At 31.7% G+C, this 72,089-nt stretch overlaps 8 protein-coding genes across 8 annotated transcripts; 6 read left to right on the top strand and 2 right to left on the bottom strand.

Annotated features, from left to right (window-relative positions):
• The first annotated feature begins 980 nt into the window (after window positions 1–980).
• On the top strand, window positions 981–1,514 carry LOC139907233 (piggyBac transposable element-derived protein 4-like). Its single transcript, XM_071893497.1, has one exon. It carries the CDS (start codon window positions 981–983, stop codon window positions 1,512–1,514), a length of 534 nt encoding a protein of 177 aa, XP_071749598.1.
• A 1,604-nt stretch (window positions 1,515–3,118) lies between these two features.
• LOC121129751 (uncharacterized) lies at window positions 3,119–3,973 on the bottom strand. The gene has a single exon (XM_040725472.2). The coding sequence runs from the start codon at window positions 3,926–3,928 to the stop codon at window positions 3,194–3,196; it is 735 nt and encodes a 244-aa protein (XP_040581406.1). The 5' UTR covers window positions 3,929–3,973; the 3' UTR covers window positions 3,119–3,193.
• A 29,232-nt stretch (window positions 3,974–33,205) lies between these two features.
• LOC121129497 (uncharacterized) lies at window positions 33,206–34,015 on the top strand. The gene has a single exon (XM_040725220.1). It carries the CDS (start codon window positions 33,206–33,208, stop codon window positions 33,938–33,940), a length of 735 nt encoding a protein of 244 aa, XP_040581154.1. The 3' UTR covers window positions 33,941–34,015.
• Window positions 34,016–37,324: 3,309 nt separating this feature from the next.
• On the top strand, window positions 37,325–38,169 carry LOC121129782 (uncharacterized). Its single transcript, XM_040725508.2, has one exon. The coding sequence runs from the start codon at window positions 37,325–37,327 to the stop codon at window positions 38,141–38,143; it is 819 nt and encodes a 272-aa protein (XP_040581442.1). The 3' UTR covers window positions 38,144–38,169.
• Window positions 38,170–39,150: 981 nt separating this feature from the next.
• LOC121129498 (uncharacterized) lies at window positions 39,151–39,875 on the top strand (the record flags this gene model as incomplete). The annotated part of the gene is made up of 1 exon (XM_040725221.1): window positions 39,151–39,875. A coding segment is annotated over one exon (612 nt), but the record flags the coding sequence as incomplete, so codon positions are not given.
• Window positions 39,876–49,060: 9,185 nt separating this feature from the next.
• LOC121129094 (uncharacterized) lies at window positions 49,061–49,841 on the top strand. The gene has a single exon (XM_040724767.2). It carries the CDS (start codon window positions 49,095–49,097, stop codon window positions 49,827–49,829), a length of 735 nt encoding a protein of 244 aa, XP_040580701.1. The 5' UTR covers window positions 49,061–49,094; the 3' UTR covers window positions 49,830–49,841.
• Window positions 49,842–54,575: 4,734 nt separating this feature from the next.
• On the top strand, window positions 54,576–55,488 carry LOC121129129 (uncharacterized). Its single transcript, XM_040724807.2, has one exon. It carries the CDS (start codon window positions 54,584–54,586, stop codon window positions 55,316–55,318), a length of 735 nt encoding a protein of 244 aa, XP_040580741.1. The 5' UTR covers window positions 54,576–54,583; the 3' UTR covers window positions 55,319–55,488.
• A 7,570-nt stretch (window positions 55,489–63,058) lies between these two features.
• On the bottom strand, window positions 63,059–63,858 carry LOC121129499 (uncharacterized). The gene has a single exon (XM_040725222.1). The coding sequence runs from the start codon at window positions 63,856–63,858 to the stop codon at window positions 63,136–63,138; it is 723 nt and encodes a 240-aa protein (XP_040581156.1). The 3' UTR covers window positions 63,059–63,135.
• Window positions 63,859–72,089: the final 8,231 nt, after the last annotated feature.

The raw sequence follows: 72,089 nt of genomic DNA, 5'->3' as shown, positions 1-72,089 counted from the left end.
TTATTTTAGTATTGTTTATTTTTTTAGAGTTGATTTAACTAATTGTTATCTTAATAATATTTTAATATCTATAGCTGATACATCATGTTTTAATCCTTTATAGATTGGCATAATGTCATGTTAACTATCTTTTATTAGACTTTATTCTTCATTCAAATGTATTTATTTTAATGGTCTTTAAATCTTTATAATATAATCAAGTTATATTCAATGAAAAATGATTGACATGTTAATTATGTCAATGTTTAAGTATTTATTAATTTCATTTAGTGATACATCTAAGTTCAAATTATTTAAAATTTACTTTTAGTAGGTAATAAAATGTCATTGTCTTTTTTATAATTAATTAATAGTTTTTAAATATTTTTTTAGTAATTAAAAATAATATTGAGTTTTGAGCTTTGAGTGCATATGGTACTCCGATTCTGAAGGTGAGGATTTCAAATTGGAAAAAGATGAAGAATATGCCCAACCACCTCAATCAATTTCTTCTGATTCTGATGACTATTCTGAGGTTTTTGACAAGCCTGTCGGTAATTAATTTTCTTGAATACCATTATTAGTTTTGCTATATATTAAATGTATTTATTAACAACTAATTGGTATATTTAACATTTCAAGAAATGCCAGGATGCAATCAAGGGACTCAATTCCCATCTGCTAAGAAACATAAATCAACCGACTTATTAGAAGAGTCAATGTATGTTGGCAAGGATAACACAATCTGGCACAAACAAATAGGAAATGGAGAAATTTCAGCCCGTTTTAGCCAATAAAACCTATTGAAGGAAGTGTCAGGCCCATCATCATTTGCAAAACATAACATCATTACAGATAAAACATTATCAGCTTTTGAAATCTTGATCGATAATTATATTATTGATCACATTGTAAAATGTACAATAGTTGAGTCTTGTTCAAAACTTAAGAATGATGTATGGACAACCAACACATGAGAAATACTCCAACTGATTGCAATAATGTATGCGAGAGGAATCTTAGCCAAAGGGCAGCCGACAGAAGTCATTTGGTCAAGAAAATTGGGGATCAATCTCTTTAGGAATACTATCCCTCGCGACAGATATAAGGAATTATTGAGATATATCCGCTTTGATATTCGTTCCACAAGATCACAAAGACTTCAAAACGACAAGTTCGCCTTGATTTCAATGGTATGGGAACGTTTAGTCAAAAAATTTAAGTTATTATACAGGCCAGGTGAAAATATTACCATTGATGGGCAACTATTCCCAACAAAAGCTAGATATTCATTTACCCAATATATGGCTAAAAAGCCTGATACATTTGGTATAAAATTTGGGTTAACAGTTGATGCATCGTCCAAATACTTGGTAAATGGATTTCCTTACTTGAAAGAAGATTCTCAAAGACTAGCAAATAAATTTTTATCAGAATTTGTCGTAATGAAGCTAATGGAACCATATTTGGGTAAAGGGAGGAATGTTACAACAAATAATTTCTTTACGTCATTGTCTCTTGCAAATGAACTTTAGAAAAATAGGACGACTATTTTAGGAACTATGAATCGTGCTCGCAAAGAAATACCTCCTGAACTAAAAGCTACCAAGCAAGCACTAATTTCAAGCTTAATCTTTGTAAATGGTGGCAAAACATTGACTTCATATTAAGGGAAAGAAACAAAAATGTTTTAATTTTGAGCTCTGCACACAAAATTGTTAAAGTTTTAGATGTACGGGAAAGGTTACCAGAATCAATCCAGTATTATAATGAAACTAAGTATGGAGTTGACTTTATTCCACCAAAATGTTCTCTCGTCAATGGCCTTTACAAGTTTTTATAATATTTTGGATTTTGCTGGTATAAATGCTGTTATCTTGTATAGAGAAGTGACTGGTAAGAAAATAACTCGTCGCCAGTTTTTGAATAATTTGATTACCGAACTTATTGGTGAAGATGATGAATCAAAGGATGATATAGAAGAAAATAATCAATTATTTCAATCACAATGAAACTGTTCAACTAAAAATAGAAGCTGGTATACAGTCAATTGTACAAGAAAATTACGGCGCTTAGCAAGCAAGACCTGTGATAAATGTCAGAGATTCGTATGCAAGCCTTGTATTGGTACTGAAAAAACAATTGTAACTTTAAAAAAATGCTAATTTCTTTATATATGTTATTATAAAAGTTATGTTTATTTTTTTAAATAAGTAATAAATCTTCAAAGAAAATAAAAATTAACTTTTAATTTTATCAACCACTAACCATTACAAATATTAAAAAATAAATGGGTATCATTTTTGATATCCACCGTCGTTTAAGGGGGTCGTTACTATCCGTCGCTCTAGTGTCAACGGACACACCTGTATAACCGAATAGAATAAATGCAGAAAAAGTATTAAATCAATGAAGATGGGATATTAAATTACATAGTTAAAGATTTATATTTTAAATCTGGAAATTTCCTCATTTTTAGGAAGTGACAAATAATTAATAATGTTCAGAAATATGAATACATTTAAAAATTAAAACTGAATCACACAAATGTATCAGCATATATTAATGAACAAGTCCTTTGCTGCCCTCATCTTTATAATTTTGACTGGCATTTTTTTTTTAAGAACATGGATAGGATTTTTTAATCTGGAATCCTGAGGCTTTGTAAGTTTTATAAATACTAACATATTCAATGCAGATTGTTTTCTAGTTCAATTGTAATTGGGAGGCACCTTGAGTAAAGCTAACACTCATAAATTCTGACACAACTTTAGAATGAAACTGGGAATATAATAATACTATATTTATATAGAAATTGAAAATGAGTGCTACGGATTTGCAATTTATATATATAGAGAAAATAAAACATAAATACTAAATTTCCCAATTACATTAAGACCAACAAAAACTAACTTTAAGCAATAAATGCACCTACATATTATAAATATTGTACATCCAAATCGTTTCTTTAAATAATAATTTAAATAATTCTTAGCTATATAACTATTAATCTGAAGGTTTTAAACCATCAAAATCCAGCGATACCCTTGAATATGACTTTCCATTTTTATATATTTGTGAGCAATCTATGATAATAAGATAATGTTCCCTTTCAAGATATAAAAGTATAACCAACATATCATGTCTAAATAACTTTATTGGAAATCAAAAATGATATGAATAAGTTAATAAATATATAACATCCTCTAGCATTTTAAAATTGATAGGAAGACTGTGGAGCAACGGGGGATCCATACCCACCAGGGGCAGGAGATGAAGGACTTCCATATCCAGATGAGGCTGTATTCGATGATTTTCTCTTAGGAGAGGGACGACGTGATGGAGGAGATGGTTTGTTATATTTCGCAGAACCAGACTTAGAACTGGATGGAGAACCATAACCATTAGAAGGAGCACCATATCCAGCAGGAGCTGAACCATAGGCATCCAAATCTCCAGCTGCAGCTTCTCGCTCAGCTGCAATTTCTTCATTGCGAGAGTACAACTCCTCAGCTTGAGCACAGTCAAAGTTGAACCACCAGTCACAGATGAAATACTCTTGATTGAAAAGAGTTCCGTTGGGACAGAGGAAAGAATACTTGGCTAGACCACCAGAAGCATCAGCACCGCAAATATGAAAGGCTTGACATTCAGCCTCTGGATCTGCATAGTATCCTCCTTCAATTTGTCCATCACACACAAAAGAAGTTTCTGGTACTTCAGAGTAAATGGGATAGTCCTCTCCAGGAACTCCGGGAATGGCATCAGCAAGAGCCGCAAGAGGATCAACTTCTTGCTCATATCCACTCAAACCATTGCCGTAATTACTCTGAGATGAAGCATATTGACCTAAAGGAGGGGATCCTCCAAATCTAGAAGATTTGTCAGCGAAGGAGAGACTTAAGAGTGCTGAGACAATGATAAAAGATATACTTTGTAGAGATTTCATGGTTTATTTTTTTTTTAAATATGTAGCTATGTGTTTTATTGCTTATTTAATTAAAATGATGATTTTAGACTACGATGTTGGTCCTTATATATATCTTCCTTCGTATGTAATTACTGCAACTTTATGGGTGCCCTCTTTTTTTTTTCTTGACTCATTCTTCCTCATCTTCACTTACTAGTATTATTATCATAATAAACTTCCATACGTAGAATAATTATATGAATTCTTGTACCGGAGTACCTTGCTATAATTATTTTTGACTTCTGATTCTAAAGCATATTTGCATAATTTTTTTTATGACTATGTCATAAGTGTATTCAAATAGGTAGCATAGACATCTCATTGTTATGTCCTAGTTTGCTGGGTACAAAATGCCCATTATCTTTTGAATACATTTTAAAACGTAATGCTCAATCGTAATTCGTATAAATATCTTTTTTTTTTCTCCTACATAATTTATTCTTAATTTATAAATATGAATATATTTAAATTATAATTTTATCTAATATGAAATACACTAAAGAGTTAAATTATGATTTTAGCAGCTTGTCATTACAACTTTTATCTTTTAAATAGTCGTTAGTTTTCAGTCCAGGGTTGGACAAAAGATAGAACGGATATTGGAACCGGATCCGAAATACCCAGGTACGATATAAGTAAAATGCCATTATCCGAAAAGATCTGAAACCCGAACCAGCTTAAGTTTCAGCAACGTTTAAGGATCATAAAATATTTCCAAGGGATTTTTCGAATTTGAAAAAGTTATATTATTTTAGGCGTAGAGGTTGCGAGATGAAATAAAGTTAAATTCTAATATTAACTAATAATTATGTTGTAATTATGTTAGTAATAACATTGAGTTATTTGTTGTTTTGGCATTAGTAATCAGTAAAAATGTAAGCTTAATCATGATTCTATTTTATTTAGGTACGAACTTTGGGTAAAATGCCTATAAAATTTGAGACAGATATCCGTTTAATTTTGTGTTCAGATCTAGATCCGAAAGTTCGGGTACCCGAATAGTTACGTCTAAAGATCTGAACTGTAAAATATACCTGAGGTGAATTTATTGAGATTAGGTTGTTAGTTATAGAGTAGTTCATGATACCCTCAATACCCCTAGTGGACAAAAAAGTAGACTTGTAGTCAACAAAATTTGCAGAATAATAAACAAGGAACAAACAAATGATTCAATAATTTTTTCCGTTAATCGTTTAACTATTTCCGTTCATTCGCTTAATTTGTTTAAATATGAGACGCCAACCACGGGACCAATTTTTTTTTTACAAAGATGTAGGTTTTCAACAACAAACAAATGGCATCACTTAATGAATAGAAAATATGAGCAGCGGACATTTTCCGCTCAATATCCAATATATTAATTCGTGAAAATATTTATTTATTCTATACATTTGCCCAGACTCATAATCTCCAACAAAGAAGTTTTTTGTCAATGTTTGTTAGTTAGTTACCAGGATTAAGGCAAAAAGTTGCGGATCGATTTTGGTCGAACTTTTTACAAAGATTAAATATGGTCAGAGAAAGAGGCCATTAAATTTTGATTAATTTTTTTTTAAACGTTCCTTTAATTGCTCAGATAGAGTTGCACAGATTAAGTATAAGTAAACATTGTATTATTACAATTACTCCATCTGACCTAAGAATTGAGTTCAAGTGAATAATTTCTCTCTTTGAGTCTTGTTCTTTGAGCTTGGTCGTTTAATTTTTTTAATTGGTACTAAAATTCGTTCAGTTGATTGAAAGTATAATTCAAATAAATAATTTTGGACCGATATGAAAAGGTTTATATTACATTTAATTGAATGTAAGACAAGTAATTAAACTTCCATAACTAATCATACTCATTATAAAACATAATACTTTAAAAGAAAAAAAAAGGGGTTAATCGTTCCTCAATATGGAATTTAAAACTGGTCTTGTCTTCCCCATTCCTGTTTCTGCTATGGATACTTATAAAATTCTTAAGTTTTATCATTAGTTTCAACATTGCATCATTTTACCTGATATTATAGTAAAACAATTCAGTTTATAAATAGTATAACTTTCAAACCCAATAATAGTCTGCAAGTATTATCAATTTAGGGGTAATTAAAGCATTTTACAGGTTCGTACAAAAGTTTTGAAACATTTTTTAAAACTGAATAACTCAGTGTATACTTAATCAATTTGATTTTTTTTTGTATAAAAAGAGCTCCGAATCTCTTTTTTTTAAAATTCTAAATTGAAAACATTAGAGTTTATTATCACGTCACAAGAACAACAAATGCATAAGACTCCAAGCTTGTTATGTCCCCAAAAGCAATAATTGCAGCTAAACATGACTCAAGAACAACCATCTACCGTGTCAAGAACCCCTGGATAAGAGTTAAGAACTCAGGGAAGTCTGAGGAGTAATTATTCAAGAAAACTGACTACTGAAGCTGTAGTAAAGCTTTTCAACACCAGTTGGATATTTCTATGACAGAGATGGCAATGGACGTCATTACTTTAAGGTCTGCCGAGTCAAGGGGTTTCAAAGAGGCAGCTGTAGCAAATTCTGCCTCAGTATGGAAGCCATTATTGTTGTTAACGATGGTCATATTCAACATTAATTATCCTTTATATCATTGTTATAAATAATATTAATAAAATTGTTGAAGATATTAAATACATACAAAAAAACACATCATTTTAGTCTCAAAACTGTTGCACGATTTTTAACAACATATTTGCAAATAAACATAATAACATAAATAAAAGCAAAATAAATATTACTCCTCATGATATAAAACTACTCACAACTAGAATTAAAGTATTTGTTATTTTTAATAAAACTAGTTGTGATGACAGTTTGATGATGACGTATTTGGCTGATCTATGATGACTTAATTTATCAAAGATTTTCAAGTGGGTATACTTACATTTATATACCCGTCCCGGTATCTCAATACTTTCTGAAACTTTTCCCACTAATAAAAATAAAATTTAGCGAAAATGTCTTTTAAATAAAATTTGCATACACTTACTGGGATCCTCAATACTTTTTTTCAGTATTAATATTAGCCCGATTAATGGTGAGTCATCTATAGCCTCTCCAATCAGCCCTCCCCTTAATAATAAAACTTGATTATGGCACTGTCTACAGGGGCGTTTGTATGGTTTTTGTCTGGGAACTATCTCAGACATTTGATTAAATAATAATAATAATAAATGTTGGGGGTTACGCCATCGGCGAGGCAATATTTTATGACAAAAATGGCGCTTCAAGTATCGGCTTCAATAAAAGTAAAGTACAAATTTAAACACGTCAATACCCCAGTACATTGGCGCCAAAACCATCGGGATCAATGGTTCATTATTCCCCCCCACTATTTTAGACTAAGTGAAAAAAGTTATAAACAGAGTGGGAACCCAAAACTTGCAATAACATTAGATAAATTACGAAAAACTTGATTTTTATGAATCAAGAAAAAACAACTAAACACCAATTTGGGATATGCTTAAATACTATATTTATTTATATTTTTTATTTAATATGTTCTCCTTTATATGCATTAACAGCCTCATCACGCCGGTGAACAGATTGGCAGCTCTTGACAATCCATACTTAGCGTATCAAACTGCAAAGTCCAGGGAGTAGAGTTCACGGCTCGAGGAGGGGCATATGGAGGCAGGTAAGAAGACCGTTGTTTTTCTGCTAAAGACGTTTCGGTTCTTCTTATTTTTGTGATGCTGTAATGGACTTCATTATGTTATAGGCTGTCCAGATGGAGATGCCAACGATGTCTGCATTATTTTTGAGACGGACACCGGCCCATATCTCCAATCTGTGAGGAAAATGTAAAATTGTGTAACTATGACTTGAACAATATATAATATGTCTCTCCCCCTTGCAGATACAGTCTGTTGCTACTGCAGCAGTCCTAAAATAAAGCAAAGGCCAAATGGGAAGTCCAAATTGAGTTGTACCGGTATATCCCTTAAAATATATTATTTCTTTAATTTAATGCAAGTTACTTACAAATCCTTCAACCAAAATGATCATCTATATTTTTACTGATTAATTATCTTCATCATTTCACAAATTAGTTCAGTCTTTTATGACTCTATTGTGCTGCATCATAAATCAAGCAAGATGGGTATGTACCATACTTAAATAAATACACAGGTATATAAAGCTTCTTTCATTTGAATATATAGATAATTTATTTTAACCCATTCATTATTAACGAGGATTCCATGGCAAACAATTTTTCTTTCGAGGACACTTAGCATGCTCCAAGAGGAAATTGAAAAATCATTTTTGGAGTAACTTTTTTTCAAGGATTTTGTAAATGATAGTGTAATGATTCTTTAAAAAAATTATTTTGGTAAAATATTCATATGATCTATTGTTTATTGAGCGCTTACATATCTGGTTTTGCATAGACTTAGTTACTAGTGCTGTGTAAGTCATTATGTATTCGGTCCAGTCTAATAATTTTAGGACCGGTCTTTAAGACTATTGCATTAGAACTGATTAAAAAATAAATAAATTAAGTTTATTAATGTTACCAATTAAAAAACTTTATCAGTTTTATGACTGATATGCAGGACGGACTGAACTGTACCGGACCGAGAGTGAATTAGACGGGACTGCATTCTTCAGTACTAAAGAAGGACTGACAGATCACTATTACTTACTAGTTTCACAGAGTAAGTTGTACAGTTCATCCCAAACCTCATAGTTTTTCTTTCCATCCATAAACTTTGGACAGTGAATGTGGAAAGTTAAAACTCAATTATTACAACCACAGAGAAATAAATACATGGAGGGGACAAAAGGATTTTGATTGTTAGTTCGGTATAGTAAGGCTGTAGTAAATTAAAACCCTGAGTCTCCAGGCATTAATATCAGCTATGACTAAGGTTAAAGACAAAGGTACAATAATGTCTTGAGATACGAATTTTGACTAAACCTGCGTTTGTGGACATCTTGATTTTATTACATTATACACAGTCGACATAGCCTCAATGTTACAATTTTTAAGTACTTAACATTATTTTAAATTTCGTAAAAAAATACTTGTATGAGTTCAAGGCATTGTTTAAAATATATTTTTTGTTTAAAAAGTTCGTCTTAATATTATTAGGAGGGGATTTTAGCATGTTATATTTGCTATTATCATAGTTGAAATATTAGAGTTTAATTTTTGATACAATTTTGTATGGGATATTCATTATCCTTAAAGAATTTTAGTATAAGATAAGAACACATTAATTTTGATCAGATTGCTTGGGATACATAAAAAAACAAGTTACATTATATTTTGCAGCCATTTGCAATTACCAACAGAAAAGGAATTATTATGTGTGCTCATAGAAGAACATTGATGATTTGTTGCTGAGTTATAATTCAAAGTCTTTGGTGGACTCGGAGTAGAATTGAGAATCAACATTGGAGTAATTATTGTCAATGCCCTTGTTTATTTCCTTCTCCCCCTCCTCTCTTGTCACAGCTAATTGTAGCTGAGTAATCGAAAAGTCATTACAGCTATGCTTCTCACCTCCAAAACATTCTTTATTTTGTCAGGGTTACCATGTTGAACATACCCAAAATACACACGATGTTAACCAGTATACATAAGTCATAACAGATGCATTCATTCCCCAAAGTGTGAGTACTTTGTGTATTAAGCTACAAAAATTAAACAACAATATATTTTACATTCTCTCTTTTTTTTCTGATTGCATCATATTGGAGTTAATATAGAGATTTCTAAGGGTTATTTCCTTTGATATTAATACAATGCAGATTACAGATGCAGGATATTTTGCACAATATATTGGCTTCGTGATTTAGATCCAAATATTAGTGCACGCCTAGTTATGTTATACCCTTTTTGTTAGCTGATATTTTTACTCAATCATAAGCCGTATTTGTAGTCTCTACGTATTTACACATCCCGAGATTGGAAAAAAAAAAGCTTTATATTCTATTGAATCTATATTTTATCGCAAATACTTTTCAGAAATATAGTAAAACATAGAATCTGATGATATACAATTTTTATTTATTATGATAATGCCTTAGAAATTATTGAAATTTACACCGAAAATGAAAAATTAATTTTGTACTATAAAAATAACAAATGATATCTCTTTGAAACCCAAAACTCATGTTCAGATTATTTTGAAGTAAGGATTATGTTTTTCTCGATGTCTTTACTAAAACAAGTACCTTTAGCTTTTTTATATGAGGTTTATTATAATCAACTGTTTATTATGTAACTAAATAAGTTTTTTTTTTTTTGGGGTTTCTTTTTAACCGTTTCACTAACCGCGTAATAAAAAGGATTCATAATAAGGAAATAACTTTACTTGGCTGAGCAAGTTATATATTATTGGAGGAAAAGAAGGGGGTTCGACTCTTTAAAGTTGTTCAGCCAATTAGTAACTGAATCTTCTAAAATATCCCTGTAGGCTATAAATAATGATGCTTTCATGATTCATGGTAGATATAAAATAGAGTGTTAGTGCCTTACATAATTAAATTTCGGCTCCTCCAAGCTCATATCCCATTCCACGAATCAACTACAAATCCCTCCTCCTAGATATTTCATAAGTGATGAACTTGCAACCTCCTCCGAAAAATCAGTGTTTTTGACTTTTGGAAAAAAAACTAAATGTTATGTTAATAAACTTGTTTTATTGACTTTTTGAAAATAATAAATTATGTTACTACAATCTGTATAATATATGGATTAAGCGATTTATATTGAAAAAACAAGAAAATTACACTTTAGTTATAAAACACAGTTTGTCTGTATGTACAATACATACAGACTTGAGTATTTATAATAACATCAATCTTGCTTCCTTTCATCTAAAAATATATTCCATTAAGGAAATTAGGGACTCTTGATTTACAAGATTGAGAAAAGCTGTGATTTCTGGGCTATGATGAGTTCAAGAAAGAAACTGAACATGATTTTATTCCCATACTATTTAAAGTACACTATGCATTATCAACTTTAATCCAAGGTTGAGTTAACGAGCTTTTCAGGGATCATCTATCTCGAAAAAAATTTTATTTTATTGATTAGAACCAATTTGTCTCATTTTCCAAAACCTGTAACCACGAGACAAGGGAGGTGGAATAAGATCTACGATAAGCAGTGTCAACAAGGGAGGGCCGTCTCCTATCGTCAAGAGAAGATTAAAAAGACTGGACCTGAAAGAAATGGTAAAGGTATTACACCCTAAAACAATACTTAAGAACAACTTAACAGATTCTCATCAAAAATGGTTGAGATACTCATGGGCCACATCTTCTCTGCTTACTAATAAGTCAAAACAAAATATTGGGTCTAGACTGTACTCCTTTTGTAAAGGAAACATTGAGTCCTCTTTCCATTTGTTTTATTTTTGCTCAAAAGTAAGTCCCTGTTCGTAAAATGAAGGATCACATTATCCGAGAAAAATACGACCAAGAACTCAGCTCTTTTGATTGGCTTGTAGCAAAGTCATCGACAAACAAAGAAAAGCTGAAAATTGAATATATTATTTCAAAAGTCCAAGAGATAACATATATGTTGTTAAAAATATACTCTGGTCTGTAACATAAAATTAGAAAAATTGTGTAATCCATTCAATGATTATCCTAGAAGCCGATTCTGCTCAGTCAAAGATTACAGGTGTATGAAGAGGTCTTGGATTTATATTTTCATGATTTTCAACTAATTTGATTATTATATTTCTTATGTGTTTTATAAAGGGATGTACCGATACCAAATTATCAGCCGATTTCGATACCATCTTTATGGACAGTTCCGATTCCTTATTATCTACAAAGGGAATTTCATTAACAAATAACAAAATGATTTAATTTTTTAAATGTTTAACTTTTTATTAATTACGGTTAGGAAAAAATTCATAAATATATCACTCAGAATTAGTTAATAATTAGATATATGAGATATGTAATAAGTTCATTTGCATATTACCCTTACACAAATATTCATAGGATATTTTGATCCTTCATTTTTTTGGAAAACAATTTTTTGATAATCATTGTATACTTTGTATAAAAATCTTATTTTTATTTTTGGAGTCAATATTCAACTGTTTGTTTTCTAATAACACTAGCAAAGGGTTATTTGGCGTTGCTTGGACCTGGGAGGGGAAAATTACATTGAAAATGGTCCATGCCTTTTCTTCTTAATGTTTAAAACCCTTTAGCATTAAGGTATTCTTAAAGGCATTATATTTATATTATATCACCTGTATATTTTATGGAATGTATTATTATGAATTTGATTCTTTTTTTGATAGAAACTTCAAAAAACATACCAATGAGAAGTCCATCTTTTAAAGTGTCAAAAAAAAAAGTCCAAAATCGAAATTTATGAAGAAAATAGCTGCAATTTTGCAAAAAATTACTCCCAATAACTAATTTATTTTTGAAAATATGGAAAAAATTATACAATAAAATGTTCTGGAAAATATTATAGTGTGATATTAAATCTTAAAATTTTATACCAAAATGCATTGTTTTGTGGTATTTCTTCTTAAAAATTGACGTTTGATGAAAATTATTCAGACAAGGACGGATATTTCTTTTAATTATCAATTTTTATGTGTCAAATTTATATGCCAAATAATTTCAACACAAACTTCTACAAACTTTATTTTATGAGTGAATCCAATATTTTATTGGAAACCTATTTCATTTCATCTGAACAAAACAAAAATGCAATTTTTAACGATTTCATTTTTTGCCAGAACTTTTTTGATTTTGAATAAATTACGAAAAATCGAGTTAGGGGTTTTTTGAGACACCAGTCACTTTTTTATTCTCTAGCCTCCTTTAGCTCCTTTTAGAAAATTTGTATTATGTTTGGAAGTAGCTCAACGACTTCAAAGTTTTGAAAAATGCCATTTCTTTTTCATAAAAAGTGACTTATTTCATTATTATCGTAAAGATATAGTTCACGATACCGCTTTTTATGTTTTATAAATTTTTCAAGATGATGTAATTTACTCCAAGAAATATCTAAGTTGTTCGAAAAAAGAAAAATATAATGCGAATAAAAATGTAAAATATTTTATAAGAAAACTAGTACATAAAAATAACGTGTTGCGGGCAATATTTTTCTATTTTCCCTTTTTTGACTAAAAAACATGAAGATTTTTCAAATAATATTTTTGTTTTGTTGAATCGTTCCAGTGGCAATTAGTTCTTTTCGATTAAAAAAATACAATTGATGAATTGTATGTCAAATTGAGCGATGTTTAGAGGTAGCTTAACGGCTTTCAATGAGATAATGTATTAAAACAGGGATATTTACATGGCCATAATTTTGGATCGACTTTTAAAAACTCTTCTGGGAGTTTCAGCGTCGGAATGATATTGTTTTTAGTAAATTGTACGAATATTTTATAAATATATTTTATTTTGAATTTTGGTCTTGTTTTTCATTTCAAATAATGTTGTCTGACTCGATTATCAAATAGAATCAAACCAAGAAGCTCGTAAAATAAATACAATAAATACTTTGGAACGTTTTTGAGATGCCATTTTTGAAAATTTTTGAGACCAAATTTTTAAATACTACAACCCAATGACAATCACGAGTTTGGTGCAATAGCCCAGGTCACATAAATTTAATTCCACGGTTTGTAGTACTACGAAGAAATATTATTTCCAGTTTCAAAAATTCTATATAATAATCTATTGAAAGAATCTGTTGAAGGTGATGGTTGCTAATATGAGTAATTTCTTTGTCCGTCATCTACAGTGTGAAATGATATTTCACTATTTCCAGGATCATAATTAAATGAGTCAATAGTTTGCTTTCTTTTTTTTGGAATCTTTTAAAGAGTAGAACCTCAGGGAGAAAAGATTTGTATCTCCAACGCATGCTTTTCCTCAAAAACTTGATATTTCTTTAAAAGTAATATTTAATGATTTCTGAATACTTTTTATAATTCAAAACGATGAAATAAGAAAATCATAAAGCCATTCGTGATGAAGGAATTTTATTTCCAATCAATTTGCTAACAAATATGCTGTTTAAATATTATTTACTTTGAGATAGTGTTGATTTTTCCAAGGAAATAAAGTGTTGTTTCATAATTTCTTATAAGAAAAGACCAGCATCTAAGCCAGTTGTAATTTTTTTTGCCTGTGAGTATGGCGTTACCTTGACAATAAAAAAAAGAATTATAATTAGATCCTTTTAAACTGTGAACAATTCTCAACAATTATTGAACATTAATTCCATAGTTGGGTAGAATTGGTCAATTACCAACTGATTTTCGTTTTTTTGTTTTTTTTGAGATAGTTGCATTATACAATAAAGGTAACGACATACGACATATAAGGTAACGCCGTGTGAAATAACCACACTATGCAACTATTTATGTAGATGGATAAATAGAGTGCACGTTCGATATAGATCCTATATTAATTTTATAATTAGGGTTAAGTATTGAGATTGGAAAATTCCATTGCATATTTTTTAAGTGGACAACCCGTTCCCGACTGCTTCTTTATATCATATAATCAATTTAGTATGCTTACATAATAGCTAAAATTATGAACTGTATCAGGAAGTAAATTATCTTCAATTAAAGTAATGCCATTATGTACCTTGTGGCTTATAGTTGGAGTCACATTAATTTGATTAAATTAAGAGTTTTTTGAGTAGAGATAGCGTTATTCAAGGAAGAAATAGTGTTACAGTCGGATTGGGCCCAAACCTATACTGCAAATGAAGTGCAAGAGTTGTACCAAACCAGTTTTGATCATTTTTGAAAGAATACATTTTTCGCCTCCCTTTTAACATTATCCTAACCTCATTGACTTTGTAATACAGAATATGGTTAAAATGGTCTCAGCAAGGACTTTCTGATAAAGTTATTGTTTTATACAAGAGTATTTTTACCTCCCCCAACGAAGTAAAATGGAATTAATGTTTTAGCCTTTGTTTGTTTGTTTGTCAGTCACCTTATGGTAAAAGTTACAGATAGAGCTCAATCAAACTTGATACAAAAATTATATATGGTCACAGTAAAAGGCCATGAAATTTGAGAGGTCAAGGTACTAAAAAAACGTGAAAAAACACATAAAAGTTGAGATAAACGACTCAATTTAATTTTAGGACGAGGTTTTGTGATCTACCGAGTGTTTATTCTAATTTTGATTATATCTGATTATTAATAACCAGGATTACGGCTAAGGTTTTATACTATACAGGGTGCCCATTCATGCCTTTATTACGATAACTATCAAAATCCTACGAACGGGGGATTTGATCCTGTGGATCAGTGGCCACTGACTGGACAAAACACGAGACGGGCCCGATATTAAGTCCCAGTTTAAGGACCGATTTAACACAAATCAGAATCCAAGAAATCTCATTAATTGAAAGTTTATTACATTTCCTGTGATTAAGAAATGGTGCAGATAAAAAAAGAACTGATATTTAATAAAAAAAACACAAAAAAAATATCATGATCTCATTCCCATTAATCAATTCAATCAAAAAGTGCATTGGCATAGAAACAATCACAGCAAAGGACCCTGTGATTAAAATTGCAATGAATAAAACTCAATTTATTGGAATTTTTAAGCAAGGACTTACAGAAGACCTCCATGTTGATGAAGATTAAATGCAATTATTTATTTGGGTGTTAAAGGGTTATCATATTTACGATACATAGGAAATACATTTAATTCATGTTTTTAAAAATATATTTTGTTACTCACAAACAAATAATAATTTGGGTTCATATATTAACACATTTATAATTTATGTGTACTGGACAAAGGAGTATCGGTATAAATGTAAATAATATGAACTGCTTCCATGTTAATCCATGTTCGAAAAGTGATCAACAAATGTCTTTACCTAATTAAGTTGACAATTAATCAATAATTTATCCTGAAATTTTTTACATCGGGATCTCTAAATTTCTATGAGTTATATAAGTTTACATTTAATTAAATTTCTTATTGTATTTAGGGTCCAAACTCTATGATCATTTTTTAAATATATATTGACAGATTGAATAAAAACAAGAAACATACAGAACATATTTACAAGTGGCTTTTTTTTATTAAAATTTGTATGAAATTAGGTTGTTATTTTTAAGAAAAAAAAATGTTGATTTTAAAACTGACATTTTTTTTTGGAAAGAGATGGGATTATTAAATAAATTGTACCTTATTAAATTAATCCTTTTAATATTTTTTTATAGAAACTTCATATTGTTGTGTATAAATTTTTTTCACAGAATTATATCTAGTGCAAGCCCCCGGTCCAAGGAACCTGTTGGATCTTCCCACCTAAAAACAGCCTTTGTCATAAATATATTTATTATTTTCAATAAATATTTTTCAATACTTGCATCTATCCTTGACCTCAAAATATTAAAGCATAAATATTGATTATCATCAATTTTATGCTTGACAATATATTTTTAGCAAGTAGATGACAATATCAGTTAATTAATTAATTATATATTTTTATTATTGATATCAATTTTAACGGAGTTTTGTGTAGACATCAAAAGAATTCAAGTAATGTACTAATTTTGCAAATAGTATTAATATATGTTTATGTAAATTTGGCGAATTCATATGTAAACAGAATCTGTCGATCAATCATTCATATTGTCTAATTATATTGACATATATGTATTATGGTAAGAACATGTCTTCTAACAAAGTCATAAATACAGGGTACACGAAAAAAATGGCGGGTCCAGCAATGAAATATTAAACCATTGATTATTTTATAATAAATTATATTTAGTTTAATAAAAAAGATTCCCCTGGATTTATCACAGTTACGACACGGTGTCAGAATATCGGCAAGTCTCGTTCTTTATTTCAGACGGATTATAAAAAAGAACTTAATTTTTAATTTTAGTCAACAAGAAATTGCCCATTGAGTGAAATGGTGTAACCTGGGTAATCCAAATTTTCTTACCTTCTGAGTAAAACGTTTCATATACACGGTTGATCAGTATAACGGGGAAAAAATCAATAATACATAGATAGCTATTCATAAAAAATGAAATTTCAAATATTGAATTTTTGAAAAAAAAATTCACAAATCTACAGCTTTTCACTAAAAAATGAATAATTAAATTTTCTGAAAACTCAGATATTTACAGCCCTCCAGCCCACCACATGCGGACGCCCCTTTCCTGTTGTAAAAATTTAAAAAGTGTCCCATTCGTTGAAGATCCTATTATTTACAATTCGATATATCTTTATCAAAAGATTACTATTGTATACTTCAAAAAAAAAAAAAAGGTCTTAATAACTACTTGCACAGAAAAATATAATTAATTTTTACTTGTACTTAATTAGGCAACTCCATCAGACTAATTAAAGGAAATATTAAATAAAATAAAAAAGTCAAAATACAGTGCATCTTAGATCTTTTAGGTCCTGAAGTTAAGTAGGAAAGGTATAAGGACAGTCTAAAGTGCTCCAGAAGCCTGGTTTTCAAGTTGGCAAAGGATGAAGAATGATGAAGGAGACTTCTGCAGGAAAGCTGGAAGTACAGGGCACAATTTAATAATAAATTATATTAATATATACTATTTTTTTAAATATTCTTTATTTGATTTATATGTCATATAGAGCAAGCATATTTAATAAACCATAGCCATTGGGTAGTAAACATTATAGTTTATACTAACTGATCCAAATATAATTTCAACTAATATTCTAAACATCAATATTAAAAAAAAAAAGACAAGAATTAACGATCAAATTAAAATCCTGATCAATATTTTTTTTAAATTTCTTAAAACCCATTTTTAAATATTTCTATGATTACGGGAAGCAGCAAAAGTTCAATGACATTCATCCTATAGATAAAGATGGCTCGGGAGTTATCAAAAATTGATTGAAAAAAAGGAAATTGATTTTTCCTTCGGCCCATAGGCATTTATTAAACTGAAACTCACCCCATTTAATGAAATTTGAATTTTATGCCAATTGCTTTTTTTAGGGGAACTCTCTAACACAGGAAACATTTTTGATATTCTTTGAAATAATAGTCGATACTCCTATATTAGATCTATTTCTACAAAAAAAATAATGAAATTTTTTATGTAACCAAACGGGATATTGACTATTGCAGGAGAATAGATCTCTGACGTAATATATCGAAGACAAACTATGTCAGTATCCATCGACATCAATTGATTAATTACTGCATGTCTAAATCTTCTATCTTTACCCCCTTTTGTACTGAAATAGATTTTTCTATTGATGCCCGTGTTTAACTTTAGATGTTAGGAAAGAAGTCTACAAGTTTCGTCCATATTTTTTTTTCTGAAAGCTTCATTTTAAGACAAGGAAAAAAAAAAATGAGAAAAAGTCTAGAAGCACTAAACTCAGAGCTCTTTGACTGTTTCTTTTCTCTTACAGGGGAAATATCTTTATACGGTTTACTTCTTTTTCCCACAGAGGAGGTACAAGTACGACGGTCCAAAATTGTACGCATGCCTAAATGAGGCATGGATGGTTTCTTTTCTCTATATATGTTTTTATTCTGGTCCAAAGAGATTTGGCCCCTTTCTCAGAAGATTTGGACTCAGCGGACTTTGCTTGTAAGGTACTTGAAGAGAAAAACCAAGAAAACTCCACATCCAGATGTAGAATCACTTAAGGGTGCCATAGTTTCTTTGGTGGGGGGGGGCAACTTGTCTGAAGAGTTTGTCATCAACTCCTGCAAGGCCTTCCAGCGATGCAAAAAGTATGTGATTGATACTGAAGGTGTTCAAATTGAGTGACGACCTTGTTTACAAATAAAACAAATTATTAAAGTATTTCTTTAGCAACCTCTCAAATCTACGTTTTGCTGCCCAAGCCTGTACTATTAATAAGCATTGATAAATTAATAAACATACAAAAATGTTTTTGAGCAACAAATCTTAAATACATTTTAAAATATAAATCTTTTTCAAGTGTTTTTTTTTTTTATAATTAGAAAGTTGTATGTCTTCACTTTACGGCAAAGTATGACTTTTACAATTGTGATTGAAAATTAGAAATTTGTTAGACTTTCAATGAGAGGGTAAATTTTTCGCCTTTTTTTGTACTCCGATTCCGAAAATGAAACATAAACTATTTAAAATATTTTTTGAATCTGGAAACATGTACCAATAAACTAACGCATTGACTTAAAAGTCCTGAGCTTAAAAAAAAAACACCACATGATTTAATTTCAGAATTGTTTTTTTTTTTAAATTTATTTATTTGGTTTATGGAGCAGAGTCCCCATTCGATTTTTTAAGACATTGCTCAACTTAAACATGATTCTTTCCTGTAAAGAAGAACTGTAAAATTAAAACCACCAAATTGTGTTTGATCCAATGTTTTAGAAATAACAAAAGTAGCGTCACACTTAGCAAAATAACTCACAAACTAAAGAACAGGTCTTATGAAATTTTGACAGCTGTTTTTTGAAGGTTGTTAGCCACTGAAAATAAGGTGAATTAAAATTTTAAAAAATAGCAGCATCTAAGTTTGTAGCCCGGGGCTTTTAGCCAATGTGATATATATTTTTTTCTGTTTATATCTTTTAAGGGGAAAAATAACATTAAATAATGTAGTTTTTGTGCAAATGGTTTTTTCAAAAATTAGTTTTAGGCCAAAAAACCAAAAGTTTCGGGTTATAAGAATCATTTTTATGTTTCTTGAGGTAAAATAACATGGGACCACATCATTTCACTACCAAGAGTTAAAAAAATTAATATTTTGTTGACTGGTGCCACTCCTACTTAATCAGTTCTTTTTATAAGCTAGATAAGATTGAAATTTTTCAACATTATTTATAAGAAACTATAGTATCTGTTTAGGCAGTCCAAAATATTTCCTTGCATATAATCTCACGAGACTTTTTCTACCTACGTTTTTAAAGATTAGTAAATGAATAGTAAGTAATTTTTTCTTATACTTAAACTACATCATGTTGGATATTCAAAATACTAAAAACAGATTGAAAATTTGATTTAAAAAAAAAAAAAAAAAGGTATTATACTATGTTCTAGGGTCAATTTTGTTACATTATTGAATTTGCATTGTATAAATCGTTTTCACTGACATTTAATTTGTATTAATAGAAGGAAAGGGTTGAGGGGGCTCAAATTTATCATTTTTACTAAATAAAATGTACAAATTTCCATTAAATCTTGATTAAACTTTAATAAATGGCTTTAATAATAAAAATACTTCATGATGCAAAGGATAAATATTGATATTTGAATATATATTCAAAGTAATATGTACTAAAATTCCTTAAAAATGACTCAATTTGTACAATCTTTGTTTTTGGATCGATTAAGGACGAGAAAAGTACGATATTGAGATAAAAATATATTTTTTTTATCTAATTTGTGGATATCAGATTAGAGTACGATTAAATAACCTATTTTTAATACATTTTAGGGTCTGATCTATCATTAAACTAGGCAATGCAGAGGTAGATTTGTAATAAAGAGTAATTTTTAAGTCTTGTTATTCGTTGCTTACATTTGATATCCAATATTTTTTATATTTTCCTGATTTTTTTTTTGTATAACTTGGTTGTTTAAACCCCTAAATGGCGACATCAATAATGCTGACCTTATATGGAAATGCTCCATATTTAAGAAAAATTGTTTTGAAATATTTTAGCCTTTATATGCCATTTTTGTAATATATAAAGTTTGAACTATGACTTTTTTGATCAAGATTGGCTATTTTTATAGTTCTTGAGAGCAGGGGCGTTGCTATATTTATTTATATATATATATATGTATTTTTTTTTTTTGGGGGGAATGTTTTTAACGACAAACAAAAATGGATGTTGCATAAATCATATGCGACAAACATGGTTAAAAAATATAGGCCTGTCTAGGAGAAATATTAAGTTGAAGTTGCTGTCCTAAGATTTATGGTTCAGCCTGTATATACGACCCAAGGATCACTTGAACTTAAATACAAATAGTTGTTCGGAATTGGTAAATTTATCTACAACTCCAATAAGTTTTCTAACAGAAGCTCCATCAACTTTGTCATAACGAATGAATAACTTTTGAACTGTGTTCTTAGAAGGAGAAAATTTAGATTTACCTGATATCCCTTGCTTTTCACAAAATGAGAAAAGATGTGTTGAAACAACTACTCAAGAAGCCAATATAATAGCAGATGAACTAAAAAGTCACTTTTTATTGCTAATGATTCAAGGTCAAAATTAGCTAAGAATTTTCAAAATTCAGACTTTACAACCTTAGCTCAAGATGAGTAAATTCTGAATCTAGTTAATTTAATTGCATTGTACAGGATATATCTTATCTAGTGACATTTTATTTTTTCAATTTTTCAAGAGTCAAATTTAAACAAGAGGTTTTGTCAGGATATTTATGAAATAAAATCATCTGAAAAGAGGGCTCATGACAACTATTACTCAATGTGTGACCCCTCAACTCTAATAATTACCTCAATACGAGGCCTAAATCCCTTGCAGAACTTCACGTAGACGTTTTACGTAAAGCTTGGTCCACTCCTTTTTGATGAAAACCTTTTGAGACTGGACACTCCTGTGAGGAGTAGCACCTCTCCTCCAGAAGCACCTTGATAAAGTAGTCCAGGGGGTATGCGTCTGAAGAGGAGGGAGGGCACATGTCCAAAAGTTTGGAAAGTTGTCTCTTATGAAGGACTGAGTCTTAGCTGTGCAATTACACGCAGCTCCATCTTGAGTGAAAACAAAGTTTCCCCCGAATATTTCTCTGGCCAAAGGTAGTACTTTCTTATTCAAAAGTTCAATGTAAGCATCTGTATTGAGCTTCTCCTTTCTCTCCACAAAAATGGGAGGGAAGACTCACAACGCCCTAAACCATGGTTCCGGCTTAATTTTTTGCTACGGAAGACAAGTCTTACTGAAGCTGAGAAATTGTCAGGAAGTTTGTTTTGATGTAGCAGCTGATCTGGTTATTCACATTGGCATCAACAGTAAAAAAAATTTCATCAGAAAACAACAAAACATTCCCCAAATTTTTGATGGCCTTGAGAAAATTTCGAGTCTTCTTTGCTCTTTCCTACCGTCTCAACTTGCTCTGTTCAGAGATAAGATGTATTGTTGACTTCCTTTATGATTATACCACAATTTTATTCCTATTTGAAAGTAATACATAGGATAAACCACTGGATAAGATCAACCCTGTATATACATTTATTTCAATTAAAAATAACTCTTGAATTTATTCATGCTAAAATCTTTAAGAATTTTATAATTGAAAATACAATATATATGTCAAACGTCAATTTATACTTAGTTTAATAGTTTTTTTTTGGTTTTTTTACAAAATAAAAAGAGAAAAAAAGAAAGAATATAGAAATGTTCACAATCCGCACTATAACATTATATTTGCTATGATACATCGACTCCATAAATGAATGAACTAAATTAGCATGTTTTATACTAAACAATCGATTTTTTTTTATAAGATATGTTTTTTTCTTTTCATACCTACTTTAAGGAAGAAAAAAAAATGTTTCATTCGAATTTGATCATTTTTGGAGTAATTTTATTACTGGGCAGAATATTTGAGCGGAAGGAGCCCTTCGAAATCTGGCATCACAAAAAAAAAAAATAACAGCCTATGTTTAGTAATAATTAAATTCATGTCGTGACCTTTTTGGATTTTGTTTGGTTAAAGTTAGTTTCTTAGCACACAAACTTATGAGCAGTGATGCAAATTGTGTGTATGTTTTAGCTGACCCATTTCTTTTGGAATTGGTTTTGTGAAGAATGAATTTTCTTTTGCTTAGCTGCTGTAATTAATGTTGAACTTTTTTTCCTACTACATTCACTGAGATTCCTAACCTGATTGAACATTCGTGTGTTATGATAAAAGACAGAGAGTAACCTTGAGGATTTGTTGTGGAATTATAAATGTAAGTCCTTATTGGACTGAGAGTAGATTTGTGATCCCTTATGTATATCATATCCATATTTTTTTCAATGTAGTCATTGTAGGCGTGTTCATATAGCATTGCACGTATATAGCGCTACCATATGTATATTGAATAAATTATAAACACTAGTTTGTAAAAATGAATTAACTTTCGCAGGCATTTTGTATTTAGGATACAGGGGATACTGTTTTTTTGTTTTTTGTTAGTGAGTACTCGAGAGGATAAAGTACTCATCAGTCATCCCATTATGTTATTTTTTTTCTCAAACTCTTGTCATTATTCTTTTATTCTTGAATAGAGAACACATATGAATTAAAATAAGTAGTAATTGATTAGTAACGTGTGAATGTGCACATGAAAAAAGGAAAGTAACACGGGGGTATTACTTTGGGGAGATATTTTCTATATTATGAAGGAAAAAGTTGTCTTTTAGCCAACGCCTAATTACTCCTAGCAAAATGCTGAGTACCCCTCTTTCATGCTCCTGCAAACGTGGTAGATAGTGTGATGGTTGACCCCAAGATGCTTGATGGTGTCCGAGGTATCATGGCCGGCACAGATCAAAGTTGAAATCTTCAACCTTTTTGTTTCCATCTTTGGCTTGAAATCAGATATATTTGTATGCAATATCTTGCTTGAAAGGTATCACCAAAAGCTTTTCATCAATATGCCCAACTTTATGATTGAAACTCTCTACATCCCTCAAAAATACAGTTACAGAGTAATTGCAAGACTTATCCACTACCTGGGTAAATATATAAACCATTTTACAAACAATTGATATGAAAAATCAATTGTAAAAATTGTATTAAATAAAGAACATGCTTAGTTTAAAAAAAAAAACAAGTTGTACTCATGCATTTAAAAATAAAATAATTATGTAAAATAATTATTTTAAGCATTTTTTAATGTCTTTTAAAGTAATTAACAATTACAATTAAGTAATTAATGAACTGGAAAAATTGTATAGCATATTTTAAATCCATTCTAACTCTTCTCATTGTGTTACCTCACTAAAATAAAAATATACACTGTATTTTGTTATGCGTTGAGGATGTTTCTGTTTCTTTTACTCTCATCAGTGTTCAGAAAAATAATTGCTTGAATTTAAAATACCCCTCATAAGTTCTGAATTATTGTTGTTGGGTATACCCGTAATATTGTGGTAGCACTTTATTGACTCATTTAAAATGGTACTATACTAGATTGAACCGGTTCTTGCATTCCCATTACCTCATAAAATAATTCTACCGCTGATAACGTAACGCTCACATTTTTTTAGCAAGAAAATCATCCTTTATACCATAAAACATAGTAGGAATAAAAATAATTCTTACTGTAGAGTCTTCAAATTTCTGAGCAACCCCCTTCTCACCAACCTCAACAAAAATCCTGCTTACACCTTTATAAGTGTATACGAATGGCCTTAACGACATTTTTGTTTATACCTTTAGTTACAAAGTATCGAAATGTCAAAAACTAAATTGTGTGCCATAACTGATTTTGTTATGATGCAGCTGTTTCATAGTGTTCTTTTTTCTCCCTACAGAAAAGTTAATGTAGTGAAGTTTTGAGTATCATGGCTGCACTGCTACGGAAATAAGTAAGATTGAATTTACAGAGGAGGATCGGTGTTGCACCATGACGATGATTTTTGTCCACAACAAGATCAATCTACCAAAGATTACAAATAGAACATCTAATACCATCAAGGTTTCTCTGATTGCCTCCATCACAGAGACAATGACCAATATTCCGAGGAACTATCTTGTAAACGCCTGATCCTCCTTTTGGGACCGGATCCTGGCTGTGATTGATGCAGGAGGTGGATACATCAAATGAGCTTGTAGTTTAACATAGTAAACTACACTTAGTTGCCAAAATTTGATTTATTCTTTCAATGTAGTTTCCTTTTAAGGCAATACAATGATTAAGCGGTCATACGATTTTCCAATTCTCTAATTATAGTAAAATTAATATATGTCTCAAAATTCGGTTCATAGTTTGTAGTCCATGCTCCCATATCAATTTTACTAAAAATTTAAAAAATTGCATGACACACAATTTGCATATAGCTTTCACAGTTCCAAATATTCATGCACGATATGTGTAAGCATGTTCCTTTGATACATGTAGAGTCTCAGCTCTGTCCATCAACTACACCTTACGATCATTCAAAGTTATTTTGAAGATATTTTTATGTTTTCTTTAGTAACTGCCTCTTTCAGACATCCACCGCGTGCATCTTATTTACAAGATTAAAGCATAACAGTTTCAGGTTAGAGTCTTGAGAGGTCCCCTGAGGGTTTGGTAGACGATGGATAATCGGGATCATGGAGGACGTGGACACTTCGATCTCTGAAAGTCCGGCCAAGTCATTGAGGTAGCATGGCAAGGCTATCAATGTCATTGATTGTACAGTGAGGAAGTATGTCAAGGATTTGGGGAAGGCTTCTTATGTACGACTACATCAACAACTGCTTTCAACAGAAACCAAGACCGGGTCAAGAGATGTCAGAAATTGTTAACGCATAAGCGTCAGTTTGGCCAACCTCCTCTCCAGACTATTCCCATCTCGATAATGCCTTTCAGGATAGTCGAGAAGAGAGCCTGTGCTACCAATCACGGAATTTTGTATGGTATCAAGGCCTCTATTGAGCAGCAGTTGGCCAGCATGTATTATACCTTCAAAAAGAATTGCTGCGACGCCTTGGAGCCCATGTTAGCAACTGAAAGAAACTATTTTTAAGGAGATATCAATAAATAACTCCAAAATAAATACTCAAGATTGCTCTCCTTTTCATACTTCAAAAGTTTACCCATTGTTTCGTTTACAAAAAGTCCACAACTTTACCTTGAAAACTATAGAATAGTCAGTGATGAATATTATATATCCCGCCGGTATGTTAAAAAAACCCCGAAAGTTAAAATGGTAGTCCTGACAATTTGAAAAATGTTTGAGTGGAGAGTAGCTTTGCTGTCATGACGTCTTATTAGATTAGTGTGAGCGACCCTAAGAGAGTTTAAAAGGAAGTAAACACAAATACCACTCTGTATATATTTAGAACATAGGCAAGAATTAATCGGATGTTTATCCTTAAATCAAATCTGAGTCCAACAAGGACTTACACATATAAATCCCCAACAAACCCTCAGTATTGCAGTGCTTCTCTTAAAAGCACACGTAAATGTTCAATCCGACTCTGTGTCTATCAATGATGTAGAGTAAGAATTGTTTCATTATTATATTAACGATTAAGCCATTATCTTACTTTGTGTTCATCAAGGATGATCAGCTTGTCAAATGTTCAAATAATATGAAAAAAGTTCAGCATGCATCATTGGTGATTTGTTCTATAATAGTTATTTACTCATCAAACCCATGGAGAGAGTTGATTCCGTGGATGAACAAATTGCAGTTTATCTACTTGCCTCCAATTCATACACAGTTTTAATTAATTAATTTTCCTTGATATCATTAATAATGCAAATGTTAATTGCTTTATCGCAAAATTGTTAAATATTATAATAAATTATTTATTCTTAATTGTAAATTGCTATTGCCAAGAATCGGAGTCAATATTATGAACAACACAAAAATCACTTCCATTGTCATTGTCAAGAGCAAACAAAAAAAAAAAAAAAAAAAAAAAATTATAACCATGTTATTTAAATTTATATTCATGTCACATAATTTCCAGAGTTTGATAAAAACATAAATGAAATTGTTTATTGTACATGTAAATTGTAGAACTTATAGTAGTTTATTACCTTCCAATAAAACCATGTTGAAATAAAAAAATAGTTTTCTATATAATTCGCTTATTTAATGTATTTAGAAACTCATTGTTGAATTACGTCTATTCAAAAACACTTCTCACAGTACCTACAAATATAATATCAGTAATTTATCCATTAAAGAATGTATAATTTGTTTAGAATAAAAACACATGAAAAAATAGTTAAGATTATTTTATTTCAAAATTCAGTAACATTAGCTTTGTTTTGAAATGATTGAAGCATGTTCGTCTGAAGGGAAATGAGAAGAGTTAGCTACAAAATTCCACCCACATCAATTTTCTCATGAATTTTATGGTGGAAAAACATTCGATAGTTATTCAACGACTAAACCGCTAATGTCTTCATATCACATTTGTACATGTTTCTCCATTCATTGCTGAACACTTAACAACATCACCCAAGTTAAGGACCTGGTTGAGAATACACCATAAGGCCTAAAGAAGAGCAAAACTCACATGCAGTTACTTCTAGTAATGTGGGACAACGCAAGTCCCCACATAGCCAACAACACTAAGCAGTTGTTTATTCGAAAAAAGATAGAAACGATCAAACAGAGTCCCTACAGCCCGGATCTCAATCTTTGTGACCAATTTCTCTTCAGTTAGCTGAATCACCTGCTCTAGAATTATGATTTTGAAAGTCATGAAGACCTCACATGCGGTGTTCAGTGGGTAATGAAGTTAGTGAACGAAGAGGAGCTCTCCAGGCAGTTGTGGGAGTTTGAGAACCACTGCAACCAAGCAGGAGAAGACTATGTGACATGATCTAGCGTTTAAATGTAATTTCTTGTCTTACTGGGACAGTCTCAATCATTTCAGAATAACTTAATGTTTTATATTTATACAATGGATTTTAGAGGGTAAGTAAATTGATTATAATCACTGATAATTTAGGTATAAATATATTGAGTTAGGAAGACTTTTCTATGTTTTTGATATGTCATTTTTATGTTCATGTGATCAAAACATGGAATAAATTTAAAGTAGAATTACATATTATAACCAAATTCATAAAATCATTTTGTAACTTAATAAAAGTTGCATAATTAATTCCAATTCTAATATTTCCAACTTTACAACTTTATATGACCAAGATACTTGTCTCCTGCAATATTCCACTCCATTTCGAGAATCATCCAAAAAAAATTAAGTTCATAGAAGTTTACACTGGAAAAGTAATTCACTCTCGCTTCTCCATTACCAAGTCAATGGAGTCTCAAACTAAAAAAGTGTTATCCAAGGTCCATTAAGTATTTGAAAGTAAGGATATATTTATTGCATTAAAGGAAACTACAGAGTTGACAGAGACCCATGATTACAATTGTAGTTGGTCCTTTAAATGGTCATTTTTTGGGTCAACTTAATCTCCTTGAATTTGAAGGTATACAATATTTCTGTCATAAGTATAAGCAACGTTCTTGCCACCGATTTCAGGGACGACAGAGTGAAGCTTTTCATTACTAATGGAGAAGGATATTTTATTAAATCAGCCAAAAACTATAATAACATTTTTCAATCATGTTGCATATCACTTGCCATGCTTATAGTCTTAATAGAATAGTATCACTCTGCCCAGATTACTTCTAAAATACAAACACTATCATCCCTGAATTGAGTATTTTTTTAGAATTTAGATGATCTAAAACAATTGAATACAATGCCATGCACTTCAATTCAGTTGAAGAGCTTATTTATTAATGTTATTGATGAAAGCATTTATGTAATCTAAAAAGAAAAATATGTATTGAAAAATGAATCATTTTTGTCAGATATAATGTATAGTCAACAAAAAACGAATCCAAGTGACCATTAAAGCATTGAAAGAGAGATTGCCACTACTCCCAAGTGTAACTATCGTTGTGAGTACTTTTCAACATTTCTAAATTAAATGTGTGTACGTAGGGGATAAAGAAAAATAAGGGATACATCAAATTGAGACAATGATACCTGAAACTATCAATCAGAATAGTGAAGTTTTTTTTTGTTTTTTTAAATACACAAATACTCCTATCATTAATATTGATTACAAAAAGTTTTTTTCAGTGAGATGCAGACATAAATGTATCAAAAAGTTTACTTGAACTTTTAGTGCCCTATAAAAATTCTTCTTTGAGGTGGCCATTGACCCCATCCGGTCTTTGATATTCCATCACTGGACTCACCCCTTCAAGACAAATGTACGTTCTATTTCATATATAGAGATCGGATTTGTGTAAAAGTGAGAGGAAAAAGCGTGAGTAAGATTGAACACTGTGGTACTGAATAAAGACCCTTGTTAATAACAACTGTCTGTTATATATATATTATAGCATTAGTGCAAGAAAAAGCTTATAACTATATTTCAATACATATATTTTTATTTTATTACGCATCTTTAAATCAATTTATACCAACGATAGGTGAGAATGCTTACTTCAGAGAGAGATATTTACACACCCACAACTTATTTAATAATGAAAAAAAAGAAGGAGCGCACGCATCAACTTTTTTTCTTTTTCTAATCGCTAAAATTAGTCTTTTCTTTAGACAGATCTCTTCTTTATTTATATGTTTAAATTCTTTAATCAAAAATCCCAATGCAAGACAAGGCCCTATTTATTTATTTTCCTTTTTCGATTAACTCTAGCATTAGTAATTCATGCCTGGGCATTCTTGATTATGAATTAATTCAGCACGATAATAAAAATCAAAAGATATAAAAGTATAAAATTATATATATCTTTGAGTAATAACTTGTATCAAAGGAAAAGCAGGAATAAAAGAAAATAGTTAACTTTAACGAGTATTACGTGAGAAAGGGATTGAAAACATAATATTGATTGCTTTCTGAAATACACATACTAACAATATTTATATAGTTTATTTTTAGTCTATTTATTTAGTACTAGGGGGAGTACTCGGCATTGTTTGGGGGTATTTGGCGCCAAATAACTTTGCCCTAATAACACAGGGGAATAATCAGAGGGAGGGGGGTTTACAAATTAATTGAACCAATAATCTCTCAATTTATCGTTGAGTGCAGAATCCAAAACTAATTTCCGTTTTTTAATAAAACTTATTTATATGTGTTTTTTATGATAATAAATTTTCTAGTAATGCTCGATTTGACTTTTAGCCCGCAGGTCGGATTATGCACTTCAAAATCATACAACCATAAAAAATATATCGTTCATAAATAAATGTTAATATATTTTTTATCTGGTTGGATCGAGTTAGAGAGTTTGAAATATGTTGATACTCATAAAAGGTAAGAACATGAGAATCGAGAATATATTCGTAGCACTAGCGTATAATGCATTATTTCTTCTTAAATATAAAATTAAATACTTTACTTGCACGGTATTCATTACTTACTAACGAGATCCGGATATAAGCCGGACTCTCATACCCTAAAAAATTTGTTTCCCAGGATCCCGCTCAAACAGAGTTTCATGGAAAATGAGAAACTTTTATATCTAAAAAAAAACGTTCAAAACGTGCACTCAAAAGGTTGCCTTAGAAATACTTTAATACTTTGTTATTTTCAAAAATAACAAACATTCCTAAGACACCCTTCAGGGCCCTTCTGATGGTCGTAGTAGCATCGGAAAAGTTGGTGGCGAGGCGATTCATCAATTTGGTGGGGTCCTCCTTTATTTTCTTCTTCAAGCTGGACACTGGACAGGAACTTCGGATACCTTTTTAAATTGTGTATTAACTTCCTACTTTCCCGGAGATATCTTTTCCATGATTTTTCATCTCGGTCACCCTAAAACTTAGGCTGCTAGAGCATTTTACAAAGTTCATAATCTTCAGTACCTCAACTTCAGCATCTAAAAGATCTGAGATGAGCTGTCTTTTTGGCTTCTTGCTCACTCCATAGAGATATAAGTACAGAGTGCTTACTCTCTAGAATGACGAAGACAATTTATTGAACCATTCAGCTGATGAACAATAAAGAAACATCAGGATCAAATCATTAAGGTATTATGTCAACATTAGCGTTTCAGTTATGAATTAGGGATAAAATAACTTCCTAATTTTTACAAAAGGAGTTTGGTATTAGATAAATTTATCATTGTGGATATCATTGGAACTTGATAATATTTCATCTATACATTAAACATTTATTTTCAGATGTCATAAAAATCCATCACTTCAAAAGCAATGGATAGTAAACTACCGTTGCCAAGATTGGAAACAAACCAAATGGTCAATGATCTGTTTTGAACACTTCAAGGATCTAACATCATCAAGCACAATGTTAAGGGCTCTCTTGTTGATGGAGCAGTGATCCCTATTTGGACTTTCCAATGCCCTTAAATAAAGTGCAGTCCCATCGACGAATCTTGAAGCGAAGAACCTATGAAGAAAACAGTACTAAAAAAAGGAATGACGATGAAATATAGTCATTGTCCAACCTAGTACTATGAAATTATTGGGAGGGGTAAAAAAAATGAGCAAAAAGAAATTGATGATTCTTTGCGAAAAAGAATGAACTTCTTTTAACACATTTAAAGTTATTAAAAATTATAAATAAAATTATTTGTCAGGAAAACAAAGGCTTCAGAAGCAGGTAACCAATGCTAAAGATTTATATCGCCATTTAATAAAAAACTGTAAAAAATTGTAAGGACGAGGAAAATATGTTTCCTCATCCTTTCAAATCTGAAATCAAGATATTATATTTTATATTTGCAATATCTTATTCAGTTTAAGAATCAATAATTTGAAAAATATCAATAATATGTTGAATGACTTAATTTTATTAGTATATAATACATTGTAGAATAAATGGTACTTCATTGATTACATGTTTATTTGTCTCAGATTTTATAAAACATTTTTATTAAAATATGTATCTACGAAAAAAACGAGAATATTAGGAACTTATAAGAAAAACTCAATCATGAAAATGTTTTTTATAATGTTGTATAGGCTTCATGCGATTCCAGACGAATTTAAAACCAATTGCGGATATTTCTTTATGAGATCACCTTCCTTCTTAAGGGTGAAAATTGAGATTGTTGAATTATTATAACAATAATAATGAACTATTTCGCATTTTAGAGATTTCCTATTTATACTTGCCATTTTAATAAGAGAAAAGGGGAAAATTTGAACTAAGTTGAGTACCCTCATTATCCATTATCCTCCTTAAATCACATTATCAATTAAAAAAAACCGGCTGTTTAGAGTACTAACTATATATAGGTATGTTACAACGTCTGAAAAAAACAACAACAAAAGATGAATTTGAAAAGGGGCTCTTACGTTGTGTATGGAGTTTTCCTTTCCATAAATTTCTTAATTATTAAAATCCATTAGCTATTCACTGAGAAATCTGGAGGTGCATGTTTGAAAATTTAATCCTTTTTCTCCTTGAATTGCACGTACTAAGAACTGGTTTCTTAAGACTGTCGTATTAAAAATAATGCACGTAGTTTGTTGTTATAATCTCACTCAAACGATGTCCTTCTACATGTAGGACTATGTTAGTTTGAAAGACGAAACCCGACACTTTCCTAGATGTGAATTGTACGATGTTGAGTAATCGGAAAAGAATGAGCATAACCCAAACATGACACTTCTCTCATAATTAATTAGAACCTACAAATTTCAAATTCTCATAAAACTAATGCTTTCAATCAAACTTTATATTTTTTTCACAAATGAATAAAAAAAAGTTTCAAGCTTCCTTACATTAAAAAAAAAAATCTCTATTAATTAAAAAGGTCATTATTGGCCTAAAAATGTTGTTGAAGCTAATTCGGAGGTCATTTTAAGTTATTAAATGAAGCTGCAACTTTGCAACTTAATACGTGGGAGAGAAAAAAGATTAGAGCACTCTCTCTTTTGTAACATACCTACTATATAATATTTGAATGCTTCGATCCTTTTGTTTTTATTCATCAGCTGTCTCTCCATTCAGTTTTTTCTTCGAGTAAGCTCTCTAAATTTTTTAACTCCATGGCTCACTCATGATGACCAAATCCCAAAATGTTACTTATTGTTTGTTTTTGCACAAATATGGTCGAGGCAGAATGGCAAATATAATCACTAAACCTTCCTATATTAATGAGGAAATAAACATTAATTAACAGTCCACGTTTTTCTACCTAACCCTGTACATCCGAAAAATAAAACGTAATACAACCATTTCTATAGGTCCATACTAAAATATTCTATTTTGAAGCATAACGTTTGAAATTAAATGTTAGGCTAATTTAAGTGAGTGTAAAGTCCAGAAAATTAATGATGTAAAATATAATACCATCATAGAGAAAACTTATAAAGGGAAAAAAGTAGGGTAATAATAAGGCAAAATGAGGAAGAAGGAGAATAGAATAAACACAAAAAAGAGGGCCTTCCATTTACATTTAGGTAAGTACTTACTACTCATACTTATATGCGTAGATGAATAATATTCATACATTAACTCCTTGTCGTATATACATAGTACCTACATATATAAACCACACAAGAATGCAAAGAAGTCATCACTTGATCCTGAATAGCTATAGCATAAGCATGAACTCCTTTCAGAGCATATCCCTTATCATTGCCTCAGCATTTTTGAGTCTCTCCGTTGCTGATAAACCTTCTGGTTTTGGAAGATCCCCTCCTTTAGGTCAATATGCTTCATCTCAGAGTAATTACGGTAATAGTTTGAGTGGTTATGAGCAAGAAGTTGATCCTATTGCAGCTCTTGCTGAAGCTATTCCCGGAGTTCCTGGAGAGGACTACCCCATTTACTCTGAAGTACCAGAAACTTCTTTTGTGTGTGATGGACAAATAGAAGGAGGATACTATGCAGATCCAGAGGCTCAATGTCAAGCCTTTCATATTTGCGGTGCTGATGCTTCTGGTGGTCTAGCCAAGTATTCTTTCCTCTGTCCCAACGGCACTCTCTTCAATCAAGAGTATTTCATCTGTGACTGGTGGTTCAACTTTGACTGTGCTCAAGCTGAGGAGTTGTACTCACGCAATGAAGAAATAGCAGCTGAGCGAGAAGCTGCAGCTGGAGATTTGGATGCCTATGGTTCAGCTCCTGCTGGATATGGTGCTCCTTCTAATGGTTATGGTTCACCATCCAGTTCTAAGTCTGGTTCTGCAAAATATAACAAGCCATCTCCTCCATCACGTCGTCCCTCTCCTAAGAGAAAATCATCGAATAAACCCTCATCTGGATATGGAAGTCCTTCATCTCCTGCCCCTGGTGGGTATGGATCCCCCGTTGCTCCACAGTCTTCCTATCAATTTTAAAATGCTAGAGGATGTTATATATTTATTAACTTATTCATATCATTTTTGATTTCCAATAAAGTTATTTAGACATGATATGTTGGTTATACTTTTATATCTTGAAAGGGAACATTATCTTATTATCATAGATTGCTCACAAATATATAAAAATGGAAAGTCATATTCAAGGGTATCGCTGGATTTTGATGGTTTAAAACCTTCAGATTAATAGTTATATAGCTAAGAATTATTTAAATTATTATTTAAAGAAACAATTTGGATGTACAATATTTATAATATGTAGGTGCATTTATTGCTTAAAGTTAGTTTTTGTTGGTCATAATGTAATTGGGAAATTTGCTATAAATGTTTTATTTTCTATATATATATATATATAAATTGCAAATCCGTAGCACTCATTTTCAATTTCTATTTAAATATAGTATTACTATATTTCAAGTTTCATTCTAAAGTTGTGTCAGAATTTATGAGTGTTATCTTTACTCACGGTGCCTCCCAATTACAATTGAACTAGAAAACAATCTGCATTGAATATGTTAGTATTTATAAAACTTACAAAGCCTCAGGATTCCAAATTAAAAAATCCTAATCATGTTCTTAAAAAAAATGTCAGTCATAATTATAGATATAATGGGCAACAAAGGACTTGTTCAGTAAAATAGCCAGATACATTTGTGCGATTCAGTTTTAATTTTTAAATGTATTGATATTTCTGAACATTATTAATTATTTGTCACTTCCTAAAAATGAGGAAATTTCCAGATTTAAAATATAAATCTTTAACTAGGTAATTTAATATCCCATCTTCATTGATTTAATACTTTTTCTGCATTTATTCTATTCGGTTATACAGGTGTGTCCGTTGACACTAGAACGACGGATAGTAACGACCCCCCTTAAACGACGGTGGATATCAAAAATGATACCCATTTATTTTTTAATATTTGTAATGGTTAGTGGTGATAAAATTAAAACTAATGTGTCAATTTTTATTTTCTTTGAAGATTTATTACTTATTTAAAAAAATAAACATAACTTTTAAAATAACATATATAAAGAAATTAGCCTTTTTTTAAAGTTACAATTGTTTATTCAGTACCAATACAAGGCTTGCATACGAATCTCTGACATTTACCATAGGTCTTGCATGCTAAGCGCCATGATTTTCTTGTACAATTGACTGTATACCAGCTTCTATTTTTAGTTGAACAGTTTCATTGTGATTGAAATAATTGATTATTTTCTTCTATATCATCCTTTGATTCATCATATTCACCAATAAGTTCGGTAATCAAATTATTCAAAAACTGGCGACGAGTTATTTTCTTACCAGCAACCTTTCCCGTACATCTAAAACTTTAACACTTTTGTGTGCAGAGCTCAAAATTAAAACATTTCTGTTTTTTCCCCTTAATAAGAAGTCAATGTTTTGCCACCATTTACAAAGATTAAGCTTGAAATTAGTGCTTGCTTGGTAGCTTTTAGTTCAGGAGGTATTTCTTTGCGAGCACGATTCATAGTTCCTAAAATAGTCGTCCTATTTTTCTAAAGTTCATTTGCAAGAGACAATGACGTAAAGAAATTATTTGTTGTAACATTCCTCCCTTTACCCAAATATGGTTCCATTAGCTTCATTACGACATATTCTGATAAAGATTTATTTGCTAGTCTTTGAGAATTTTTTTCTCAAGTAAGGAAATCCATTTACCAAGTATTTGGACGATGCATCAACTGCTAACCAAAATTTTATACCAAATTTATCAGGCTTTTTAGCCATATATTGGGTAAATGAATATTTAGCTTTTGTTGGGAATAGTTGCTCATCAATGGTAATATTTTCACCTGGCCTGTATAATAATTTAAAATTTTTGACTAATCGATCCCATACCATTGAAATCAAGGCGAACTTGTCGTTTTGAAGTCTTTGTGATCTTGTGGAACGAATATCAAAGCGGATATATCTCAATAATTCCTTATATCTGTCGCGAGGGATAGTATTCCTAAAGAGATTGATCCCCAATTTTCTTGATCAAATGACTTCTGTCGGCTGCCCTTTGGCTAAGATTCCTCTCGCATACATTATTGCAATCAGTTGGAGTATTTCTCGTGTGTTGGTTGTCCATACATCATTCTTAAGTTTTGAACAAGACTCAACTATTGTACATTTTACAATGTGATCAATAATATAATTATCGATCAAGAGTTCAAAAGCTGATAATGTTTTATCTGTAATGATGTTATGTTTTGCAAATGATGATGGGCCTGCCACTTCCTTCAATAGGTTTTATTGGCTAAAACGGGCTGAAATTTCTCCATTTCCTATTTGTTTGTGCCAGATTGTGTTATCCTTGCCAACATACATTGACTCTTCTAATAAGTCGGTTGATTTATGTTTCTTAGCAGATGGGAATTGAGTCCCTTGATTGCATCCTGGCATTTCTTGAAATGTTAAATATACCAATTAGTTGTTAATAAATACATCTAATATATAGCAAAACTAATAATGGTATTCAAAAAATTAATTACCGACAGGCTTGTCAAAAACCTCAGAATAGTCATCAGAATCAGAAGAAATTGATTGAGGTGGTTGGGCATATTCTTCATCTTTTTCCAATTCGAAATCCTCACCTTCAGAATCGGAGTACCATATGCACTCAAAGCTCAAAACTCAATATTATTTTTAATTACTAAAAAAATATTTAAAAACTATTAATTAATTATAAAAAAGACAATGACATTTTATTACCTACTAAAATTGAATTTTAAATAATTTGAACTTAGATGTATTACTAAATGAAATTAATAAATACTTAAACATTGACATAATTAACATGTCAATCATTTTTCATTGAATATAACTTGATTATATTATAAAAATTTAAAGACCACTAAAATAAATACATTTGAATGAAGAATAAAGTCTAATAAAAGATAGTTAACATGACATTATGCCAATCTATAAAGGATTAAAACATGATGTATCAACTATAGATATTAAAATATTATTAAGATAACAGTTAGTTAAAATAACTCTAAAAAAATAAACAATACTAAAATAAATAGATGTTTGTATATCTAAGTTATATTTATATTAAATTAGAACCAAAAGTTATACAACGTTTTTATTTGCCAATAATTTTTAATTTAATCAAAAATAAAGAAAAAGGAAAGATCATTTGAGTAGTTAAAACATGATCATATTAATTGTTAAACGATACCCAAAGAGATATGCTTGTTTCAAGTGAAGATGAGGAAGAATGAGTAAAGAAAAAAGTAAACACAAAAAGGAGGGCACCCGATTTACATTTATGTAATTACTTTTAGCGTATCTGAATAATAATCATACATTAGCTACATGGACCTTAATATATAAACCACAGAAGAATGCAAAGAAGTCATCACTTGATCCTGAATAGCAATAGCAAAAACATGAAATCCTTTCAGAGCATATCCCTTATCATTGCTTCGGTACTCTTGAGTCTCTCAGTTGCTGATAAGCCTCCTGGATTTGGAAGATCCCCTCCTTTAGGTCAATATGCTTCATCTCAGAGTAGTTACGGTAGTGGTTTTGAGCAAGAAGTTGATCCTATTGCAGCTCTTGCTGATGCCATTCCCGGAGTTCCTGGAGAGGACTACCCCATTTACTCTGAAGTACCAGAAACTTCTTTTGTGTGTGATGGACAAATTGAAGGAGGATACTATGCAGATCCAGAGGCTCAATGTCAAGCCTTTCATATTTGCGGTGCTGATGCTTCTGGTGGTCTAGCCAAGTATTCTTTCCTCTGTCCCAACGGCACTCTCTTCAATCAAGAGTATTTCATCTGTGACTGGTGGTTCAACTTTGACTGTGCTCAAGCTGAGGAGTTGTACTCTCGTAATGAAGAAATAGCAGCTGAGCGAGAAGCTGCAGCTGGAGATTTGGATGCCTATGGTTCAGCTCCTGCTGGATATGGTGCTCCTTCTAATGGTTATGGTTCTCCATCCAGTTCTAAGTCTGGTTCTGCAAATATAACAAACCATCTCCTCCATCACGTCGTCCCTCTCCTAAGAGAAAATCATCAAATAAACCCTCATCTGGATATGGAAGTCCTTCATCTCCTGCCCCTGGTGGATATGGATCCCCCATTGCTCCACAGTCTTCCTATCAATTTTAAAATGCTAGAGGATGTTATATATTTATTTAATTATTCATATTATTTTTGATTCTAAATAAAGTTATTTAGTCTTGACACGTTGGTTATACTTGTAACGTCTTGGCCTCCATAAGATTAGTAAAAAAAATCTTAAAGTCAAATATTCGCACAAAATTTGTTCCTCCCCCCTCCAAATAAAAGCAGGGTCCGTAAGGAGAGAAAGATCGAAAAACAATGAAATATTACTATAGATTACTAAGAATCAAATTAATGTGTAATATAAAGTCTGATTAATATTCAAAGATGTTACAGAATTGTGAAATATTAACTTTGATGAATATTTATTTTTAAAAATTGGAATTAGTTGGGGTTTTAGCTAAGGATATATTAGGGGCTTTTAATGTAGATACAGATGAAAAAAATAATATTTCATCCCTTGCCGATTTTGTAAGTTTTTCCAATTGACAAAAAAATTCTAAATTTGATGCTAGGTTTATTTTAGCAGTGAACAACATTTAATGGGGGAAAAAGTGCTTGTAGGATGAAAAATTATTTGTATAGCCTCAAGGGTTGCCCTCAGAATTATATTTTGGAGGAGCTTGTTTTTTTTTTTTTTTTTTTGAAAAATAATTTAATTTTGATTTACTTCTAGTACCAAACAAAAATTTATTAATTGGGGATGGAATACAGCCCCCTCTCGCACGGAGGCCATTTCTCCCCATTGTCAAGCAAGTTATTTTTTAAGGGTATTTATCTCCTTAGTGGGAAGGAAAATATAGTATCGAAGAAAGGATTGATCCTCTTGGAAATCCTGATCGGCAGCCCTCTTCCCTCAGGCAAGGAAACTAAAAAAGGATCGTCTAATGGAAACTTTATTAGCACAATGACCCAAAATATACTACCCTGACAACAAAGGTTTGCTCCAGAAAAAGCTCGTTCAGGTCATGAACTGGTTTACTCAGTCTCCAGATCTCCATCTCGTAAAAAAATTTAATCAGTGGGGAAACTTACAAAATCGGGAAGGGATCAAATATTTCTGGATTTGGAAGATCCCCTCCTTTAGGTCAATATGCTTAATCTCAGAGTAGTTACGGTAGTGGTTTTGAGCAAGAAGTTGATCCTATTGCAGCTCTTGCTGATGCCATTCCCGGAGTTCCTGGAGAGGACTACCCCATTTACTCTGAAGTACCAGAAACTTCTTTTGTGTGTGACGGACAAATTGAAGGAGGATACTATGCAGATCCAGAGGCTCAATGTCAAGCCTTTCATATTTGCGGTGCTGATGCTTCTGGTGGTCTAGCCAAGTATTCTTTCCTCTGTCCCAACGGCACTCTCTTCAATCAAGAGTATTTCATCTGTGACTGGTGGTTCAACTTTGACTGTGCTCAAGCTGAGGAGTTGTACTCTCGCAATGAAGAAATAGCAGCTGAGCGAGAAGCTGCAGCTGGAGATTTGGATGCCTATGGTTCAGCTCCTGCTGAATATGGTGCTCCTTCTAATGGTTATGGTTCTCCATCCAGTTCTAAGTCTGGTTCTGCAAAATATAACAAACCATCTCCTCCATCACGTCGTGCCTCTCCTAAGAGAAAATCATCGAATACAGCCTCATCTGGGTATGGAAATCCTTCATCTCCTGCCCCTGGTGGGTATGGAGCACCATTTGCCCCACAATCTTCGTATCAATTCTAAGTTATTTTGAAATGCTAATTTGATAACATATATATATACTTTTAGTTGTCATTAATAACAATATTGTAAATAATTCATTCTTTTCCTAAATAAATTATAATTTTGAACTTCAATCGTGGGTAAACTAAATTGAAAACTTCAAATCCCAGTTTTGTGCGCACTGAAATTTGGATGAAAGTTTAAAATAGTTTTTCTTCATTATTATTTGATATCCAATAATTTTCAAAGTGAATTTCCTATAACCAGAACACCATTTTTTTACATCAAATTTGAAGATACTTTTATGACATTTTTATGGTAACATAACAACTTTCCTTGCGTTCAAAATAAGTTTATTAATAATCACTGTTTACTTAACAGCAGTTTGTATTCTTAACCAAAAAATAGATATAACATCAGTTGTTTTATTGATTAATAGGTAGTTTACTCAATTTTGTATTATCATAGCTAACTAAGTAAAATGACGCCATCAAGCGATTTTTTTAAATTAATAGTTTATTAGTTTTTAGGACACAATTGGAACTAATTATATTTTTCCTTGCACGTAATTTTTGGGAACTTTTCATTTTTATGAAGTATACAATATCAATCTACTAATAAGGACATATCGAATGTGATAATTTTTTAAATTTTTGCAACATGAAAGGGGTGTGTCTGCAGGTGGTTGGCTTGAGGGGCTGTAAATATCTACTTATGTTTGTTTAAAATAAGTAAACAAAGGAAGAAAAATTGCAAGACGCTATATATTACTCTATACCATATATCTTTGATAACGTCCACATTCCACAAGTGTAGTGAAAAAACCGTTTTTAATAAAAAAATTGATATTTTTTATCAGAATAAATTACACCTATATTACATAGAAAAAAATTGTTCGAGTAAAATAATTTTTATAATTCACCGGAAGTGTTGACCGTAAGTAGCCCTTCCAATTTTTCCTGCAGGGAAAAAATATTATAGGGCATTCTTACCCATACTAAACCTCAACTCATGGTGGAAACGGATTTTGGACTGTTAATAATTGGTTTCATAACATACACTCTACTGCACAGGCCTTGGCGAAGAAGTCCTCGTCCATGTTGGCCTCTGCCTCGAGAATGGAAGCCCGTAAGGTGTAAACAGTGTTATGTGTAGGTTATTGGACTCTTTCTCCATGATGCCCACACATAGTAGTCCAAGAGCTTCAGATCTGCCTAGCTAAGATGTTCATTCATTTTCATCGCGTAATGAATAATTTATTATCAGTCCCAAAAAGATTACTGACTCATAATCGTTCCTTACAGATGCCCCTGCCCATTAAACTTCTTGAGAGCCTTGACAACAACGCGAAAAATGTATATGGGTAGTAGACCATAATGGTCGTACGGGGTTCTTATTCCGAGAACATCTAAAATATTTTGTATTCTGATACAGTTTTGTCAGCTGAACCTGTAAGTCACTTTCATAAAAAAAAAAAATATCAGGGTGGTCTATGCTTTTTCCAGATTTAAAATTCCTACCATATATTCATAACGAATGCTTACAATTTAAAACTATACATACCGGGCCTTGCAGAATTATATAGCGATTTTTGTTCAGAACCTGTCGCGGACAATAATGACATTTCGAATGACTTGAGAAACAATTTATTCATACATTTTTAGAATAATAAAATAGTTTGTGATCAAATTTAATCAATGTAGCCACCATTTGACTCAATGACACTGGTCAGGCGACGTCTGAAGCTGCCACAGACTTGCTGGATGTAATCGGCGTCCATGGAGGCCCAGGCCTTGTTGACAGCAGCCTTTAAGGCATTTATGTTCTTGTGTCGTTTTTTGCAGGCCTTGGTCTCCACGTGCCCCTAGATAGAGACATCTAGTGGGTTCAGATCTGGCCTCTGAGGGGACCAGTAGTCCTTGGCCTAAAGTTCATGTTGTCCTTGAGCCACTCCTGAGCTTTCTTGGAAGCGTGGGCGGGTGCTTCATCTTGTTGAAAAACCCAAGGAGAGTTGCCGACTATGGATTTGATCCACGGAAGGACCTTGGACGCCAGAATCTTCACATAATCCTCCGCTGTTAATCTGAGCCACTGGGGAACCATACCGGCTTCATGGCCTTCCCGTTGGATCTCCAAACATCTCCAAAGCTCACAACACGGTCATTTTGCCTGTTGAAAACAGGATCGACCGTAAAAGTTTTCTCATCTGAAGAAATGATGATGCTTCCAGATGAGTTCTTGATATCATTCGTGATTTTCTTGGCACGCTCAAGTCTGACTTCTCGCTGACGTTCAGTTAGCAGAGGGCGTTCAGTACGCCTCAGGGACTTTCCTCCAGCCCTTTTTAATGCCCTTGAAACAGTTGATCTCGACGTTCCCATCTTTCTGGCCATGTCGGCAATGGACATGTTGGGAGTCCTCTTGAACACTGCCTTTACTTGCCTTGTTGAGACAGTGGGCTTCCTGCCAGCCCGAGAGGAATGCTTGAGATCACCCCCAGCCTCCAAGCGCTTGGACACGTTGTAAATTGTCTTCAACGAGGCCCCAACCTGTTCCTTAATGTTGTTATGAGGCACTCCCGCTCGGAAGAGGGCTGCAATTTCGATCCTCTTTCTTTGCTGATTGGACATGGTCTCACGTGTGGAAGTTGTTACACTCTCTCAGGAAGGATTTTTGTTTATTTTAACAGTAAAAATACGAAACAATCAGATTGGTTGCCACAAAACCTCTTAAAAAGTATATTTACATCATCGGTAAATAATTTTGCACGGCCCAGTATATGTACATAATCTTTGTTAATAATGTTTTCTAAGAACCCTGAAACTGTTTTTGGACACAATCGAATAGAAAAAAATGGTTTGATTTTTGATAGGTTGGGTTATTTGTTAAAAGATTTAGCGACTAGATGAGGTCATAAGCCTGTTTTTATTGCAAAAGATAAATCAAGTTAATTTATAAAAAAATATAAATACAAAGTACTTTTTGTTTGATAAAAAGATTGCTTAACGTGCTATAAAAGTCCCCAATTAGACTCTCTAAGTTCATAATAGGAAACTATTGTTCTTTATTTTTACTTGCTTAATAGATATTAGGGCTGGGACGATTCGGTACGAACCGCAGTACACTCTTCACAGTACGCGGTTTGGTACGGTATAATAGTATTTTTTTATTAGAATTAATCTAGCTTTTTCTATATTATGCTCTTGAATCATTTCTTTTCTGTACAAATAAATTACTCTTAAATATACTTAACTTCTTTAAAATACAAAAAATGATTTAAAATATACACAGGTTATATAATACCATTATTAATGAATTTATAATTTTTTCCAAAAAAATGAGCTTGTCTATATTTTCTGGACAATAACCAGGACCAATTAGAAGGCATGATATCCCCCAGCTGTGAAAAAAAATTCTTCACTTGATACAAATAGACCTGTAGTTGTCTACAAGCTAACTTGGAAACATTAGAAGGGTTTTCTTCAGCTGAGATACATTTTATCATTTTGTAAGTCATTATCTCTATTTCTATTTCTTTTTGGATAATGTTTATTCAATTTGATCTCAGATTTGTAGGTATCATATAAAAATTTTTAGCAATAGAAAATGTACGTTCGATTTTGCAAAAAATAATAACCAAAGCTACTGCTCCGGTTTAATTATATGTTTAAATGTTATGTTTAATATATAAACGATATAAAGAATGATAAAAAATAAGACTAGAATTTTATAATATTAAAATATGTGATTATATTTATATATATGTCTACCTACTGCATCCATGGTAAAAACGTACCGAACCGTAAGGGTCGTACCTAACCTTGATACAACCCTAATAGATATATAAAAGATGTATAATTAATTTATATTTTTGTTAGCTATAATAAATTGTAAAAAAATAACAAAAAGTAAAATTTTTGTTTCATGTTTTTAAGAATTATATTTTTGATTGTGAAGTTTGAGTTCGATATGGATAATTTATCATCTAATGCCAGGGTCTCACAACGCTAACACAAAAGTTTTCAATATATTGGGTGTCAACTGTCATTGCTTCTGCTTACTTTCTACTTAACAGTACTCTGAGCGTTGACTGGTTGAATTCCAATTGGCTAATTCACAGCCTAATTCAATATACAGTTTACTGAGGTTGCCCTGAGCTAAAACTCAATCCCCCATATAAAAACTGTTTAATTTCTGTACGACTTCTCTGCAGATATATAAAGCTAGTATGATTGAAAAAATTTAATAAGATTTTAAACCTTAATTATGACTGAAAACATTATGAAAATACAAAAAAATAAAAGAAGCTTAGAGGAAAATTTGTATCACAAGAAAATGGTGCCACAGAGTAATTTGATTTTTTGTAAAAAAATCGACTTCCTCTTACTTTTTAACTTTTAAGATCGTGTTACGTTTTGATTGGATAGGGGGCGCCCTTGTGGCAACTCTTGTACATGAAAGATTCCCTATTGATTTTCAGATTACCTTTTTAAGTAATCTAACTTGAAGTGAATTAAAAAAAAAACTCCCTCTCAAATATTTTGATCATCTTGATATTAGAATTGATGAATGTCACTATAAATGAGGTTTAGAAATGGGCATGTGTAGATAATACAATGCCAGTGGGCACAATAGAGACTAAAGTACATCTCATCCTATTTGAAAAAAATATATGGCATGATGTTATAATTATTCTTGAGGATAGACAAACCAAGTATTGAGTAGCTACGTGTGAATGTGCTCATAAAAAACGAAAAGAAACGCTGAAGAATTGCTGGAGAGTTCTTCTATATAATGAAAACAAAGTTTATCTGTTAAGTCGACGTCTAATTACTCCAGGCAATACCAGGTACTACCGCTAGTTTTATATACAGGGTGCATGGACAAAATCTGCCGCAATTTAAAGACATTATTACTCCATCAACTGATGTCTGATCCGTCTGTTTTTGGTGTTAAAATTTTTTCCGGGTCATAGGCTTCAGTTATTAGCGTTTGTAGCGATAACATCATTTAAAATGCCCAAGAAAAGTCATTATGGTCAATGAGAGAGATCGTAGATACGCTGCTATTCAGATTATGCTTAGTGATCACATGAAATTAAACAATGCTGACATCTCTGACCTATTGTCAATGCCAGTTAGAACGGTCAAAAGTCTCAGGAAGCAGCTGGAGGAGTCATCGGACCCGATGGATGTTGTTGACAGGAAGAAAACTGAGGAGAAGAGCACCAGGATTGTCCGGGATGTCCCCAGGGGCATGAATACCAAGTTTCCGGCCACTGTCATGGTCTTTGGGGTCGTGTCAAGTGAGGGTCATGTCATACCGTCCCACATCTTCGAGACAGGCCGTGGATGTGGCAGCAGGACTCGGCTCCCGCCCACAAAGCTAAGCGGAAAAAGAATGACTTAATAGCAATGCTTTTGCGTTCGTACCCTACTCCTCTTGGCTTCCCTCATCACCGGATTTGGACCCGTTGGACTACTTTGTCTGGTCTTACGTGGAGAACAGGACCAACCGCTCATCTCCTAACACCACGCAGTCTCTCATCACCTGCATCAAGGATAAATTCAGTGAGATAGAAGCAGCGCAGATCCAAAATGCCTGTTCTCGGTTTCGTAGCCGCATTGAGTGGGTTTTGGCCGCAGTCGGCGGTTGCATTAAATAAATAGCTGCTCTATATCCTAATAAAGATATTCATTTTTATTTTATCAATAAATATTATAAAATAACCTTGTAGTTGTTGTTTTTTGAAGTGGCAGATTTTGTCCACGCACCCTGTATATACACTGAATAGTACATTGCACAATCGTTGACCCAGCCCGAAAACATCATATCTTCACAAAAGTGAGATATTTAACTTTCAATATTTGGATGACTATATTTTCTCTGATATTGAAGCTAGGAGATTCAAATATTGATATCATAGTTAATATAATTTAGTCACTAGATTGTAATTTTTTATTATTTTGGCCTGTTATAAATACCATGTTAATAAAACGGACTTACCAGAAAGTACATTTTAGCAGACACAATATATGAAATTTAGTGATAAACTGTGCTATCGATTTGGATTGTATATTAACGTTTATATTTTAAGGATTTATAGTTATTTTATTAATCTAAAAAATGATACAGTCTCATAAAATTACTTTTGTATACCTGTACATGTTGTCTACTGAAATAAATTGCACTGATTGCATACTACTGCAACTAATTGTCAGTGTAAATAGTCACAAATTCTCTGAATGAAAGCGACATTCCATTGCAAAAAGGATTATTGAAGCCACATAGCCTGGCTTTGCACTAAATAAATTCATAAAACATTTAAGTTAGTATATTATCGCTTCTGATATTTAGAAAATATTAATTTTAAAGAATTTTTTATGGATAATTAAAGTTGATCTTATCTAATGGTACACGTTTTATTTTTTTCAATTTTCAAGAGTCAAATATAAGCAAGAGGTTTTGTGAGGACATTTATTTAAAAAAAAAACAACATCTGAAAATAGTACTTGGTACAACTTTTATTCAATATGTGAGCCCTCAGCTCTAATAATGGCCTCAATAGGGGCCTAAATCCTTTGCAGACCTTGACTATGTAGACAAACTCAAGCTTGGTCCACTCCCCCTTGATGAAAGCCCCTCGTGACTGCACACTCCTGCGAGGACTAGCACACTTCTTCTCCTCCAGACTTGCTAAGATAGAGTAGTCCGAGGAGTTCGCGTCTAGAAAGGAGGGCAGCCACATGTTTAGGTGCCTTAAGTCCGGATAGTTGTCTCTAAGGAAGGGCTAGATCTTAGCAGTGCCATGACGCCCGAAATTTTCTCTGATCCAGCGTAACACTTTCTATATTCTGCATTGAGTCTCTCCTTCCTCTCCACAAAAATGCAAGGACAGAGTTCACGACGCTCAAGACTATAGTTAGTTCTAACAGGATTTTCTGTTTGGAAGACATGTCTGACTGAAGCTGATACATTGTCTGGATGTTCGGTTGTGACGTAGCGGCTACTCACAATGAAAACTTTTGTCTTCAGAAAAGATAAAAACTTTGTCTGATTTTTTTTTTTTTGCCAGCGTTAAAATTTTGAATCTTCTTTGCTCTTTCCAAACGTCTCAGCTTGCTCTGTTCCGTTATAAGATGCCTTGTTGTCCTCCTCCGCGATTGTAAATAATTTAATCTATACCATTAGATAAAATCAACCCTGTAGTTACCTTGAACCCATTATTAAACTAAATTATATATTTTAACTCATGAATATGTTTTCACACTGCGTTAACATAATGTTAATATTTGATAAAATAAATATACTATTTCAAAAATATTGAATAAAATTATGGAAAATTAATTTAAAAAACATTATGAAATATACATTTAATAACAACTAATTATTAGTGCAAATACCTCAAATTCATATAAATATAAGAATTGTGGATAATAAATATATACATAAGTTTCTTTTATTATCTAGCGATTTATTCTTCTAAAAATAACATTTGAAACATAAAAGTTGAGGCAATTAACAAGCATAATAATTATTAAACGGGAATTTCTTCGAAATTTTCAATCACTATGATCGCCTTTAGTCTTGATTACCCGTTCCAGTCTGGTGCTGAACTTTGTGAAGGAGTTTTCATAAAGCTTGGCTCCAGGTTAGCTCACGAGTCCATAATTACAGCATTTCTCTAACTCTTGGTCGTGTAATAGATCCCCCGATAGTTTCCCCTCGAGACATTGCATAGATAACAAAGTTGATGTATCAACCGGTGGACTAATTAGTATAAAATAGTGAGGATAAAAACAGATTTTTATGTGGTCCTAGCTTAGTCCCTGTTTAATGTTAGGGGGGATGGGACAATTTCCTGTCTTGTTGCTTGATTTAAAATAGTATGAACCCTACAAATGTAGCCTTTTTGTTACATGTTATTCATAAAGTTGTGAAATGTACAGCTTCACGGTTCGGGGTGGTGCAATTTCTAAACATTCATCAATATGGCATAATCTTTATATTTGTTCATTTTTTATCTAAGTTAAAACTCATTATTTAGGTATTTATTTGTCATGGGACTATTTGGAACTCATTTTTGAAAATTATTTCCTATCCATATGTCAAAACAGTGCCTATATTAGTCGGAAAACATTTTTTTTTATTATTATTAAGGCTCATAAATACTTATATTATATAATATAAAATATATTAGTAAAGGAATTGAGTTATAACTTATAAGTATTATAAATAAACATTTTATTTTAAAACAATTCCCCTCCTGAAGAACATTTGAGTACATGCCGATACACAGCAATAAAAAAATTTGGTAATTAATACAACATGATCAACTCAATATCAAAATGAAATATGCCCGGTAAAACGAGAATCAATTAAAAACAAGAAACCGAGTCAAGAGTATAAATTTCGCATTCAAAACAATTATTTCCCAAAAGGTTCATAATATTTAATAATTCCCTTCAAAATTTTCAAAAAATTTTACTGATATTTTAAGGTAGTATCGTACTGAGTCCGCCCTATATTGCCATCAATAACCCGACACATTTGGAATATTCTTTATGCTTTTCAGGGTGTAGATAACTCAAGAATTATGGCTCTTGAATCCTTCATTTTTTGATTGTCACACTCTTGCTTTTAGGCCAATTTTGCAGATATTTTATTCAAAGAAATACAACTAACATAATATTATATTTTGGACGGTAGATCATTTATTCATAAAAACTTGTTTAGTAGATAATAAACGTACTTATTTATATTAATAAATTGAAGATTCCAAATACTTACTAATTTATCTGATTCTGAAATTTTACCGTTTGAATAATAAAGCATTTTTTGGTAAAAACCATCAAATTTCATTGTGAAAAAATGTTCAAATCACTAAATTAAATTAAAAAAAGTCAGTTTGTTCTATAAAAAAATAGATAAGTAGAATTTTGATAGACTAAAATATTATTAAAGCAAGAAATTATTCCAAATAATATTTTTATAAACACACAAAAATACTTAACTAAACATGGGTTTATCATACTCTTTATATGATAGTGTACAATTAAAATAAAACATATTTCCCATTATCTATTTTTTAATATAAAGACTTATCCAAAAATTTATTAATTAATACCCAAAGAGATACGTTTATCTCAAGTGAAGATGAGGAAGAATGAGTAAAGAAAAAAATAAACACAAAAAGAGGGCACCCAATTTACATTTAAGTACGTACTCAAACTAACATATATGCGTATATGAATAATATTCATACTTGTACTCCTATCGTTGTACATACATATATAAACCACACAAGAATGTAAAGAAGTCATCACTTGATCCTGAATAGCAATAGCAAAAACATGAAATCCCTTCAGAGCATTTCTCTTATTATTGCCTCGGCACTCTTGAGTCTTTCCGTTGCTGATAAACCTTCTGGGTTTGGAGGATCCCCTCCTTTAGGTCAATATGCTTCATCTCAGAGTAGTTACGGTAATGGTTTGAGTGGTTATGAGCAAGAAGTTGATCCTCTTGCAGCTCTTGCTGATGCCATTCCCGGAGTTCCTGGAGAGGACTACCCCATTTACTCTGAAGTACCAGAAACTTCTTTTGTGTGTGATGGACAAATCGAAGGAGGGTACTATGCAGATCCAGAGGCTGAATGTCAAGCATTTCATATTTGCGGTGCTGATGCTTCTGGTGGTCTAGCCAAGTATTCTTTCCTCTGTCCCAACGGCACTCTCTTCAATCAAGAGTATTTCATCTGTGACTGGTGGTTCAACTTTGATTGTGCTCAAGCTGAGGAGTTGTACTCTCGCAATGAAGAAATAGCAGCTGAACGAGAAGCTGCAGCTGGAGATTTGGATGCCTATGGTTCAGCTCCTGCTGGATATGGTGCTCCTTCTAATGGTTATGGTTCTCCATCCAGTTCTAAGTCTGGTTCTGGAAAATATAACAAACCATCTCCTCCATCCCGTCGTCCCTCTCCCAAGAGAAAATCATCGAATACAGCTTCATCTGGATATGGAAGTCCTTCATCTCCTGCCCCTGGTGGATATGGATCTCCCGTTGCTCCACAATCATCCTATCAATTTTAAAATATATGGAGAAGAGACATATTTACTAATTTATTCTTATCATTTTTTATTCCAAATAAAGTTATTTTATCCAAATTACGTTTGTTGTACTTTTATATTTTGAAGAACGAACATCATCTTACTGATGTTGTTGATATGTTCACATTATCTGATATTTTTTCTATTTAGGCATGAAATAATCATAGATTACTAAGAACCAAATTAATCATTTTCCAATAAGTCATTATATTATTCAAGGATTTTGCAGGAATGTTATGGTTAAAAAATCTCTGCTAAACATTACTTTGACTGTTTAAAAGTGTGTTATACATTATGTAAATATACATTATATCCGTGCATATATTGATTGAAGGTAAAGATTGTTGATTTTTCTCATTTTCATAATACCACTTTTTCTATATATATATATATTTTTTTTTTTCGGTAATGGAAATCAAAAAAGACCATCTAAACGAATTAAATAATAAATGTAGGTGATTTCTTTTTTTCTTTTGTGGTGGGGGTGATGTAATTCAGTCTTTACAATTATATAAAACATAAAAGGATATTACTTCAACATAGCATCAACTTTTATTTTTGATGGAACTATTAGCTAGAATATTTTATATAGACACAAATGAAATAGATTAGAGATACTAAATAATAAGCATTTTTAATGATTGCTACAAAAATATATCTATACATTTTAAATGAATTTTAAGTGACGATTTTCTTAAATTTATCCCCCAAATTTCAAATCTTGTGGTAAGCAAACTTTGAATTTCATATTTTGTTTAGAAATGTACGAAATGTACAATACTTAGGGGAGCAAGTGAATTTCTAGGTATCGGATGGGACAGAAACGGGGTCTCTTATTCGAACTGGACGTTTCTGGATAAACATATTAATTCAGCAACCTCCTTTTGGGGAAAATTTAACCTTCAGAAGAGAATCGATCTGTATAACTTATTAATAATTCCTAATACAATTTACAAAGCAACTGCTATTCCCTGGCTGGCGAGAAAACAATCGGAATGGAATCTAGCTTGATCAATCGATTGTTTCATAGATTTTAGTTACCTTCAATCAAAAGACCCAAATCTCTCATCGGAGGAGGACTACCTCTACTCGACAGAATAATCCCTAAAATATATTAAAAAGTTTTAATTGATCTTATGCGACATCCGAACGTTGAGTGGCGATCCACAATCTCATCATGTCTGTGTTAGACTTGGCTTATGCTGGGAAAAGATTTCATAAATAATCATCTGGATAAATTTTATCAATCTTCAGGAGCAATTCAAAGAATTTTATGGAAAGGTCTTTTTCATTGTCCTAGACCATTGACGTGGTGAAACAAAATTGCAAGAGGAAGGTTTATTTTAAAAACTTTGTAGGACACAGATAATTGGAATGGTTGCCTATATCAAAGAATATTATTTCAATTCACAATTTAGGCAACAACTCAATGTTCAACAGTGCAAAATTATTTTACCCACTCGTGAAAACCGCAGAATTTCATATTATTCCCATTCCATGGCATTTGTGAATGTCTTTCGAATCAAATTTTAAGGAAGAAACTGAAGAAATGTACAACAAGTTTGAAAAAGTTTTAAACCTACCGATATCATGGAAAATGAGAATTAAGAGCTCAATTGCGAAAATTAATTATGGAAAAAGATTTACTTCAAAATTTCAAATCTCCACAGGATGTTTATTTTTTAATGATCCTTGCAAATATTACGGGAAATTATTTAATACAGTAATACATGATTTTGCTGACTGCCCTGCTCTTTGCATTGTGAAGAATTTTATTTCCCTTAACATATCTGGACTACGGGATAAGTTCGTAACTTCTCTGCTATTATCTGGAGTCACATTAAATGTCGCTAATGCTCCAACAAAGACACGTGCCTTGGAGTTTGCTCTCTCTAGCTGTAAAAGTAGAATAGCGGGGATGTTAAGACGAACCAGCCAGAAAGGAAGAACTGAGCGATACTTTTATTGGGAATGCTACTAGGTATTCATCATTCACCATCAAAATCCCTGACCTGGATGGTCTATCGTGGAAATATGTGGGGGATCTTATTCGCTCCTACCCTTCAAGTTCTAATAAGAATAGTGAATGTCTTCGTCACCTGATGAGCATCCACAGACAGTTTAAGAAGTTTTGGGCCTCAATAGTTGTCGTTTTTTATTACCATTCCAAAGCTTTTGTTTCTCTTTTTTACTGTTAATACTTTAATATGAATTCTTAGTACTATTTTAATGTTTTTTTTATACTTATGGACAAATTTTACCAATATTTTAGAGAAACTGTATGTAATAATGTACTTTATCGGTTTACCATGTTTATAGAAATCATGTCTTTTTAGTTTAGGGATTTAATTGTCAACTATAGTATTTATTTATATATTTTTTGCGTATGTAACTTCCATATACCAATAAAGAGAAACCCCAACAACAACTCAACACTATCCGAAACCAACTTGATGAAGTTAAACTCTATGTTATATATCGATAAATGTTTAAATATTTACCAACAATGTAGCTTGTAGATTATATGGTCACTAAGTAAAGTCATAAAATATACATTCAATATATGATATACATGGACATTTTATTATTATTTAATAAGATACTAATAATTATTTAAATGTATAGGAATCTCCTACTTGAAAAAAATATATAATGTTCATAGTAAATCAACCTATTAAGTACAAGTATATTGTAAATAATTATGTTCAAATAATACGATGCTTTGATTATGACCATTACCTTTCCCAGTCATCTCACAAGTTACACTGAAGAAAGTAGAGTTGTTTTATTAGTAGGTTTAGTCACAAGCCTATTGCGTGGTTCCAGATTGAAGAAGTGGCCATAAACCATATTTTACTCGTTATATATCTTTTAAATATTTAGAACGACGATATACCTTATTTCCAAAGTTTTAACTAAAAGAATATGTAAATATATACATATACTCTGTCGTTAGAGTCAAACTGATATTGTTTTTTTTTTAAATTTTATAAGGTCTATTAAACCTATTATACGTAAAGTTAAAAAAATGAAAATCGACCCTAAAATAATCAGTAAAACAATCACACAAAACTCCCGATAAGACGACTCCGGGCATTGCATTATAATTTCATAATACATACAGTGTATTATGGTCTACAAAGTCAAATTCTTCTTCCACATCCTTCTCACTGTCCCAACTGATCAACAGTACTCCTCAATTTCACTATGATGTAATGAATTAATACTACCTTTGCTTCTTGATCCAAGATGTCAATTAACTCTAACAATTCCAGAATAAATGTTAAAACTGCGACTATACGATGAGTGTTCAAAAAGTAAAGTGATTTTGTAATTTTAGGAAAAAATATTTATTTATTCATTAATAATTATGTTGACCTCTTCAAGTAATACCCCTCAGATACTATACATTTGAGCCAACGCTTTTTCCGATCCTTAAAACTCTTTTCATAATCACTTTTCGGTATAGTCATGAACATCTCCAGCGATGCAGCCTTTATCTTCTCAATCATTGCAAATCTCCGTCCTGTCATAAGTATCTTCATTTTTGGGAACAATAAAAAGTTACAAGGACCAAATCCAGCGAGAATGGTTGCTGAAGCAGAAGGATTGTGGTCTTGTTTTTACCCAAAAAATTTCAAAATTAAGTAGTTCCGGAACAAACTTCGCTGTCACTCGTCTCACCCCAAAAACGTTTGAAATTTTTTTATGGCAGGATATGTCAATATCCTCAGCAACTTCTCTGATAGTGATTTGACAGTTTTTAATAATACTTTTTTTTTTTACTCAAAACAATTTCACCGTAGGCCATTGTCAACATTTCAAGTGTTTATGAGCATTTAATTTCATTTTTTATAGAAAATTTGACGCAAATTTGTTTCTTTTTTTAACATTCAGTGACTTCGAAGATTTCTTACAAAGTTGTGATTAGGATGTATTTTTGTAATATATGCTTTTTATGAAGATCTATTTCAGGGCCATTGAAAAGAAGATTTCATACAAAAAGTTATTACTAATCCAAAAATAGAAGAAAAAAATTAAATTTTTGTTATATAACTTACAATCCTAAAACCATAACTAAACTAGTTAAATAAATACCATAATTAAAAAATGTGATGAATTTATTGTATATGAATTTGTATAAATATTATAAATATAGGAGCAAGATGTAAATCGGTCTTCTACTTAAAACACGACTTGTTGTACAACATTTGTTTACATATGTGATATAAAACACTAAAATTTTGAATTGGATTGACTAGGACATGTATTGTAATGTATACGTAGTTATATAATGAAAATATTCAATAAAACTTAGAAACCATTTTTGACATTTATTTAATCCAAATATTCCAACCTAAATATTCAATCTAAAGGATGTATTAATCTCTATTAAATATATATACTTAGATACTACGTTAATAATATATTACAATCAAAATGTATGTAATTGTAACACAAAGTTCATTAATTATGGACAAAAGATAGATAGATCTAAGAATGACCTCCATTATTGTAATAAAGTGAAGATGAGGAAGAATGAGTGAAGAAAAAAGTAAACACAAAAAGAGGGTACCCAATTTACATTTATGTTTGTAAGTACTCATTATACCCATACATATATGAACAATATTCATACATTAACTCCTTGTCTTATGTACATAGTACCTTCATATATAAACTACTGAAGAATGCAAAGAAGTCATCACTTGATCCCAAACAGCTATAGCAAAAGCATGAAATCCTTTCAGAGCATATCCCTTATCATTGCCTCGGCATTTTTGAGTCTCTCCGTTGCTGATAAACCTCCTGGATTTGGAGGATCCCCTCCTTTAGGTCAATATGCTTCATCTCAGAGTAATTACGGTAATAGTTTGAGTGGTTATGAGCAAGAAGTTGATCCTATTGCAGCTCTTGCTGAAGCTATTCCCGGAGTTCCTGGAGAGGACTACCCCATTTACTCTGAAGTACCAGAAACTTCTTTTGTGTGTGATGGACAAATTGAAGGAGGATACTATGCAGATCCAGAGGCTCAATGTCAAGCCTTTCATATTTGTGGTGCTGATGCTTCTGGTGGTCTAGCCAAGTATTCTTTCCTCTGTCCCAACGGCACTCTTTTCAATCAAGAGTATTTCATCTGTGACTGGTGGTTTAACTTTGACTGTGCTCAAGCTGAGGAGTTGTACTCTCGCAATGAAGAAATTGCAGCTGAGCGAGAAGCTGCAGCTGGAGATTTGGATGCCTATGGTTCAGCTCCTGCTGGATATGGTGCTCCTTCTAATGGTTATGGTTCTCCATCCAGTTCTAAGTCTGGTTCTGGAAAATATAACAAACCATCTCCTCCATCCAGTCGTCCCTCTCCCAAGAGAAAATCATCGAATACACCCTCATCTGGATATGGAAGTCCTTCATCTCCTGCACCTGGTGGATACGGATCCCCCGTTGACTCACAATCTTCCTATCAATTTTAAAATACATAAGGATGTTTCATATTTATTAACTTAATCATATCCTATTTGATTCGAGATAAATTTATATAGACATAATATATTATCATACTCTTATAGAAATTTTGAAAATCTATTCGAAAATCTTTTTTGAGTTAGTTTTTAAAAATAAATCCTCATATTAGCCTTCAAAATCTATGTGTAAAAATAATTTTTACTAAAAGATATTAATGGCAGATATCTGTTGATAATATTTCAATGAGGAAAGTTATATCCCATGTCTGGGCAATGCAAGAGAGTATGGGGGTCTGATAGATACATCCGGACAAAAAATGACTTCATCATGATCAACTTAAAGAGTAACATGGCCTATATTTAACAATATAAGCATATATTTAAGTAACCTTTTTATTTGGTTTGGTCGCAGTCTTCTGCTTCCACCCGCTCGATCCTGTATCGGAAGCCAGCAAAGACCTTTTTGACATGAGCAGGATTTCGCTACGTTGCCTCACGCACGATGCTGGTCTTCAAGACTTTTACAGAGGGGTGGAACTTGGCAGAGATATTGCTATCTAATTCCTCCTAGACGTAAAATGGGAAGCCAGGCGTTGACATCCATGAAAGCTGGGTCATTTGCTTGGAGTCAATCTTGGACAATTTAGGTGCAGTTGAAAGAACTCTTCTTATTTTTCCCCTACGAATCAAGAAGAATTCTAATGTCAAATGTCTAAAAAATAGTTTTAATTAGATCTCTCTGGGTGTACTTAAAATATCTAAATTAGATGTGATGTACACGCATGCTGTTTACTAATTATAATAATCAGGTGCATTTTTTAGCTCTGCAATTTTGTTTGGAGTTGCCTAACTGATGTGTTTTTTTTCTTTTTCTAAACCCCGGCCATTATTATCTAATTCCTGAGGAGTGAACTTTAGTTTCTACTACATTCAACGAATCATATATAAATCGGATGAAGCATTTGCGTTTGCTCATAAAGGACGGAGAGTAACGCTGATATATTGTAGTAGAGTAAGAATTATAATTCCTAGTAGGACTCAGGGTGGAGTTTATATTTGAGAAATGTTGAGTTGCAAGGGTCGCAAATTTTTCCTTTGAGACTAAAAATATCGTAAATAAATTTTGAACGGGTTTGAAAAATATTCAGAATGAGCTCACCAGCTCCATAGTTTCGAAATTTTGTGATTTTATTCAATAATGAGTGTTTTGAGCTGAATATCAACTAAGCACTTCGTGTTACAACCAAACTTATCATAGAAAAAAAATTTACAAAATAAATTTGCTATCAGAAGTTTTATACTAACGTTTTGTGCTAATTGGTCAAAAAGAGCAAAGACCACCCCTAACTTGGATTTTTTGTTGTATGCCCATCTGTCAACTTGTAAAAGAAATCATATCCATATTTACAATTTTTATGTTCCAAATTATTGTTAATTTATTACTTGAGATAGAATAAACATTAAACAGGATATGTCAAGATAAATTTTCCCTTTGTCTAACCTTTTATTGACCTCTTTTGAATAAAAATACATGATATGCTAAATCCATTTAATAAATCGTAATTGAGTATTAAGAAATACTCATTGTGAAGACGTAAAACTTTTTCGGATCTTTACTTGATCCAAAAAGTCTTAATAACCAAATTGTTATCAAATAGTAAAGTAATTTAACCTTATTTTATTTTGAACTCAGATAACATTTCTGAGCACTGCTATTTACTTCAAATTTTTCACAACGGAAAATATGTAATCAAATTAAAGACATGTGTTTTGACACATCACATTCAAATACGGATAGAACAGCTGGAGCTTTTGTTCTTCTTTACAAAAAACTAGGGAAAAACTTTTTAACTCTGGTATGTAGACAGCATATGAGGGAATTGATCATAAGTACAGTATTCCAGTCATGTTTTGGACTTATGTCTTCTCCTGCTGTTTAAATGTTTAAAAGACTTGAAGAAAAATGGTCATACATTAATATAACTAAGTATGCTACTGGAATTGAAGATCGTAAATTAGCTAATATCGTAGAAGATGTGCGACAAGAGTCCCTTGATTATACGAAAAGAAGTATTGAAACAAATATTCCTCAACACGACTATAATGAATTCCTTAACCTGGTAATTATATGCCTTGGGGATGTGCACCCACGAGTTGTATAAATTTATGTGCTCTGGTACTATACACCACGCCCCATAATATACCATGCCATTTATTCAGACATATCGAAGTCAACATTAAAAAAATATTCAATCACTTATGGTGCTTGTCTGATGAACTTGTTGGATTAGCTCCGTACATTGGATTAAGTTCACAATCAAAAGTAAGCATAATGAAGACCATGCAAAATTTAAGCCATGCAATTCAAGAAGGTCTTCCTTTACTCTCAATGAATTTATACACAAAAAATTGGAAGATTTTGCTACAAAAAAATCAAATCAATTGTTTCAAAGTTTGCACATCAAAGAGACATTTCTTTAAACAGATCCCGACTTATGGAATGGTTGAGATGACTACCGACAAGCTCTAGATACTTTCATTCATTAAAAAGTTGTCAATGACCTTGCCGAGCGTTGGCCTCATTAAATAATATAATGGTGCACTAACATCTGATGAATTGCAGCTCCAATTCCTCCTCCAAGTGGTGGGAGATCATCAAAGCTTATATGTCCTTGATTCAAGGAAAACATTTATTTAAAATATTAAAATTTAAATATATATTTGCAATAGAAATTACTAGAACTTTATTACATTAGATTCAAAATTAAGAATAATAATCAGTTGGGAAAATATATGAAAGTATGTTCATTGAAATTTTTTTTTTTTTTTTCTTTACATTGTGAAATTACTTATGCTTACCCCATAATAAAATTAGTCTAAGGTAATAATTTTCAATCAAAACTAGTCCATAATAGTTCTCAATTCTGACTACTACGAAGGTTTTGGGAATATAAGATAAATTAATGTTATGAATGGGTTTTTTTTAAACAAAGGTCAGTAAAAGGGTCGAAAAACGTCAAATTTATAGTAATTTAACCTTCTCTATCCACTTCAAGTAATAAATTGACCATTCTAATGATTTGACAAACATCAATTGTAAATGTGCATATGATTACTTTCACAAGCTTATGGATTAAAATTGGACATATTCGGAATCGACGCTCTTTTTAACCAAATATAACCTGACGTGAATAGTAAAAATATTAATATTTTCGATTGTAAATTGATGTATCTAAATTTCTCTTATTATAAGATTTATTAAAACACCAAGTGTTTTGATGATATTTAGGTCAAAATACTCTTTTGTTCAATTGTAAAATTTTATAATTTTAAGCTTTCCTCTAAATATTTTTCAAAATCGTACAAAATTCATATACGATGTCTTAAGCAAAACAAAAAAAAAAAAAAAAATTCCGACCCTCTCATATAAATATTACTCCAATTTAAAAAATAGGCCCATCTTTATCGGTAGCGAAGGAATTCTTACCCTTGTGTATTTCCTTCTCCTCCCTTGCCACAGCTCCTGTAGCTGATGTAAAAACACGTCATTAGAGCTGAACTGCTCCAATCTAAATTTTTCTCATATACTCTACGATGTTGAGTTTTGGTTTCTTTTCTTTAAGATTCCCAAAATGCTCCAGACTATCATTACTGGTATTCACTTATATTGTGCAAGATGTTGATTTGCTTTTATAGGTATAAGCAAAAAAATAAATTAAGTCTGATATTTAATCCGAAATATATTTATATGGTAGCCTCCTCGTGTCGGATTTAATATGCAACAGTAAATGATAAAAAAAGTTATGTCCTGCTGGATTAATATCAGCTAAAATCTCCATTGCATGGAATGAAAAAGATAAATTCTTTTTCAAATATGGTTATGATAAATCTCCATCCTATTTTAAATGAAGTGGAACAGTAGACAAGTTGAAGAAACCACTTGCACTTGATCTGAAAGTTTAGAATTTTGCAAATATTTATATGAAAATAAATTGGACTAGATAATTCATGGACTAGTGAATAAAGTATACTTCATCTCATTGTACAAGTAATTTGAAAAATCATTTAAGTATAAATACTCTTTGTAATTAAAAAAAACTTCACTAACACAAAAATACACAGTGTATTTTGTTGTCGGCAGTCGATATTCTTGCTTCTTTTCCCTTAATCAGTCTTTTGTACACTTATTGGATGAATTATAATTAGTTCTTGTCAAGATGTGAACAATTATTGGTAAATAATTCCATAGTTGGGAAAAATTGTTTAAATACCAAGAGATTTAAGGACTTTTTTCTTTTTGGTTGCATGATACAATAATGGTAATGACTTGTGGAATAGCGAAAAATCTTTTTCAGAATTTGAACTCATTAGAACTGATCTCATTATATTGAGAGACGACTTAAGATTGAACAAGTTCGTGAAACACTCAATGTGCCATCAAGGGCGGTCGCAGGATTTTTTTTTGTTGGGGGGGGGCGTATTGGTTATTTGAGTTTTTTTTTTTTAAACCCTTCACCTGGTGACGCCTCTGGCGATGTTTCAAATACCCTTATAGCTCTTGGAATCATCTTTGACTTTCTATTATTATGACTATCTTTAGAAACAGTGTTTCTCAGAAGGTAATATTCAATATCAATGATAGTATGTGTATCGATGAACACTAATGCCTAAGAACATTTTTCAACCTTTTATTGTCCTATAAAAAATGTTATATTTTGTTACTTACGCACTCGGTAAATTGCAAAACTCAGTTTAAAATAATTTTCCTTAAAAATTAAAATTAATTTCTACTCTATGTTATTAGGCGAATCCTTGCAATTTAGAACATTTGTGATCTTTTGTGTGACCTATAGTATATATTAAGTTCCTATATTATACCTACAAAATTACATTAATTTGGTTATCCATCTCATTTTGTTCCAAACTTATGACCAGTTATTCATTTTTAACTTCAATTATCTGTGGAGTGTCTTCTCCTCCACATTGAATTGTCTTGTAAGTTACTTTTAGAACTTAAATATTACTCCGATTTCACCCTTGTAAAGTTTATTTAACGGGGTCAAATTTAAAGTCATAATGGATGGTCGATGGTAATGGCTAAAAAATAAATTGAATACTCGTTAATAATACAATTTTATCAAAAAAAAAAATATATACAGGGAGCGGGGATCAAATTGTCCCCTACTTTAAACCTTGATAACTTGAAGACGACATTATCAAATAAAAAACCGGTTACCAAATAGGAAAGCTATTTTTGTCAGCTGACAATACGTAGTTCAGTTAGCATCATGCCTCATCATGTGAGGAGATAAAGAGCTATAAGTGGAACGAGGAGCTTTCAAGGTCCGCCGTAGTCATGGCATTGGTTAATAATGGAGGTGAAATCTTCAATTTAACGATTGCTTCAACCTTAGGAGTGAATTTATGGACTGTTCAGCGTTTCCGTAAGAAGCTAGAGGACACCTGGGATGTTGATGCCACCATAAAGAGGGCACACAAGGAGGATGGTGCCGACAGGAAGGTCAGGGACACCGACTTTGTCGACAAGGTGAAGAAGATGGTTGAGGATGACCCTACCAGGTCCATGAAGGCCATGGCGAGGGATCTGGGTGTGGCAACAGGACTCTGCACCCTGCCATGTGTCCAAAATCTCCATGCAGTGGTTAACCGATAACTTTTATGACGTCGTAACCAAGGATTTGTGGCCTCCTTACTCTCCCAACCTTAATCCTTTGGACTATTTTGTGTGGGGCTATGTCGAGAGACATACCAACAGACATCCCCATAGCACCAAGGCCAGCCTGATGGACTCTATGAAGGAGGTAACATGGACAATGAGATGGTCAAAAGAGCCTGCGGCCGGTTCAAAGGTCGTATTGAGACCGTTATTGATGCCAACGGTGATTATATCGAATGAATGGCTATTCTATACCTATATGCTCGTCATAGTTTTGATTTTCAATAAAAAAGTTAAAAAATGTATATTTTGTGTTGTTTTTTGTAGAAAAATAAATTGGCGACAATTTGATCCCCACACCCTTTATATATTTATTTCCAAAAAAAGATTTTTTTTTTTAATAATAGGACTCTGCAATTTTTTTAAAATTATTGAATCATCATTCGACAAAACTTTAGAATTTACAATATTGGATTTTTATTTATTTTTGGATAATTCCACATGGCAACTCAAATCCCGCTAATTTAAAGATTAGTTTTGTAATACTACATTTTCCCAATAAATTTAAACACATCTTCTTAGCATATATTATGGCAGTTTGAAACTTAATTTTTATTTTATTATAATTGCCAAAGTAATGGACTCGATATTTCAAGAATTAATTATCTGATTGCAATAAAAAATAGATTAGGAGAATGTTTTTTTTAAAAATTTAATCTAATTTTGAGGCTGACTTATGATAAAAAGTTGCATTTTTTGAGGCTGTGTATTATGATAAATTATAATGAAATATTTATTTTGTAGTACTCTTAATCTTGATCAAAAAGTTTCGAAGCAATGAAATATAGTCAATAACTTCTAAGATATTTGAAAAGAAGCCATCAATAGTTGGATATATAATAATGATGCAAATAGATCAGGAATTTCAGGTAAAGGAAGATACACTTTTTGTTGTTCTGAGAGAGCTACTTATTTCTTGATGTTTAACACAAGGGGCACAATACATATATTCTACACAAAACAGAAAACACATATTGATCAGGAAGTAGGACTGTGGCAAAAGAGGAAATGTTTAAAAAATGAATTAGACAGTCCCTCAACTGCAACAACTGGTATTTTCTAATTTGCTAGAAAAATCATTGCGATGCCCTCCGAATACGAACGCCGTGCGCCCATTATTGTGTACCTCCGTGTCGGGCTCACACACAATGAGATTATTTTTTTGAAGCTGCCGATATTTACTCTATATAGTAGTAAAGGCTTTCAAAGATCCTGATGGGGGTTGGGAACACCATTTTGGGTTCATAACTGATAATAAATTAATAGAATACATGATTAAAAAGAATGGATATGTGGGCTCCTAGCTCTCTGAATATGAAACCCTTAGACTACTATGTGTGGGATGTCTTGGAGAGAGAGAGTAAAATAAACGTACACATATCACTGTTGATACATTGGGGTCCCATTCTTGTAGCAGTGGTCTACATAGAGGGGGAGTTCCTTATCAAAGCCTTTGCCAGGTTTAGGGGCAAGTGTGTGAATGTGGTTAAAACTGGAGGTTGTTGGTTTGAGTGATTGACTTCACAGTGTACCCTACATGTAAGAGCCAAAGATTTGTGAATTGCTGAATTAATTTTGGGAAAATACTATATTATACATTATCCTTAAATTTTTCGGATATATCCTCACCCTGTATAACTTATGAAGAGTACTACATTGAAGCTGTGGAAGAGGATATACAATAGGGGTTGTTAAAACAAATCAATGATTTTTTTAATGGAAGTTACTATATTTTTTTCTTTAATGCTTATCTCCTTGGCAATCAAATCAGTGACGGTTAGTATCACCGGTTTTCATTATTTTATCAAAATTATCGACTATTACCCCTCCAGAGCGTGGTGCATCTATAACATAAAAATTAGACTCATAATACAGAATGACCATGAATTAAAAAGGGCTAAACAGTTGCATCCGTTGACCTTTTCTATTCAAAATCAAAATCGCATTCCTATATATATCAATATTCGTAGCTTCAATAATAGATTTAAAAAAATAAATATATAATCAATAAATCATGTCTACATAACTTTATTTGAAATCAAAAATGATATGAATAAGTTAATAAATATATTCAACATTCTCGTGAATTTTAAAATTGATAGGAAGACTGTGGAGCAACGGGAGATCCATATCCACCAGGGGCAGGAGATGAAGGACTTCCATATCCAGATGAAGCTGTATTTGATGATTTTCTCTGGGAAGAAGGACGACGGGATGGAGGAGCTGGTTTGTTATATTTTCCAGAACTGGATGGAGAACCATAACCATTAGTAGGAGCACCATATCCAGCAGGAACTGAACCATAGGCATCCAAATCTCCAGCTGCAGCTTCTCGCTCAGCTGCAATTTCTTCATTGCGAGAGTACAACTCCTCAGCTTGAGCACAATCAAAGTTGAACCACCAGTCACAGATGAAATACTCTTGATTGAAAAGAGTGCCGTTGGGACAGAGGAAAGAATACTTGACTAGACCACCAGAAGCATCAGCACCACAAATATGAAAGGCTTGACATTCAGCCTCTGGATCTGCATAGTATCCTCCTTCTATTTGTCCATCACACACAAAAGAAGTTTCTGGTACTTCAGAGTAAATGGGGTAGTCCTCTCCAGGAACTCCGGGAATGGCATCAGCAAGAGCAGCAAGAGGATCAACTTCTTGCTCATAACCACTCAAACCATTACCGTAACTACTCTGAGATGAAGCATATTGACCTAAAGGTGGGGATCCTCCAAAACCAGGAGGTTTATCAGCGACAGAGAGACTCAAGAGTGCTGAGGCAATAATAAAGGATATGCTCTGAATGGATTTCATGTTTTTGCTATTGCTTTTCAGGATCAAGTGATGACTTCTTTACATTCTCCTGTGGTTTATATACATGAAAAATAATGTATGAATATTGTTCGTTGTAGATGCACAAAACATACATATCATTGTAATGAGTACTTACATAGATATAAATTAGGTTCCTCCGTTTTGTGTTTGGTCTTCTTTTTTTTATCATACTTCCCCATATTCACATTTTACCATAATGGACCTTCTTGTGTTTGAAAAAATAGTTATTTAATATTAATACATTTATTGTTCTCCAAAATCCGGAATTCTGTTGTTCTTTTAGGTCCATTTTTATTGACTCCTTCAAAAAGTTACCATGACTGTTTTGTTATTTTTCTAAAATAAATATGCTCACTGTTAAAAAACATATAATATATCAGACGTTAAACATATTTTAATTTTTCTTAATACATGATACATAAATTGAGGATAGGTTTTTGGAAAATGGGGATTTGGTATTATTGAATTTATTTAAATATTATACATTCTAGTTGCTGAAAAAAGGATTTCATTTTTATTAAGCCATAATTTTATAGTTATATCTAACGCTGGAGGTGGTTCCCAGCATTGTCCAGATTATTGAGACATTGTCAAAAAGACCAACTTTGCTCTAATAATATAAATGATAACTCCCCAACAAATTCTTAGCGTTACTCTCGTCACACTCATACTTAGTTACTCAATACTTCAATGTTCTCTCCTAAAGAATAAAATAATAATAATAACTCCAGAATAATAGTGCTCCACGATTTATATAATGAATGTTTTCTCCCTCCATTCTGATAATTACTGGCTTTTTTGTATGTCATACTCGTAGACCTACGTCTCATAACCAGACATGATGCGTTCCATGAACGTTGGGTCGGAATTTGCAATATCCAACTTGCCCAAAGAGACTTGCTCACGCTACAGTTTTTGCAGAAAAGTAAAATATTTTGGAACAAGCCGTGCAACGACGCTTCTCATTGCTCAAATTTTCATTCAGAATGGTACAAACTGACTTGTGAGAGATGTTAAGTCAATGTGATAAGTTCCTTAAGCTGGTACGATTTGTTGTTCAATAATTTTGTTCATTGTAAAAATCCTGGAGCACTTTTGAGCTAGACTAACTTATCGAGCTGTAGCAAGCAAACTGGTCTACTTATCGCGCTCGAACTTGGCATCTTTATGAAAGACAGAAAGTGCTACCATTAGAAAAAAATGTTTTTAAATCACTTTAGGGCAGGCAATTCAAATTAACACTTCCCGGTACTTTTTTGACAGAATGTATAAAGTACTGAATATGAAATATAATAAGGTTTAGAAAGGAGTGTGTGTAGGTAAATCAGACCTATTGAGCATGCTAGAGACTGAAGTACTCCCTGGCTCATCAAATCATATTGAGAAGAAAGGAAAAGTTTGGTAAACATATGGAATAAAAAATAATGAATGTGACTTTAGATGAGTTCTAGCAAAGAGCGTGTAAGCAGATACAGGAATGTATTTACAATCGAGGGGGGAGGGGAGGAAGGAATTATATCATTGTCACATCATCAAGGGAGCTTGCTAGATTTTTTTTTAGGTGGAGCAGGGCTGCTTACTTTTTTTTGACAATTTCTACAAACTGTTTTTTTTTTGTAAATGTCAAATATGATAAATAATCTTTCTTTCGAAGAGACAAAAAACTTTTTGAAAAACAGACCAATCGAGATTTTCTTTTGCCAAAATTGTGATATACAAAATTTTTTATAAAAGACGATTTTATTTAAAATTCTTATATTTATAAAAATATGCAAAAGTTGGGGGGTAAATGGCCCCTTCACCCCTATGGTTCCGAAACAGTTGAATAATATTGTTTAGATAAAAATGGAACACCAAATAGTTAACTTACTCTTTTTAGCAGCTTTTTATTTCTAAATATTTGATTTCAATAAGTATTTTGAATGTATTGTTTTGATTTTACTGTCTATAGCGTATTTTTATACATGAAATTTATCCTATATATTAATAATGTAATTAGCTATCATAATCCCGGGTTGTAATGTTTCTCTTAAGTTTATTAATATTTTAAAGATGTAGAAAGTTAAATAAATAAATAACAATAATTACTTCACAGTGAGGAAGAGTATAAGGCTCTTGCTTAATTTTGGATTGGTTGTAAAGATGAAAAACAGCTATTAACACAATCCTAATATTAATTTGTAGATATATATGTAGGAGTAGTTTTTTATATCTAACTAATTCTCAGAACAAATATCAATTAAAACGAACATTTGGGTCTGATATGTTATTGTGTCCAATACAAGGCCGGTATTAAGGCGGGCTGGGCTTTTTATTGAAACCCTGCACTGTGTGGAATTTCAAATATATACAGCGAAAGGGTAAATCAAAAAGGCCATGAATAAATTTAAAAAAATACATTTATTAAAAATAAAAGTCCTTTAAATAAAGTAAATAATTTTTCTCCCTTAAAAATGTGTCATTCAATGAAATATGCACAAAGATAAAAAAAGTTGACCTGTTCTAAAATAGGTCAATTGGAAAAAAAGGTGGTTTATATTCTATCAAAGTGAAATCCTTTTGAAAAAAATAAAAAAATGTAAAGGGCCCATTAATAAATGCACCAGGCTCCACTCAAGCTAAAACTATATTGAAAAAATAGTTGATCTGTGAGCTCATCTTGTTATCAATTATGGTCTGTGAGCTTCATCTTTGTATTAATTATGGTCTGTGATTTTCACAAAGTTGAACACTCCTACTGAATGGAACCGATATGCTAATCGCTAATGCTAAGTTGAAAATGTTTTGGAGGAGAGCAGCATAGCTGTCATGACGTTTAATTAGATCAGCTACAAGCTGCCGTGACGAGGGGAATTTGAAAAAAAAAAAAAAATAAGGACATATTTAAGAATTTTTCCTATGTTGATCTTCAATTATACCCTTTAATCCAACTAGGAATTACAATAATAACTCCATAACAAATCCTCAGGGATACTCTTCGTCATTTACGAGAACAGGCAAATGTTTAATTCGGTTTCGTATACATCAATGATAGCTTTTATTTAGTAGAAAATTGATTTCATTATTTGGGAACATAAGTAATAAGATATTCAAAAACTTTTTTTGATATTTTCTACTATAAAATAGAAATACACTATGACCTTCCTTTTTTACAGAATTTTTTTCAAAGTTTTTTACACTTTGACTTTTTGTTATCCTTTTTTTTTTATTCAGAAAAGGACAACGAAATGCCAGAATGCACTCAAATACATGCTTTTAAAACGATGACAAAAAAAAAAACCAAATAACAAGTTAATATAAATTAAAATAGCAACAATAAACTTAAGCAAAAATAAATAGAGTAAGGATAAAAAAAAGCAAACGACTATCTCAATAAAATTTCGGAACTTTTTTAAATTGCCAATAACCTCCTAAAGAAAATCATCAAGTATCTTGTTAATACTGAACGATGAGATTTAATAAGATCTATTGCACACTTCCAAGCTGATTTCATATAGTTTCATGCAAGTTATCATATAGAACTTTTACCGTAAACGATATAGCGAACAGCTGCAGTACCGAGAAACTTTTTAAATTCCCCAACTTTTCCTAAAATTTATCTAATTAAATTAGAGACACATATAAATATTAATGTCAAAATTCAGACAGGGGTAAAGTCATGAAATATGGAGTAGTGGTATGATTTATAGAAATAATATTTTCGTTTGTATCAACTATTTTTGAGGTAAGAATTCTATATTTTTCATAAAATTGTCAAATTTATAACCTCAAAGGCGGTGTGCAAAAATAATATTTTCTTTCATTGAATCTATTATAGACTATTATGTGTTTGTCATTACTTTTCAGAATCAAGTGATAACTTATTCTTATTTGGACAAGGAGTCAATATACGGATATTGTTCATATATGTGGTTATATAAGAATAGCTTTTATCAATAAAAAGTGACATCCAACGGATCATGTATAAAATAACTTTATTTGAAATCTAAAATTATATGAATAAGTTATTAAATATATAACATTCTCATGTATTTTAAAATTGATAGGAAGACTGTGGAGCAACGGGGGATCCATACCCACCAGGGGCAGGAGATGAAGGACTTCCATACCCAGATGAAGCTGTATTTGATGATTTTCTCTTGGGAGAGGGACGACGGGATGGAGGAGCTGGTTTGTTATATTTTCCAGAACCAGACTTAGAACTGGATGGAGAACCATAACCATTAGTAGGAGCACCATATTCAGCAGGAACTGAACCATAGGCATCCAAATCTCCAGCTGCAGCTTCTCGTTCAGCTGCTATTTCTTCATTGCGAGCGTACAACTCCTCAGCTTGAGCACAGTCAAAGTTGAACCACCAGTCACAGATGAAATACTCTTGATTGAAGAGAGTGCCGTTGGGACAGAGGAAAGAATACTTGACTAGACCACCAGAAGCATCAGCACCACAAATATGAAAGGCTTGGCATTCTGCTTCTGGATCAGCGTAGTATCCTCCTTCTATTTGTCCATCACACACAAAAGAAGTTTCTGGTACTTCAGAGTAAATGGGGTAGTCCTCTCCAGGAACTCCGGGAATGGCATCAGCAAGAGCAGCAAGAGGATCAACTTCTTGCTCATAACCACTCAAACCATTACCGTAACTACTCTGAGATGAAGCATATTGACCTAAAGGTGGGGATCCTCCAAAACCAGGAGGATTGTCAGCGACGGAGAGACTCAAGAGTGCCGAGGCAATAATAAGGGAAATGCTTTGAAAGGATTTCATGTTTTTGCTATAGCTGTTTGGGATCAAGTGATTACTTCTTTGCATTCTTCAGTAGTTTATATATGAAGGTACTATGTACTTGCAACAAGGAGTTAATGTATGAATATTTTTCTTAACATATGTATAGGTATAATGAGTACTTACATACATAAATGTAAATTATGTACCCTCTTTTTGTGTTTACTTTTTTCTTCACTCATTCTTCCTCATCTTCACTTTATTACAAAAATGGAGGTCATTCTTAGATCTATCTATCTTTTGTCCATAATTAATGAACTTTGTGTTTCAATTACATACATTTTGATTGTAATATGTTATTAATATGGTACCTACGTACGTTTATTTCAAAGAGATTAAAACATCCTTTATATTGAATATTTAGGTTGGAATATTTGGATTCTGTAAATGTTTCTAAGTTATATTGAATATTTTTATTATTTATAACTATATATACAATACATATTTATCATTACATATCCAATTCATTTCAAGTAAAAATTATAATGATCCATATCATTTATGTAAGACAACTGTTACTCAACTACGTAATGTTTAAGTAGCAGTTTGTTTTACTTCTGTCTTTTTTACCAATAATATTGATACAAACTCATATACAAGTCATATGAGTCATATTTTTAAAAATTACGGTATTTTTATATTTAATGTTTATTTGTGTTTTTAGGAATGTAAGTTATACAATACAAATTAAAAAACATGTTTCTATTTTTGGCATTCAAAACAATTTTTTGGGTTTGAACTTTGTAGGAAATTTTCCTATTTATTGCTCTGAAGATATTCTAAATAATAAATATTTAAAAAAAAACCTTATATTTTTCACTACTTTGCTCGTTATCTTTGAAGTAACTAAATGTTTGAAAATAAACAATTTTTATATACATCAAGTAACCATTCCTTTATATGAAATAATATTTGTTTAATAATAAATAAAAACGAAGATATAAAAACTTGCAGTTATTTATGTAACTCTTATTCTTAAAATATGTGGTCAAGATCGAGTATTATCGAGTCTTATTATTACCATTTATTGTGAAAGTGTTCAAGCTAGTAATAGATCTAGGATAAAAAAGCAGTGGCAGTATCAGAGGACAAAATGAGGATGTTGGGGGTACTGTTGATTAGTTGGTAATCAGGAAAATGAAGTAGAATAATTGAATTTGTTGGCGATAATACGCTTTATTATAAAATTATACTCCAATGGCTGGAGTGCTCTTGTCTTGTGTCTTGTGCTAATTTTTTTTTTTTTTTTTTGGGATTTCTTAAATGATCAAAGTTGAGTGTTAAAATATATTCCGATTAGGTGTATCAGTTTCATAACTTTCCAAATAATCAGTATCGGACACCTAAAAATCAATATCCGTTGGGCTTTAATATACAGTTATATTTTTTACATATTTTTGAAAATAAGACTTTGAAAGTTTCATCTGTTTCTACATATTCAAGAGCAGTGTAATGAGTAAAATACTTTTGTGTTCATGTCAGTATTGATGGCAATTTCTTCGATCCTGAAAAAACAAATAGGGTGTTTGTAACCAAACATATTACTAAAATAACTATACCTTCTTCAGCATATCTTGTGAGATAACTAGAAGAGATAATGCTAATTATTGAACCTTCATATTATTTGAATATTACCCTCTCCAATATATTTGTAGTTAATAGGTTGATATAAATATGTATATTGTATTTTTTTTTTCAAGTAGGATATTCCAATATATTTGAATAAATATTATGTACTTAACAAATCATTATAATAAATGAACACTTTCCAAATATATGCCATATTGTATTGATATATTCAATGACTTTATTCTGTAACATCTATTACTTAGAATCTAAATTGTTGGTTAATACAGAAAATTTCATCAAAATATAATTTAAAACATAACCTTATTGTTTTATTTGGTAGATTTCTAAGCCAACTATGAAATGCAGTGTTTAATTTCAAGAAAATTTGTAACTTTGGATCTAAAAATGATTAAATCAAAATTTGAGGTGTCCGTATATCGAAATCTTGAATAAATAACCGTCCTTCTGTAACTTTTGTAGGTGTAATTAATTATACACATTTGTTAGAACAGTCTTAAATGAAAATTTTACATTTTATTCAAAGTTACTTTTTTATAGTAGCAATAATTAAAAAATGCTTATTTGCCCCTCCAAAATATATCATTTAACCCATTTATAATTATCATATACTAATATAGTTGATAACTCCATTAAAAAGAAAAATTAACATATACAGGGGATAAATTTAATTATGACACACTTTAGATCAATCAATCATCTTCTTTAATTATCTCTTATATAATTTTTTACGAGATTCTGGATAATTTGAGATATCGTTGTACAAGAAACATAAAACATTTATTAATAGGTGCAATAAAAATAAATCCATTATTTTCCCAATAAAGTGCTTTAGTAATGTGTATATCGTGTTGTATATGTAAAATCAGTTCACCTTAGATGCCGTTTGAAAGAAAAGATTTCGTAAAAAAACAACTTTTCTCTACAGTTTTGTGATTGTTTTAGTGCACGCCAAAGATGGACACCAGCAAATACAAAATACAGCATATTCTACAGTTTTTCATCAAGAAAAAGCTTTATGCCCTCATACTGTAACAGCCAATCATGTTGTAATTTGGTTTAGTCAATTCTGTTCCGGTAATTTTGATGTCAAAGAAGCACAATATTCTGTTGAAAATATGGATAAGTTAATGGAAATAGTCAAGTGCGTCATGTAAGCATTGTTTTGATTGCTAAGGAGATACACATCAATGAAAAAGAATACATTAAAAATAATGGATGTGTTTACTACATTTATTATTTTCAATATGAAGCCCTTTGGCCTCAATAATACGAATCCTACGGCTCCAAAGTAATTAACAGACCCTAAAAAAAATAGTAAGACTGAAGGTTTGTCCTTTTCTCATTTATTCATTTCTTGAGAACACTCACACTCAAATTTGATATACATGCAGCATAGGCCCTAGCCTCGATATAAACTCATATGCTGTAATCAAGGAGGTTGAGGTTAGGCAAGAATGGAGTCCAAAAGTTTTTTTAAAAATAATTTCATCAAAAAAAAAAATATATATAAATATATATCCTTGATTTTACCAATATAGTTATCTGTAAGGTCCTTTCCTCAAATAAGATATTGTTTTATTCCATGTACAGTTGACCCAGATATGTTTAATCTCATTTAAATCTTGTAGACTTTGGTATTGGTGCACCCATGCCTGAGATTTGAGAGCGAATTTCGTTAGGCATTTCGAAAATGCGTTTATGAATTTGAAAACTCACTTTATTCTTTAATGAAAGCAATAACAGCTGATAACAACTCTAGAATGTCTTTAAAACAAGAGGGTCGAATTTTAATTATTTATACGGCCACATTTAAGTTATATTGCAAAAAAAAACA

The sequence above is a fragment of the Lepeophtheirus salmonis genome, chromosome 14 (assembly GCF_016086655.4).
Source record: "Lepeophtheirus salmonis chromosome 14, UVic_Lsal_1.4, whole genome shotgun sequence".
NCBI classification, from domain to species: domain Eukaryota; kingdom Metazoa; phylum Arthropoda; class Copepoda; order Siphonostomatoida; family Caligidae; genus Lepeophtheirus; species Lepeophtheirus salmonis.
Note: the sequence above shows the minus strand (reverse complement) of the source record. Positions and strands in the feature narration are given on the sequence as shown.

Excerpts from the sequence above, each read along its gene's own strand:
- LOC139907233 (XM_071893497.1), top strand. The coding sequence starts at position 981 with ATGTATGCGAGAGGAATCTTAGCCAAAGGGCAGCCGACAGAAGTCATT.
- LOC121129751 (XM_040725472.2), bottom strand. The coding sequence starts at position 3,928 with ATGAAATCTCTACAAAGTATATCTTTTATCATTGTCTCAGCACTCTTA.
- LOC121129497 (XM_040725220.1), top strand. The coding sequence starts at position 33,206 with ATGAACTCCTTTCAGAGCATATCCCTTATCATTGCCTCAGCATTTTTG.
- LOC121129782 (XM_040725508.2), top strand. The coding sequence starts at position 37,325 with ATGCAAAGAAGTCATCACTTGATCCTGAATAGCAATAGCAAAAACATG.
- LOC121129094 (XM_040724767.2), top strand. The coding sequence starts at position 49,095 with ATGAAATCCCTTCAGAGCATTTCTCTTATTATTGCCTCGGCACTCTTG.
- LOC121129129 (XM_040724807.2), top strand. The coding sequence starts at position 54,584 with ATGAAATCCTTTCAGAGCATATCCCTTATCATTGCCTCGGCATTTTTG.
- LOC121129499 (XM_040725222.1), bottom strand. The coding sequence starts at position 63,858 with ATGAAATCCATTCAGAGCATATCCTTTATTATTGCCTCAGCACTCTTG.